The sequence below is a fragment of the Capsicum annuum genome, chromosome 12 (assembly GCF_002878395.1).
Source record: "Capsicum annuum cultivar UCD-10X-F1 chromosome 12, UCD10Xv1.1, whole genome shotgun sequence".
In the NCBI taxonomy this organism is placed as follows: Eukaryota; Viridiplantae; Streptophyta; class Magnoliopsida; order Solanales; family Solanaceae; genus Capsicum; species Capsicum annuum.
In genome coordinates this window covers 49,682,236-49,754,324 of record NC_061122.1, presented here as the reverse complement: position 1 = coordinate 49,754,324, position 72,089 = coordinate 49,682,236, and the positions used below count along the sequence as shown (strand labels likewise).

The 72,089-nt window shown below is 33.7% G+C and overlaps 2 protein-coding genes, 1 long non-coding RNA gene and 1 other non-coding gene across 4 annotated transcripts in view; 2 read left to right on the top strand and 2 right to left on the bottom strand.

The window, feature by feature from the left end:
- LOC107850730 (26S proteasome non-ATPase regulatory subunit 12 homolog A) overlaps nt 1-6,455 on the top strand; it is a 17,498-nt gene extending 11,043 nt beyond the window's left edge. The window contains exons 7-11 of the mRNA XM_016695458.2: nt 1,238-1,337; nt 3,830-3,942; nt 4,788-4,941; nt 5,075-5,152; nt 5,918-6,455. Of these exons, the coding sequence (XP_016550944.2) occupies nt 1,238-1,337; nt 3,830-3,942; nt 4,788-4,941; nt 5,075-5,152; nt 5,918-6,136 (664 nt within the window). The 3' untranslated portion in view covers nt 6,137-6,455. The remainder of the gene's footprint in view (nt 1-1,237; nt 1,338-3,829; nt 3,943-4,787; nt 4,942-5,074; nt 5,153-5,917) is intronic.
- Nucleotides 6,456-13,153: 6,698 nt separating this feature from the next.
- Nucleotides 13,154-19,085, bottom strand: LOC107849266 (putative late blight resistance protein homolog R1A-3). Its single transcript, XM_047401571.1, is given in 7 exon segments — nt 13,154-14,768; nt 14,770-14,983; nt 14,986-15,192; nt 16,899-17,084; nt 17,087-18,068; nt 18,070-18,601; nt 19,072-19,085. Coding segments are annotated over 7 exon segments (3,750 nt in total).
- A 22,595-nt stretch (nt 19,086-41,680) lies between these two features.
- On the top strand, nt 41,681-46,703 carry LOC124889534. Its single transcript, XR_007048598.1, has 2 exons — nt 41,681-42,139; nt 42,444-46,703. It is a non-coding gene; the product is annotated as an uncharacterized LOC124889534 (long non-coding RNA).
- Nucleotides 44,549-44,625, bottom strand: TRNAP-UGG. Its single transcript has one exon. It is a non-coding gene; the product is annotated as a tRNA-Pro (tRNA).
- Nucleotides 46,704-72,089: the final 25,386 nt, after the last annotated feature.

Here is a 72,089-nt window from a genome sequence, read left to right as displayed (position 1 = left end):
AGTATCTTGACCGGAGATATTGGTATTTAAGGCACCCAACTTGCTTATTTGCTCATTTTCAAAGTTTGCTGGCAGTCGGTCTACATGCCTTGCTTAACATGCGAGTATGGGTAAGACATGTTATCTGAGTAAAAATTCTGATTGTCTTCATTTAATTTATGTTTAGTTGTCTATGAGAATTCTTTTTTCCCCGTCCGTATCAACTGTACCAAAGGGCTAAAGGGGCTATCTGCACTTTGTCGAAAGCGATTCTTTTTTGTTGGAGGGTTCAAAATTTTATTCGAAGGCATAGTACATGGTGAATCCATTGCGCCTTTGAAAAAACAGAGGCTAAAGCAAGTTTTACAGAGCTGCAAGTTTCAGATAGTTCCATGTTTGCTCTCTCTCGCTGTTTTTCTTTTTTGTTTTTTTGTGAATGGACTTCCACTCTTTAAATTTCCTTGGGGTGCAGGGGACTAAACTTTAGAAGGCAATTATTGCTCTGTTATGCTCTGCACTTTCCTTCAAGACGATAAGAAGTATCTGATTTTTTTCAAGAATACAAGACAATTAAATTACATGGTTATGCTCATCTACACCCTATATGTTTGAGTCACCTAAGCTGATACTGGGTTTTGAAGTGGTAAAGGTCTTTCAAAGTTAAATCACCTATCAAATGTGAAAGGTAGTTTATTTTATTTATCGTAGACTAGTTCTTGCCACGTATCCATGTATTTTAGGTTGGAGTGACCATGCATGAGAACTGTTGGTTTATTAGGTCAACCATCCTAAGGCCTGAGAGACCCTGCTTGCTTAGAATGATATAGCTCTAGATGAATGAATTATTATTACTTTTTTTGATATAAGGTAGATATTTATTAAAAGGTACCAAGATGGTGCAGGTAAAGGAACAGAAACATCATAAAACTAAAAAACAGCCTCCTCTACTCTTTTTCCTAGCATATCCGCTAAATCCATATACTAGTTCAAACTCTCTATTAAGTTGCCTTTACTCCAGAAATACAAATTATGTAAACATCTATTCTTAATTCTAGAAATGTGCATTCTCTGCCTTTCAAAGCAAGCATTGTTCCTCTCTAGCCAAATTGTCCATAAGATGCACAATGGAATAGTTCTCCATATCTGTTTTATCTCTTTTGGTATCACCTGAAAGATGAAAGAATTATTGCAGTTGGATATCTCTTTTTGCATGTTTATCTTAAACTTGGGTCTCATTTTTTTTTAACTTCTGGTGCAGGTTCTACTCACATAGCAACGATTACCTTGAAATATGTCGCTGTTACAAGGCTATATATGAGATCCCTTCTGTGAAAGAAGACCCAGCACAGTGGATACCGGTAAGTGATCCCTTTCATGCATACTCGCGTTCTACAAAATTTATAATTTCGAGATGTTGCTTGTGGTATTATCCGATGTACATTCAGTTTGAATTCTTAAAGTAGTACATCTATGAAATGTAGTGTTGGCTAATGAGCAACTTTAGTGAAAAATCAAACAATAATCATTCTGCTGCCTAATATCATTTCTCTGGCTGCGTTAAGTGATATTTCACTTCATTAAAAATAATTCAAAATAATGTGACAACTAAATTCATTCACATCATCAGGTACCAACTCTGTAAAAGTAAAATGCGTTGGAAATTATTAGGACCGTTTGGGCCTTGAGATGTTTTCTGTTCTATTTGGAATTTCTTTTTACTTTATTTGAAAATTAGCATTTGGCCATGAAAATTCCAAATACAACTTGACATTGTATTTGGAGTATGAAAAACACCCAAAACCATGTTTCTAATTCCTCTCTATGTTTGCTTTTTCAAATTTTACCCTAAATAATTCCATTTAAAATATATTTCATTTTTTTAAGAAAAGTACATTCAGACAACCAGATATTATTAGTAAAAACTATAATCTAACGCAACTTCATCTTCAACTCCAACTGTAGCTTGTATATGGGATATTATCTATTGCATTCTCTGACTAATTATTTTGAGAAGTTACTCTTTTAGAGCAAATTTGATGGTATATTTGATGTAAATTAGTCAAGTTGACTGATTTTGCTAGTTTTTAAAAATCAGGGGTGTAAGCCATATTTAGGAAAAGTACATTCAAACTCTGAATTCTTAATATTCTGATAAGTACGACCAACTCCAACTTTGAAAATTCCAAATAAAGTGAATTTTTTGGTTTTCATGTACAAATGCTCACTAGAGCTATTGAAACAGAGATGTTACTGTTGCTTAACTTTAAAAATTAGGTGACAATTAGCTTAATTTACACCTACATTAAACTGTAATTGCTATATCAAGTAGAGGTGCTACAAGACCATCAAATATATCAATTCATAAAGTCATACTCGGTTTTTCTTCTTTTTTTCTGGGAAACGAATAATTAAAGAAGAGAAGGAATAGGATTAGTTTTTCTATGGTAGCATATGATAATTATGAGTTGGGACTGGTTTTGGTTTTTGCAGCTGGTCAGGCTTCATCTTAGGAGACAAGGGTCTGCATCCTTTTCATTTTTTTAGATAAGGGGGTAGACATCCTTTTCATATGTCAGAAAGATAACTACAAGGGGAAAGGATTAGAGTTTTATTATTTGCATGTCCACCTGTGTTGATCAATGGACTTTGGCGTCCGTCTCACACCAATAGGCATCGATACTAATTTATGCGTGTAAAAACTACTGTAACATAGCTTGGGCAAAAGGAAAACAAATTTTGAACTGGCATTTGAGGAGAAAAATTTGTGGGATGGATGGACAGATTCTGTTTTGGCAACTTGAAGTCACTTGATAAATAAAATAAAATGTATTTTATTTTGGTATGGGGGAGGAATGTTGGCCGGTTAACAACTCTCTTGTTCAGAAGTTGTAAGTTGCAGTAATGAGGATGTCGCGATGGATGTGCGGACATGCTAGGAGAGATAGGATTCGGAATGAGGACATCTGGGTCAAAGCGGGAGTGGCTTCGGTGGAAGATAAGATGAGGGAAGCGAGACTGAGATGGTTCGGGGTATGTGAAGAGGAAATGTCCAGATGCCCCAGTGTGGAGGTGTGAAACGCTGGCTATGGATGGTTTCAGGAGAGTAGAGGTAGAGATAGACCGAAAGTATGGGAGAGAAGTGATTAGACAGGACGTAGTTCCAGCTTACTGAGGACATGACCTTTGAGACAGGTTAGTTTTACCCTACTGATGACAGTGTCGCAATAGTAATTCAACCTAGTACGAGAGGAACCGTTGATTCACACAATTGGTCATCGCGCTTGGAGATAGGAGATTGTGGAGGTCGCGGATTAGGGTAGAGGACTAGTAGATATTGCACTGTTTTATTATCTGTCCATACTAGTAGTTGTTGTATTGCTCCTCCTGTAGTTTCTGGTCCTTTGGTTTTTGCCATTACTGTTGTCGACTGTTGTGTTCTTTGACCATCTTATTATGTTGTAGTTACCGTCCTATTACTATCTGCTAATTCTTGTACTTCTGACTTCATTTTCTGGACCGTTTTGGACTTTTCTCTCTTGAACTGAGGTAGAGGTAAGGTCCGCGTGGACTCTACCCTCCCACTCTACCCTCCCAGATCCTTTTTGTGGGATTATACCTGGTATATTGCTGTTGTATTCTATTCTATTTTTGTAACTTTGAAGTCTTAATAAGAGGTTTTTTCTTAATGGAATTTGCATAATTTTTTATTTTACGAAGATTCCAATTGTTAAAGATGTATAAATGTAGGTAGAGGAGCTCATCATTGTATTTGAGATTCCAAATCTTGAAGAGGATTAGTTGCAGGTAATGACTGATCAACAAGCATGCTGAGCTCTGTTGTTTTATGTAGGTTCTGAGGAAAATTTGCTGGTACTTGGTGTTGTCTCCCCATGATCCTATGCAGTCAAGTCTTCATAACTCAACTTTGGAGGACAAGAATCTTTCAGAAATTCCTCATTTCAGGTTTCGTGTGAAAATTCTGCTCTATGTTTAATGTTGCTGCTTATAAAGGAAATGAGTAATAACTATATTTAGAGGTTTGTATGGTAAGATTTTTCAAAATTTTGGTAACTGCTATCAACTCCTCGTGCGGAAAGTATTGTATGCTATGTGGTTATAGACCATTTGATGATAACTATTTTATAGTTCCTCCAGCTCAAGTTTATATGGAAATTTCCATTTTGGGACACCGAGGATGTTTGCCGTCTGTCCATCTACTGTATCATTCTGCATCTTTTAGAAATTTCAAGAATCCAAACAGATTCATCCGTTGTTTCCCTAATGAACTAATTTTCAGCGACTGTTATTTTCTTCAGTTACTAATATTAGAAGTGTCAACTGAGCCATCTTACACTCCCTCTCTAGTCAAATCGTATCACACACAATTGGCTGGAGCAACAGATTTCAAGTATGGTTCATCGGGTTTTGTATTTTTGCAATGTTTGCTTATTTGATATGTTTCTTGCATTTTAAGGCTGCAGGAGGTTAGAGTCATTCAATGATCAGGGGATCTTTGAAGTCCTTACTTTCTTTAGCTGACATTTCAAAATTGAAACTCTAAACAGAAAATGTCAAGTAATTGCCTGCTATTATAAGTTATAACCTTATCCTACTACTTGATTATCTTATCTAGTCTCTTATATTTCAATAAATGTGGAATTTGCATGTTCAGAAGGAAATATTTCTTATTTTTTATCCAACTACTTTTTTTTCTTAAATTGTCAATTTCTTCCCATCCTCTATTCTGGTGGGAAATCAACTTCAGGCTAATGATTATTTCGGTATATTCCATTTTGTTTTTGCTTCAGGTTGCTTCTGAAGCAATTGATTACCATGGAGGTCATTCAGTGGACTGCTTTATGGAGTACATTCAAGGATGAGTTTGAAAATGAAAAGAATATGCCTGGTGGCACTTTGGGGGACAAGGCTGCCGATGATCTCAAACTGAGAGTTATAGAGCATGTAATATCTGAGGGCTCACTTTTAGCTCTCTGTTGAATTCTCTGTCATAGTGGCATCTGTCAAATTGATCTATGCTTCAGTCCATTTTCCTCTTGAATTGTGGTTTCACTTTCAAGTACTATTTTCCTTGCAGAACATCCTTGTTGTCTCAAAATACTACGCTAGAATAACCTTGAAGAGACTGGCAGATTTATTGTGCCTCGATATTCAGGTGCATGTTTAATTTTTATTGCTTTTCCTAATTCAAAATTTGTAAGTGTTGTGTACAATAATAGCTACATGTTTTACTTCATCTTTGGTGGTATTTGGAGAGGTCCTCCTATTATTAACCGAATTGGGTCTAATCTAAGTGCAAAGGCTGAGGGCCACTGTAAGTTTTGGGGTCTCGCTGTTCCTTTCAGCAATGTAACTTTGTAATTGTGAAAATACATAGGCTGCTAGCTTTGTTAATTCAGAACTGGTTCACCATAGTTTAGGTCCTTGAGCTCTTGCTGATGGTGGGAAAAGAAGGTTTAGCAGTGTAAAGAGGGTTTATCAGTGTGAAATACAATGCTGCTGACATAAATCGATGAACAGCTGCTAGATGTTCCCAATATTGTATTCTTTTCATATTTTATATTCCGTGCACTAGCTTGTAAATGTTGGAACCGAAAACCAATCACTGGTTACGACACTGTATTTTCTCTTCATTGTTACTGAGCACAGCTTGTCTAAGGGTGTGTGTGATTGGATTGGTTTATTTTTAAATGCTTTTGGCCTTTATGCTCCTTTTTATTTTTTTTTTTGTAAAAAATGGGTGTGTTTACGAAAGAATACTTTTAAACACCTACTTTTAGGTTAAAAAGGTACAAAGAATAAACTAAAAGCCGTAAGTTTGAGTATTTCCAACTTAGATTTTTAGCTTATAAGCTACTTTAAAAGAGCGAATCCAAACAAATGTTGCAGCTGGTGATCCTTTTTTTTTTTTTTTTTTCAGGAAGCTGAAAAGCATCTATCTGAAATGGTTGTATCAAAGGCATTGGTTGCGAAGATTGACAGACCTATGGGTATAGTCTGTTTCCAACCCGCAAAAGACAGCAACGACATCCTGAATTCTTGGGCTTTTAATTTGGAGAAGTTGCTTGACCTTGTTGAAAAGAGTTGCCACCAGATCCACAAAGAAACAATGGTGCACAAAGCTGCATTAAAGGCTTGAAAGACTGTTCAAACTCTTATCGATTATAGCAATTCTGGTCTGGAAGTTTATTGTGACAAAGTTGAAATCCCTTCCGCAGTACTCTATTCAGAGGAACAAGCAGCAGAAACAAAGACTCACAATCTTGATTTCTTGGCCCATCTAGACATTTGCCTGCTTGTTTTTCTCATTGTCAGAGCTTCAATTTTCTTCCCCATTTTGTATCTTTATGTTTTCTCTGAATGATTTATTCATTGTGATCAGCACAAATTTACGTTTGATGCTAAGAGATCAGAGTTGTCATTGTTCTTTAATGCTTATTTATGCAGTTATTTTGTCACATTCAGAGAACCGGTGAATTAGCGTTGTGGTTTTATTTCAAAATGCAGGGGGTGGCAAGAGCAAAACGGGCATCTTTTCCCCTTTTAAACGATCTCTTCGTTCAATGGAGATTCTACCACTGCAGTTTGTATATGTTCTTTTATGAATGCTGCTCCTGTCATAATGTGTGGAAAATGTGAATTTTGAAGATAATATCTAGATCCTCATTCGGTTTACGTGTAACAGCATGTTTTAAACCGCTAGTTCTGATGATTTTTTTGTTAAAACCCAGTCAAATAATGTCATATAATGCAACTATTTGACATGTGGGATGTAATCGAGAATGACCCGCAAAAGCATGAAAGTAGCAGTTTGCTTTAAGAAACTGTGCAACAATCATCATGTTTACGATTATTCGGTGGTTGCGAATTGGGTGTTGCTGATGAAATCGGGCTACATTGGAACCCTAGGAATTCTATGTTAATATGTTCAAATAACTTTCTATCGTCGTGCTTAATGAAACTTCTATAAATGTTTCAAAAACTATGACCAAAAGTGATATACCATAGCAGGATCAATTTTTTAGTCGCATAGTTTCATATTTATTCTGCAAAGCTTCTGCTCTTTTTCTTGTGTGAAACTCTTTTTCAGAATGATATTGATCCAATTCTGCGTTCAGAGTGCAAATTCAAGATTTAAGCTGTCTGTCTTCGATCTTCAACTTTTTTAGTATTTAAGTCATTCAATCTTTATAATCGTTTCTAATATTGAAGTCATTCCATCTTTATAATCTACTATTAATTGAAATTTAAAGTTTTTTAATATAAATTTGTGCTCTGCATCAAAAGTACTGGATTTAGATGAATCTAATAACTTAAAGCTGCATATGCCCTGCCCGTCAGCATTTGGAGCTGTTAACAGTTGGCTTGTAGAAATTGGAATATTTGGAATAAGATGATTCTTGCATTTCCAAATTTAGTCTCTCGTTTTCCTTTTGCCAGCTCCTAGAAAATAATGTTCGACTTGCATGTGTTAAGCACATAGCTAGCGCTCCTTTTGAGTCAGGATCAAACTCTTCTTTTGACTATAATTGCATCAAAGTTAAACTTGGAGATGAAGGTCGTCTTACCTTTCTCGATGGTGAAGTAAGACCAAGCTCATGTGCTTGTTAACCTAGGTCGGAGTAAGCTGATAAGAACCCATTTTTTACTTCTCCATGATATGAGGGAAAAAAAAGGAAAGACAGGGATAGGGATACTCTCGCTTTTATCATAGCTGCCCCCAGTGGGATGCTTGCATGACGAGCTATTAGTTCAGTGATAGAGCGCGTTGGTAATTGCATCGTTGTGTTTTGGCTGTGAGATTTTTAATCCACTGAGCTCCTGTTCTGCGGCATGGTGGCAGAACCACTAGGAGAGTGGCTCCGGTATAGATAAAGGCAAATTTACAGGGGTCAGGCAAATACATAGACCTCTTTCTTCTCATTTGGATAATGGGGCGGCTTAGAAAATGCTGATATCTTCTTTTTCACTCGCTTTCTTCATTCAAAAAGTGAAGATTGAATCGAGAATTGAAAATGAAGCATGAACAAACTTGTCCTTTGGTCGAGTTTGCTTCACTCCTGAGCCCTCACCATTTTCGATTATTTATAATAAAAAAAATAAAATTATGAAAGCTTACCACTTTCGATTATTTATAATAAAAAAAATAAAATTATGAAAACTCCTTTGTCTTATATAGACCCTCCTGAGAAATCTTGAATATCCACCATGGTGTCTCTGTTTTCTCACACTCAAAAGAACGGAAAGGTCATAGAAAATCACTTATACCGAGTTATCAGCAATATCTGAGATAGACAGGTCTTTTGGTGAGGGGTTTTCATTTCATAATTTTTTTTAATCCTAATAAAGAAAATGGTTTGTTTGTGTTGATGTAATTTCTGAAGTAAATTTCATGGATGATCATTTATTTTTGTGTTCATTATTCAAAAGCCATTATTCGAATGAAAATTGAAAAAAAGTAAAACCAGAATTTTTAATTTTTTTTTTATTTATCATAAATATAAAATATTATATTTTCATTTACTTACTCTCTATTAATATACTATTTTATTTAATTAATTTATAGAAATCTTTCCTTTCCTTTTATTAAATTCATACTATCAGTATATTATTAAGTAAATAAACATGATTTTCAAATTATTTTATAACAATTTCTATGAATATTGTTCAACACATTGACCGTGCGACCTAAACTGCAATACTTTTAATAAATACAATTATTAAACAAAAATAAAAAAATAAAATAATATTAGTTATATAAAATTGGAAAATTAAAATATTTTGAGAGGGAGATTTTTGGGACGGGTTAGGGTGAAGCTAAAAGATTTGATGAAAGTTGAAAATTGTAGCATGATAGAAATTTTGCAAATTTAATCAAGTATTTCACTTCTTGATATTTATATCATTTCATAAAAGAATTGAATTCAAATAAATATTATTTTTACTAAATATTGTTATCTCAAAATTCTTGCCCAACGACAATGAAGAGAACAAATTAATCATCTGCCCTTTATTTTTATTTTTATTTAGCAGTGAAGAAAATGAATAAAAGAAAAAAAACTAATAAAACATGTTTATGAAAGTAATTAAATAAAATAGTATTTGTAACGGAAAATAAGTGTTAGTTTGAATTTTTGCATTAGTGATAAGTACGTAAAACAAGATAAACTTTATGAAGCAAAACTTGGGAAGGAGTCTTTAAGCTGTTCTAAAAATAGATAAATTACTCATCACAAGCTATACCAAATCCTAAAATTACTCCCCCCCTCTCCCCCCCCCCAAAAAAAAAGAAAGTAAATTATAAAGAAAACGCCTCTAAATGTTAGTCAAATTAAATTAAATTTTTCATAGTTTTGTAAAATTTAACAATCATGTTATGTATTTTATGAAGGTCAAATGTACTCATATTTTAGTAAGCTTAAAGTATCAAAACTACTCAGTTATATTTGATGGATAATTTTGAACCTACACGTAAATATAAAGGATCTTTTTACTATTTTAGGTAGAGTTTTAACCATATTTTATTTAAGTTACTTTTGCGAAAAATAAGACAAAGTTAAATAACTTTTTTTGTAACAAAATAAAAAATAATGACTTTTTAAGTAGTGAATATAAAGTTGGATGACCATTAATGAAATTTACTCTAATTTCTGTGAATTGCATGTTTTGATATATATAAGTAGTTCAGAGTTAAATTGGAATGACACAGAAATGAAACTTCAAAACAGTTTGTTTACAATTTTTTTTACCCAAAACCAGTACTAAATAGTTTTGAAGTAGTTTTGTTAGCAAATGTTTTATTTACTTGTGTTCTATGCTAATAACCTTGAGCTATATAAAAAATAATATAACTCATAATTTTCTCCATCGATCCAATTCTTGAAACTTCATTTCCAAACATAACCGAATCTTTGGTAGATTGGCTCCCTATACCGGTATAGGATACCAAGTATCTGCTTCTCAATATTCACTTAACATAATATATGCATAGCAATTCTTTAAAATGGTCTTTGGGTCTTTCTATTTAAATGTTGGGCATAGCATTGGGAGAAAAATAAAGATGTGAGTAGATTTAAACACTTGCTAAATACAAATTAAGTTTAAATGGTCACAATACTAGAGTAGAGAATCAGTTTGCACAATATCCATTTTATACTATACTTACATATATAAAGGGAGAATAGGATAAGATTGGTAGTCCTTACAAAAAAATTTATGCAATAGACTTGGTACATGTGTTATTACTTTTCCTACACATTATTATATTTGTCTTAATGATAATTTTCATTTAGACCTCTATAATTGGATTATATATAGTAATTTTTAGTAAATCTCTTCTTGTTCTTTATTAGATTACTTGATTTTTTAAACATATTTCTTATATTAAAATTTAATTATTTTTTATTTCTCTATTTTAGCAATTGCGAAATATTTATTATTTTTTTCAATTTTTTTTAATCTTTTATTCCTAATATATGAATGCCAATCATTTGTAGTACTCATAAGTTATTATAGTAATTTTAATATTATACTTCTATATAAGGGAGAATAGGATAAGATTTATAGTCCTCACAAAAATATTTATGCAATAGAATTGGTATATGTGTTTATTATTTTTCCTACACATTATCATATTTGTCCCCATTCATTATTTAATGATCATTTTCATTTTGAACTCTATAATTGGATCATATATAGTAATTTTTTATAAATCTCTTTTTATTCCTTATTAGATTTTTTTTTTACATACTTCTTATATTAAAATTTAATTATTCTTTATTTCTCTATTGTAGCAATCACAAAATATATTTATATTTTTTCCTATAGTATGTTTTACATACAAAACTTTATATTTTTTACTCCTAATATATGAATACTAACGTTTTGTAGTTCTCACAAAGTTATTAAAATAATTTTAATGAATTTCTTAGTCCTCTAAAATTATAGCATGTGTTTGATAAAGATGAGTATTTCCTTCTTGCCATGTGGACCTTAGTGCTTGGTAGTGTGTTATAACGTGAAAAATGACTATTGAGTTTTGCCTTATATTTTAATTATTTAACTAATTTATTTTTGTAAAAATAGAGTAGGAAAATTACTATTTTACTTTATTAATATATATAAGGGAGAATGAAAAGCTTTTGTAGTACTCACAAGATAATTTTTGTCAGTTTATAAAGTTACTATTCTTTTATAAGTGACATGTATTATTGTTTAACATTAAAATTTTGTTTTATTACACTTTTATGTCATCCCTTATTTAGTTGAATATTACTTCAGTTGTCTTCATGCAATATGATAAATAAGAAAACTTTTAAGATGTTTTGCAATTCAATCTCCCCAGTTTTTCCTTGTTATGTGGTAAGTATATATGTGTTGCAAATATTTTTTTTTTTTGAACTTTGTAGACAAAATATTAATCTCAAAACACATATTGATTCAAATAGGAGTGCAACCATTCAAGAAATTAATCGAACACATGATTAAGTTCAATTTGACTTATTGAATGTTACATCGTCAAAAACGTTAAAAACAACTTTTATATTATGTATTAATTTAATAATATAAAAAAATTTTCTTTAACTTGCAACAACTTTTATACAATGATTTAAACTTTAGAAATTTGCAGGAAATCTTGAACAACTCTTTCAATAATTTAATGTCACAAAAAGTGAAAAACTAAAAATGTAATTAGAAATTTAATTTTTTATGTCACTCCCTCCGTTTCAAAATAGTTGACACTCTCCTTCAGAAAATATTTATGAGCGCTTATTTTACCAAATTAGTCTTATTAGTTATATTTTAAAAATATAAATTTGAGTTTATACACTTTATATAGTAGTCATTTAATGATATGAGTACTATTGAAAGAACATCATAATTACTCTTGATTTCATAAATGAGACAACTAAATTAAAATAAATATTTTTAAAAAACCACCTATTTTGAAATGGATGGAATAATTTTAAATCGAAACTTATAAACACGGGTCAAATGCAAAATATTAATAGTTATGAAAACATATCCATAAGATATGATTACTCTAGATAACATTAAATTAATTATGTAGTTAAAAATTATAGAATAATTTAAACTATTTAATAAATTACGTACTATTTTTATATCTTGAGATTGGACTCGAACTTAGCATGGGCCACACGAAACTAGTCTGATATAGATGTGTGTACAATACTTATAGCTGGTAAAAATCTAGTGACTTCACTATAATGCTAGACACAGTTCAGTTACTTTAATGTGACAAGAAATAGTTTTGTAATTTCCGTGATCATATGAAAAATTAATCCTTTTGGTGATTTCTAGAAAAAAAAAATAAAGAATGTTGCTTCCTCTTGTATAAATAGTATTCGCTCCGTCCCAATTAAAGTGTCTTACTTTCTTTTTTAATTTATCCCCAAAAGAATGTCTATTTATATATCAAGTAAGTTTTCTAAGTCCAACATCGTGGCAAGTTTAAGATCAAAGGACTATACACATCTTTAATTTAAGACCACAAGATTCAAAAGTCTTCCTTTTATTTCTCAAACTCCACGCCCAGTCAAACTAAGACACTTGAATTGGGACGGAGGGACTAACATAATTCTTGATATGTTTCTGGTGCAGATGAAGAATATCGATTCAGTTCTGTATTAGGGACTTCAAACACAGCTTGTGAAAATTGGATCAGCATGATGATCTTGCATTTCCCCTAAATAGGGACGCAATCAATGTTGATACAAAGGACTCATTTTGAAGGTCTACAACCCGGAAATATTTTTCTTCTGTGATCATACAAAGGTCATGATGTTGCGATATTTTGCTGAAAAAGAAATTTATGTACAAAAGAAGTTAATATATAAATTAGATAGCTATCACTTTTTTTGCGAGTTTCATGCCTCAACTATCAGTTATACCCTTTTCCTAGATGAACTATCATCATCATCATAATGTATTAGAGCACACCGCAGCCAACTACAAGTTGTACCCTTTTCTTACCTAAACTATCACCATCTACTCAACTAAGTGTGTTTTAATACATAGATGACGATCGTTCAAGTAAGAAAAGGAAACGATTGATATTAATTGGTATATACTCACAAAAGAGTTTCCCCGATAAGGACCTAAGGCTAAGATGATCCCATTTTGCACGCACACATTCCTACCAGCACCTGACCTCAAGCTTGTCTTCTTCTCCTGTCATTTCTGCAACATATTCCTTAATCCTTAGAGCTGAATCTTCAAGTTGAGGGCATCCATGCAGATGGATAGACTTTAATGAAGTAATATCCCCAAAAGTTTCCGGAATCTCCATAAGCTTATTACACCAGTGCATTTGTAATTCCTCGAGCACGGGAAAGGATTCCTCTCCAACCTGCCACTCAGGAAAATACACCGCCCACATTTTTATAAACTTGAGATTCTCAAAAATAACTTCTTCCATGTTCCATTCACCTCCCTGGATGATCGTGTAATCTAGACTCAGGCTTTGAAGGTTGGGTAGTCTTGACAATGAATCGGATGTCAGATGAAAGCCTTCCAATACCCGTTCTTTCAAGCTCAAAGGGAAGTGAAAATCAAACTGATGTGTATGTTTACTGCCGGCAGTGCAGGAAAAATATGCGCAAACTTGTTCAAGTTCATTAAGGACATCCAATCTTGGAAAACAAATCTGCTCTTCTGAACAACGCCATGGTTCTTTAATGGTGAATGAGAGGCTTCGAAGATTGGAAAACCTTTTGAAAATATACTCTGTGTATTTCGAGTAAGTCAGTCTGAGCTTATCTAATGTTCTCAAATTCTCTAACTTTGATTCATCTTCTAACACTATTGGTCCATCAATGTGCCTATCAACAAGAGAACAATAATCCACTCCCAAATGTCTTAGTTTTGCAAGACTCCAAATACCACGTGATAGCACCATCTTTTATCCCAGATTATCCACCTCCAGTGTTTCAAGATTCCAGAGGTTTGAAAATGACAGTGGGAGAGATTTTACCTTCATCCGAATTTTTAAGTGCCTCAAATAACCAAGCATGCCTATTTCATTCAGCAACGAATTTGTTAAAACTATTTCGCGCAGCTCCAACCTTTTAAGTAGCCTCAAGTGTCTTAGGTGGCACTTGTAGGAAAGAAGATCTACCTTCAAAGAAAGGAGGTGTTTAACATAAGGATTTTTCTTTTCTGGATTGAACATGAAAAAATCCTCATCTGAACCAAGATGATGATCATAATCAATGGTCATTGCACGTGGCATCGGATCTGAAGAAGAATGCGGAACACTTGAACTTATGAAGTCAAACAACTTTTCCTTTCTAGCTTTTATCGAACAAAAATCATGCATAAGATCATGAATTTTGCAACTTCTCCATCTCCGATTTGAAACTATTACCAAGCTACTGGAAATTAACTCATCCACATAAACCGCCATCCCAGATAGTTCCACAAGCCCTTCAGCAATCCGTAAATCTGTCAAATCAGAGATTGCAATCTCTTCGTCCTTTGAATAGCTTGCAAGGTAAATCAAGCATGGCTTTAGGTGATCTGATAAATGGTCATAACTTAATTGTATAACCTTTATCACTTCCTCTTCATCCTTCAAATTAGAAGAACTCAAATTATCCAAAGCATCGAGCAACAAAGCCTCTTTCTTTTCCTTCTTTGCAATGACTCCACCAATCAGATCAAGTACCAAAGGAAGCCCATCACACTTTCGGGCTATTTTTTCTCCTACATCCTTTAGTTCATCAGGGCAACAATCTTCTCCGAATACCCTCTAATAACTCCCAACTTTCATCTGGTCTTAGCAATCGAAGGTCAAGAGGATCACTGTGACGTTTTCCATGCAAAGCCACTTCCTTCTTCCGACTTGTTAAAATAACTCTGCTTCCTTTCTTCACTTCAGGAAAAGACATTGTTAGGTCATCCCATGTAGCAGTATCCCACACATCATCCAAGATAATAAGATACCTCTTTTCAAACAGTTGTTTCGTAGGTTATCAACAACGTCATCATCTACGTCATTCTCATTGTACCTTTCTTTCAATCCAATAACTTGATTATAGAGTTTCTGTAGAAACTTTTTCATATTACGTTCTTGGTCGACTGTGCACCAAGCATGAACATCAAAATGATCAGCAACACACTTATTATTATATACTTTGTGATCCAAAGTAGTTTTTCCAAGCCCTGGCATACCAACTAGGGGTGGCAAACGGGCGAGCCGAGTCGGATATGGGCGGGTTAAAAGTGGGTCATGTGAAAATGGATAAAATGTCCAACCCAACCCATATTTGATTATGGATAAAATGGATAAACCCAATGGATAATATGAATATCCATATTATCCGTTACTTCTTATTATGTAAAGACAAAATACTCTTATATTACAAGAAAAACTACATTGACTTAGCAAACGTAAGTTTTTAATTATTTAATTTAGCATAAGTTTCGATTAATTACAATCCATAGGCTCTCTTGCTAATTAAATACACTCCTTAACCTCTCTCTTTTATTTCTTCCTTAACTTACTCTTTCTCTTTTTCAGTTATTTTTTCTTCTTTTTTTTTTCCTTTTCTTTTTTTTTTCTTTTTCATTTTTTCTTTTTTCGTTCTCATTTTTTCTTTTCCATTTTTTATTTTTTCTTTATTTTTTTTTCAGTTTTCGTCATTTTCCCCCTTTTTTGTATTTTTTTCGTTTATTCCTTTTTGTCATTTTTTTGTTGTATTTTATATTTATTTGTATCATACTATATACTTTAAATAAATTTATTATTTGTATTTGAATAGTTTAAATGTAAATATTTATAACTTATTATTTGTATTTGTACACAAACAAGTGTATGAATTTATTGTATTTGTTTGAGTCTAAAATATACAAATATGCACGCATCATTTATACAAATGTATCGTTAGTGTTTCTATGTCAAATTTACCACTTGTATTTGTATATAAACAAGTATTATTTGTATTTGTATAGTTCAAGTTGTATAAACATGTATCATATTTGATACAATTATATCAATAAAAGTAAAAATTATAGCATGAATTATAAAATAAAAATACAAATACAATTATATCAATAAATATAAAAATATAAATAATAGTGTGAAACTATAAAATAAAAATACTCATACAAGTGCAAACTATAAAATACAAACACAATTGTGTCGATGAATATAAAAATATAAATGATGGTGCACATAAAAATACAATAAGAGATTGTGGTATTTTTTGTGCTCAACATAGTAATATTTTTCAAAAGTACAAAAAATCATATTAGAAAAAAAAAAGGAGGGAGGGTGGTGGGGGAGAAAAAATATAAAAAGAAAAATTAAAAAAGGAAAAAAAAAGAAAAAAGAGAAATAAAAATTAAAGATAGAAGAAAGAAAAAAAGCAAAAAGAAAGAAACGAAAAGGGAAAAAAGAAAATTAAAATAGAAAAAAAAGTAAAAAAAAAGAAAAAAGAAAAAAAATTGAAAAAAAAAATTCTTCATTCCAAACACACCCTTAATAAGTATACTTTAGACATTGCTACATCTTCACACATGTCATACTTTAATTTTTTTAAAAAAAGAAGTTCAAATTTTTTTCAAAAAAGTTATAAAAATAAAAATTGAAAAAATGGAAATATTTTCTATTTTTTTTATAAAATATTTTTGAATTTTTTTTCTTCATTCCAAACACACCCTTAATAAGTATACTTTAAACATTGCTATATCTTCACACATGTCATACTTTAAGGAGAGTATAATTGGTGGATACCCATGGGTTATCCATATTTTAGAATGGATAATATGGATTGATCCATATTTGACCCACTATTAAATGGGTTGGATACCCAACTCATTTAACATGGATAAAACGGACGGATAACCATATAATTTATCCATTTTGCCACTCGTAATACCAACTATGAAAATGACGTCAATTTCAGCTGGTCCACTAGTGAGCTGCCTAATTATCCACTCTGTCTCCTCCTCAAAACCTACAAGTATTTGACCAACGATTGATGATTTGCTTTCAGATGGCTTATTAGGAGAATTTGCAACAACAATACTCGTGTTCTTGGAGATCTTCCCTTGTACCTCTTTTTGATAAGCTTGATTTTTTCAACAGCATCAGTAAGTAAGAAGATAAGCTGCAATAGACCATGATCTCTAGCAAGAATTAAATTAATGACATGTTCTGCCTCATATGCCACATCTAGGATACGAGTCCAAATATACCAATGCAATTCTTGCTCAACATTCCTGAAAAAAGATCTAATGATTTCCAGGTCTTCTTTCATCCGTCTAATTTCAACTTTTATCAAAGTGACTGAATAAGCATTAGAATTGAGCAAGTCATTTAGGTTTCTGAGTAGAAGAGTCATGAAAAGAGGTCCATCACTCATGGGGAAACAGAGTTGAGATACGTCTACAGGGGCTCTCAAGACAACATTCTTGAGATCTTCCTTCAGGATTTCAATATTTTTCGATAAGTTTAGACTTGTACCTATTGCTTCATTCATATTCTCTTCATTCCTTGAGTTCTCTTCTAAGTTCAGAACAAGAACACATACTTCCCTGGTAATTGCTTTGATACGTGCCAAGAGAACAAATAATTTGTCATGGCGAATAATGTCCCTGGGCACATCAGAAAGAATAATCAATAGGAACTCTATCATGACGTGAATGTTGCACGCTGAAGTGCTACGAGTAATAGCATTAACCATGTGCTGTTGTAGATGAATCAGAGATTCTCTAAGAATGTCTGGAGAGGCTTCTAGGAGCTTCTGAATGGAGCATCCAATTTCTGCCGACTTTGAAGTTTTCAAATTTGTAGAACATATGTGCATAACCTCCAGTTCAACAGGAATAACCTCCAGAAGCAGATTTGCTAGCTTGGAATTAACTCGAAAGGCTTCAAGTATATAATCAAGTGCATCTTCATTTTGTTTATCAAGTTGATAAAACAAAAGGACAAAACAAAAGTGTCCTACTCTCTCAGCCATAAGTTGAAACTCAGGTAAGACATATTCAATTATCTTACGCTCGATGCAACCATTTACTATTAGACCATGAAATCCTCTTAAAAATGCCAAATACATTCTGAAGAAGTTCATATTGAGTCATTGATGGGAAAATCAATGCAACACGAACCTTGGGTAGATATTGGAGATTTAAAAGGAGAGCATCCAAAAGTTCAAGCAGCTGATTCTCAATCATGGTGGCATTTGATTCAGAGTGATGATCTGAGATGATAGAACTTTTGATATTTTCAAGGAGACGAGGAATAACATAATCCTTTAATTTAACCAGCATATCATCTTCACTGTGATGAAAAAGTAATTGAACTAGATCATGAACCTCATATGATATGCAAGACATTTCAGCATCAGAACCATCCAAAATGTAATAACAAAGCTGTAAACATGCTGACATAAATGTTAGCTCCAATTTTAACTTTTTGATTTGATCTGTGTGAATAACAATTTGATCTTCTTCATTCTTTAACCTCTCTATGAAATCCAAAATATTGACAATATCCACGCGAAGTATAGCAGATGATGCCTGCTGAAAGACCAAATGTGTATTGAAATTTTCAGTACCACATATTCGCCATGACCAACTTTACTCTAATTTAACAGACAACTAACGTAAATGTAGAGGGCCTTCTTCAAAATAACATACTACAGAAACTAAATGTTTGTCCTATAGTTAGAGTCTTATAGATCATATCAAAAAGCAAGGGTTAGATTTCTTAGAAGGTCACTAAACTAATGAAAATTATTCAAGAAAGTCACTTTTGTTTGTTTTGTAACAGAAAAATCATTCTACTTTACCATTACACCTACAAAGTCACTCTGCACATTCAGATGGCATTTCAAGTGATTTTAGATGATTTGGTATTTGTTTAACCAGCCGTTTGAAAAATAAAAATTTATCCATTAAAACCATTTTACTGAGCCACTCTATGTCTGACAAGCTAGCCGTTTACTTTTTAACATAATAGTGCCCCCATCCTGTAAAGCATACAAGTTAGCAATTTAAGGACACAGAGGCACAAAACTTGCTCATCCTAGTAGCCAAAAAGGTTACCTGTTCAAGGACATGATTTTAAGTATCACAAAATCATATTGACAATCAACAAAATGAGCCAAAGCCTACTCCATTGAGCCAATATAAGTATTATTTTTGGTAAGTGATGCTGCTTGATAGTAAGCAGTAATTAATTTTTCAGTAAATGCTCAACACATGTCTGAACTGTGATGTCTAGATTCAACAATTAGACATCAATGTTTATCAGTTCAATGCTCTATCTGTATTCTGCAATTTAATTTGCAGTAAATGTTCTCAAACACATGTCTGAACTGTGATGTCTAGATTCATCAATTAGACATCAATGTTTATTAGTTCAATGCTTTTACCTATATTCTGCAATTTAATTTGCAGTTAAGTTACTTGGATCGGCTAGGTCCTTTAATTATTACTGTTAATTTTTCCTAGTGAAAGTTTAGCTTTGTTAAGATTAGTGCCTCAAGAGCTGCACATTAGCTGTACTATCTGCTGAAATTCAGCTTACAACTTTAAAGTTGGATTAAGTTTAGGTAAATAAGGCTGCAATCATGCACAATCTGATTTTATAACAGCTACTAATCTTTAGGAAATAATGTTAGAGATATGATAGCTTATTTTACTCCTTTAATTAAGCGTTTTCAGTTATGATTTTGTGTATAAATGTGGCAGTGATCATCTCAATAAGTAATGAAAACATAACAAAGTTTTTCTGCTCTCTCTTCTTAGTTCAACATCTATTTTTTTTCTTTATATAGATTAAGTTCTGTTATTTCTTTCCAACAAATTGATATCAAGAGCATTGTCATCTTGAGGGACCTGTGAGAAGAGAGTGAATAAAAAACACAAGTTCTTTCTATATAACCATTCTTTAAACTGTTATCTTAAATAGTTTATAGAAAATGAATTCTGAAACAAGCTTTCTAATTCCACCCGTCTTCAATGGTGAGAATTATCAAACTTGGGCAATTAGAATGACGGTTCATCTTAAAGCACTGGATCTATGGAAAGCAGTAGAAGAGGACTATGAAGTAACTCCTCTTGGAGATAATCCAACAATGAATCAGAGGAGACATCACAAGGAGAGAAAGGAAAGAAAAGCCAAAGCCAAACCATGCCTTTTCTCTGCGGTATCTCCTTCAATTCTTTCCAAAATTATACAAATGAAGTCTGCTGCAGAAATTTGGGAGTATCTTGAAAAAGAGTACCAAGAAAATGAAAGAGTTCAAAATATGCAAGTGATGAATCTGATTTGGGAATTTGAAATGAAGAGAATGAAAGAATCAGAAACCATAAAAGATTATGCAGATCAACTACTTGACTTAGCCAACAAGGTAAGATTGTTTGGTAAGGATTTTACTGATGAAAGAATTGTTCAAAAAATTCTTGTCACACTTCCTGAGAAATATGAAGCCACAATCTCTTTTTTAGAGAATTCTAAGGATCTGTCAAGCATTACCTTGGCAGAACTTGTTAATGCTTTGCAAACATTGGAGCAAAGGAGAATAATAAGGAAAGAAGGTTCTATAAAAGGTGCTTTTCAAGCTAAATCACAGAACGAGTCATACGAGGAAAAGAAAAAGAACCAGAAGCAAAGGCATGACAATAATTACAACAATTAGGGAGGAAGTAATCCACCCTGCCCTCATTGCAAAAAGACAAATCACTTTCAACAGAAATATTGGTGGAGACCAGATGTCAAGTGCAACAAATATGGTCAACTCGGCCATGTGGAGAAGGTATGTAAGTCACAAACGCAACAAGAAGAAACCACAACTACTGTAAATCAATATGAAACAGAGCAATTATTTGTAGCAACTTGTTTTGCTAGCAAAACACTTCTAAAAATTGGTTGATTGATAGTGGATACACAAATCATATGACTAGTGATCATGAGCTCTTTAAAGAGCTAGATGGATCTGTTATTTCCAAAGTCAAAATTGCAAATAGAGAATATCTTAACGTAAAAGGCAAAGGAGCAATTGCAATATAACACCTCGAAAAATGGGTCCCGGAGCGTCACACGGTGCTTAAGGCTACGAGTAGCCCTAATCTAACCCTTTGAGCCATTTTCATTCAGTTTAACACAAATCAACGGGGTTTCCATAAATAACCCTCAATAAAACCAGCGAGCCATTGAGACATGCCCCAACTGACTCATACTCAGTTATCAAATGTAAATAATTTCGTGAAACCAACATCAGACATCACGTCCTCGGAACATGAGGACTCACCACAACAGAGGATGTAGAACAACGTGCCCAAAGAATCACTGTCGAACCTGGAACTGAGCACCTGAATCTACATTTCGAGAAAATGCAGCCCACATCCGAAGACGTGGGTCAGTACCATGGAATAGAACTGAGTATATGGGGGTATATGCAGTTGTATAAACATCATCATCATAAATATTTATAAGAAATATGCAGGATGTATGAAAGACTCACATAGCCCGAAGAAAATCATCATAATCATGAGAGGATGAAATAAGTACAATAACACATGTGAGTCATCATATAATTTGTCAATCACTTTCAGTTCATCAAGAATATCAATTCTCATAATGTAAATATCATTTAAATCTTTTGAAAGAATAACTTTCACAATTTCACTTTCAAATCACTTCACCATTCACCATAGACACAAGAAAACACACACACACTGGGAGATCCTATAACCGACATAAACCATGTGACCTACATGGAGTCCAACGTACAACCCACGTTGGGGAGAGCCATCCTATCCTTGCCATCGGAGTAGGAGTATCGATATTAAATCCACACAAACTATTGATCACTATATAAATCAGCCTCAGGCTCACTCCTACAGGGGAACATAGTTCTAGGAAAGTAAGGCCGCTTTATACCTTCCACTCGGTGCTAAAGATTTCTTCCGGACTTAGCTCAGATCATTTCAAAGAACAATTTCAGTAATATAAAAATATACATCGGGAGCCATCATGCTTCCCATCTATCAAAATCAACCACGTTATGGATTTCTTTCACACTCGAGTTCAAAACAACTCCATTAATACCAAAAGGTCAAATCATTCAAAATATCTCAAATATTCAACATCAATGTGCTTATAACACACACTTTCTTAAAAAAACACAATTTTCAATAGGGATTCACGACCCAAATATCAAAATCATGATAAATATCGTTCAAGATTCATGCTTTATATCTCCATACATGTAAATTCATCTTTTAAAATCTTAAACATCAAGGTTTCATAATAATCATCATAAGATATGAGTTCATGCTTCAAATTCATAAAAATCAAATAAAAATCATGCCTTTGTAAAGAAAATTACTTTTGGGCACAAGAACGAAAGAGAGTTCTTGTTGAAAACTCCCACATACCTTGAATGATGAGCTTTAGATCGATACTCATTTTTGAGATGTTAATCGTGCTTTTGAATGATGGCTCTTGGAGTTTTTGAACTAGGAACTTGGAATCTTGAATAAATTTTGCAGAATTAATGGTGAACTTTGGAGGTTCTTGAAATTGGATGTAGGAGCTTAGAGTTTTCTTTTTGAGGGAATTTGATGAAATATAACATATAATGCTTCTAATAGACTTTAATATAGGGTTGGGACGGATTTTGGGTGAGGAAAAATGACCAAAATGTCCCTAAAAATCAAATAATTCTCGAATTTATCCTTTGGTGGACTGTTTTGATAGTTTGAAGTAGATCAACAATAATGTTTTACTCCGATATCCAAATTGGATGAAACTAATTTCATTAGAAAGAGGACTCTCATATCTTTCCGTTGATATATAGTATCTTACCTAGATCATTATGTACAAGGAGTTATGATCGTTTAAAGTTAATCCAAAAATTTGCTTTTGATAGACTGAAGTAGATCGACCATAACTTTTTGCTCCGATAGACAAATTAGATGAAACCAATTTCATTGGAAAAAGGACTCGCAGAGCTTTCCGTTGATATATAATAGATCACCCAGATCATTATGTACATGGAGTTATAATCGTCTAAAGTTGGAGCAAAAATACGCCAGGCCTCAGTACTTTTTCCTGCACATTTTACTGTTCACTACTATTCACGGTTCGCTCGGAATGTTCATAACTCGTCACTCGGGTGTTCGTTTTGGATGATCCACATATTGTTGGAAAACTTATTCGATACTCTACGCAATGGTGGGTCATAATCTAAGACATTTTGCATGAAAAATTTATAATTTATTCTAGAAGATAGAACCCAACATGTTTACGCACAAAATTTCAACAAAAAATTTTCCGGGGTATTACATGCAATTCAAAGCCCTACAGGTTTAAAACTTATAACTGATGTTTTCTTTGTTCCCGATCTTGATCAAAACCTCTTAAGTGTTGGGCAACTACTTGAAATAGGGTTCAAAGTGTTGTTTAAAGAAAAAAATATGTGTCATTAAGGATTCTGATAATAAGGAGATGTTCAATGTCAAAATGAGAGGAAGGAGTTTTTCCTTGAATCTATTGGACGAGGGGCAAGTAACAATTGTCAGGTTGGAAAATGATTTCGAGTTATGCCACAAAAGACTCGGACATTATCATCATAATGCCATACTCTTAATGAAAGAAAATAAACTAACAGAAGGTCTCCCGAGCCTTGACAAAAATCTACCTGCTTGTGAAACTTGTCGGTATGGGAAGCAAACAAGGCTTTCTTTTCAGAATTTATCATGGAGGCCAAAGAATAAGCTGCAAATTGTTCACACGGATGTCGGAGGACCTCAGAAAACACCAGTTTTAAATGGTACTGCTTTAGCTGTGAATCAAGCTTTTTCGATTTGGAAGCTGCTGGCAGATTTGTGCATGGAACAAAAGAAGAGTACTGAAATCCTTGTGGATAATGAAGCTGCAATTCAATTACAAATAATATTGTTTCTCATGAAAAGACAAAACATTTCAAGATTGAGCTTTATTTCTTGAGGGAGGTGCAAAAGAATGGAGACATAATCATAGTGCACTGCAGAACTGTTTTTCAGAATGCTGACATTTTAACTAAGTCTCTACCTAGAGCAAGATTCAAGTTTCTCATAGATAGACTTGGTGTTACAGCTCTTGAGTCAAGGAGGAGTGTTAAGATTAGTGCCTCAAGAGCTGCAGAATAGTTGTACTATCTGCTGAAATTCAGCTTACAACTTTAAAGTTGGATTAAGTTTAGGTAAATAAGGCTGCAATCATGCACAATCTGATTTTATAATAGCTATTAATCTTTAGGGAATAATGTTAGAGATATGATAGCTTATTTTACTCCTTTAATTAAGCGTTTTCAGTTATGATTTTGTGTATAAATGTGGCAGTGGTCATTTCAATAAGTAATGATAATATAACAAAGTTTTTCTGCTCTCTCTTCTTAGTTCAACATCTGTTTTTTTTCTTTATACAGATTAAGTTCTGTTCTTTCTTTCCAACAAGCTCAATTGTTTCAGCATTTTTTCAGTTTGTTGTGCAACTGCTGTCCTAAACTACTTAGCATATTTTTTCATTCTTAAGTTGTTTGATTCTATTAATGATAATTTCCACTCAATTAGGCAGATGTACCATCAAAATTTTATGGTGAAAATGAACGTGTGTCTACTACGGTACATTATCAATAGACTACCTTCAGCCACTTTAAAAGAGAAGTCGTGCTCTGAACTATTGTTGACTCAAATGCCTTTACTAATCACGTACATGAGATTTTTTGGATGTCTAACATATGCTACTAATGTAAAGGACGATCATGTGATCAATGGCAGCCCAGAATTTGTTTTGGTTCAAAAACTGAGAAACCTCAAGGATAACAACTGAAATACTGAAGTCATTGGAGAAACAAGGCCTTGGAAGAGCTCTCCAAACTAGACAAGGCTGCTGAAAATAGGCCCCTACCCCAGCCCAAAAAGCAGAAGGTTTTCAACTTGAAAGTAGTGCTTATGGAGTTGGCCAAAGCTGATGAAATATATTGGAGGTAAAAATCAAAATGTCTATGGCTGAAATAAGGGTATAGAACACATGATATTTCCAAACAATTGACAGCTCAGACAGAAGGAATAACAACGTTGACAAACTCAAACCGGACACTCGTTTAACAGAAAATAAAAAGGTGATCAAAGAAGATTCTGAACTTTTATCAGAACCTTTACACTGAGAATGAGTCATGAACGCCCAATGCAATTTTTGCTAATGTTGCCAGAATTTAAAGAGGAGAGCGCGAGATTCTAGAGAAAGTCTTTAAGGAAGATGAGCTATCCAATCATGTGCACCAGACAAAGCTCCTGGCCCGGATAGATTTACTATGACTTTCTATCGGAAGTCATGGGACTTTATTAAACCAGAAGTAATGGGAGCCATCAATTATTGCTAATGCTACGATTGACTCTAGCATGCCGAAAGAGGTCATCGAGGCCAAAACATGGGATGATGGATAATGGTGGTGAATTCACTCTCAGTGATGTGCCTACTGTCGTTTTATCTTATCAATAAAAAGGTGATGCGCCTACGCTGTCCTAGGTTATTCATCAATATAGGAGGGATATAAATGATACGACATTCACTCCAAAGTTGTGCCTAGCTATATAATTAAGCTTACTTCTGCTACTAATCACCACCGTCAACCATCTCCACCATTGATCACCACCACCACCAACCTTTATAATCAGTTTCCATCGTACAACTTCCATTACTGCACAACCACTTTCTGACATCAAGCCTCCTCCACAGAACCCGACCACCACTAGCCACAATCTTATGACCAACATAGCACTTGAATTTTCTTTCATATAATTATGTATAAAATGGGTCAAAACAGGATAAGATCTGAAAATATGGCCCCATTTTTGTTATTAACTTAGTCTGGATGACTGGTAAACATCTCTTTCTATTTTGGCTACAATTTAACATTAAACTTCTCGTTCTACCCTTATGACATGCTTCTATAGCCACTTAAATGTCATGACATGTTTACGACCACAAGTTTCAAAAGTCGCAGCTTCTTAAATTTCATATTTATTCAGACAATGCTACGTAAAATGAAACAAATGAACTACTACTATGAGAACTTAAAAGAAGTTCTTTAATTAAATATCATCGTGATATCTATATTCTAAAACATATTCTGCTCTGAATGCTTACATAATAACTTTCATTTTACGCCTTATAAAATAAATAAAACGTCAGCCAGGTGAACTAAATCTCCCGCTATATGCCAGGTTTGGGGAAGAACTGGACCATGAGGTTACTGTTGGGTTATGGACAGGACCACGAGGGTACTGGGTTTGGGTCTTTTGTTTTCTTCCTATGTGGATAAATAAAGCCTAATTTGGAACAATCCACTTTTACCCATAGACCCAATATATATACAGACCTTTTTTAGGTCTTATTCACAATCACAAAAGAGAGTTTTCAGCAGCCAAATAGAGCAAATTTTCACACTTAAATTTTCAGCCACAACTGTCAACTTCAAATTGCGATTCCCGCTTCATTTCTTGTCCGATCGAGCTGATTTTTGGATAGCTTGTTCCTCTCATCTCAATATTTGATTAGGAACTGATGGAGTTGCATTTGGTGGCATGTAGCTCCTATTTTTTATTTTCGAACAGTAGCTGCATTTTTGGTGCTTTCGCTCCTTTATTTCTCTATTGTTTGGTGCTGTGGTTTATGTATTGTTGCTTATTATTTGGCACTTGTTTGGTAGCCATTTTAGAGAACAATATTGTAACTCTTGGTGATTGTAGTGGAGATTTTGGTCCCATGGTTTTTTACTCTTCACATCGAAGGGTTTTCCACGTAAATTTGGTGTCTTATTATTCTTGTCTTATCGTATTTCTGTAATTGGTTATTTTTTGCCATATTACTTTGTTTTACTTGAATTTTCTTATCTCCTCTTGGTTCAAATTGAACGGGAAAGTTTACTTGGATATTTTTTGCTGCTATCCTGTCGGACTCTTTGATTATGTCCTTGCCTTTCCTAACAAAGTGGTATCAGGGCGTTGGTTGTTATTGATTGTTGATTTGAATGATGGAGGCAAATATGAGCAAGATGGTGTGTTTGAATGGTAGTAATTATCATACTTGTAAAGGCAAGATGAAAGATCTTCTCCTTGTCAAGAAAATACATTTACCTGTGTTTGCGTCTACTAAACCTCAATCCATGATTGATGAGGATTAAGAATTTGAGCACTTACAAGTTTGTAGCTATATTAGACAATGGGTTGAAGATAATGTTATAAATCATATTGTGAATGAGACACATGCCAAAAATTTGTTGGACAAGCTCGATACACTTTATTCTTCGAAGACTGGCAATAATAAGTTGTTCCTACTTAAGCAATTGATGAATATCAAGCATAAAGAGGGCAGTCCTATTTCTGATCATATAAATGATTTTCAGGGTGTCCTTGACCAGCTGTCCGGAATGGGTGTAAAGTTCGATGAAAAAATTTAGGGACTTTGACTTCTTAATACTCTGCCTGACCTTGAGAAAATCTTTGAGTTTCATTAACTAATTCTGCTCCCGGTGGTGTTGTATTTATGGAATATGTTAAAAGTGGTGTCTTGAATAAAGAAATGAAAAGAAGTTCTCAGGTCTCATCTTCTTCATCTTCACACTGATGTTTTAGTTACTGAAGAGAGGGGGAGAAACAAGTACAGAGGTCCGAATGATAGAAATAAATGTAGAAACAAGTCAAGGTCCAAATTCAAGAATGTTACATGTAACCGTTGCAACAAAAAGGGGCATATTATGAAATATTGTTACAAGCATAAGAGAGATATGAGATGACAAAAGAACGAAGGCGATAATGAAAATCGTGTTGCTGTTGTTGCTAATGATGATCTTTTTGTTGCTAGTGGTAAAAATGTCATTAATCTTGTTCATGATGAGTCTAGCTGATTTGTGGATTCTGGTGCTACTTCTTATGTTACGCCAAAGAAGGAATTATTTTCTTCTTATACTCCAGGTAATTTTGGAATGTTGAAAATGGATAATAATGATGAAGTTAAAGTACTCAGAATTGACACTGTTTGTTTGAAAAGTAACAATGGTTCCAAACTAGTTCTCAATAATGTCAAGCATGCTCCACATGTTCGCCTAAATCTGATTTTTGTAGGAAACCTTGATGATGAGGGTTATGTTAACACCCTTAGTGCTGGCCAGTGAAAGCTTACTAGAGGTTTGATGATTGTGGATCGAGGTGACAAGTTGTCTAACTTGTATGCATTTTAGGTCTCTATTTCTAAAGGCTTGATAAACTTAGTCGAGAATGATACTTTATGAGAGTTATGACATAGAAGGTTGAGTCATATGAGTGAGAAGGGTATTGATAGTTTGAATAAGGAAAATTTTCTTTCTTGAGTGAAACAAACAAAGTTGAAGAAGTGTGTTCATTGCTTAGCCGGTAAATAGAAAAAAGTTTTTTTTCAGTCATCTGCCTTCAAGAAAGCTTGATTTGCTGAAGTTGGTGCATTCTGATTTGTGTGGTCCTTTTAAAGTAAGGTCTAATGATAGTGCACTTTACTTTGTGACTTTTATTGATGATCATTCTTGCAAACTCTGTGTATTTCCTTTGAAGTCCAATGATCAAGTACTTGATGTGTTCAAGGGTTTTCAGGCCTTAGTTGAGAGACAGACAATGAAAAAATTAAAATGCATTCTCTTAGATAATGGTGGTGAGTATATTGGTTCTTTTGATAGATATTGTAGAAAGCAGGGTATTCGGCATCAGAAAAATCCCCCAAAGACTCCTCAGTTGAATGGTTTAGCAGAGAGGATGAACAAAACTCTAGTTGAGAGGGTTAGATGTATGCTTTCAGATACTAAGCTGCCAGATTCCTTTTGGTTAGAAGCACTTAATACGACTGCTTATGTTATCAATTTATCTCCTACCATTACTTTAAATGGTAATGTCCCTGATAGAATTTGGCCTGGTAAGAATGTTTCTTATGATTATTTTAGCGTCTTTAGTTGTAAAACCTTTGTGCATGTTCCTAAGGATGAAAGGTCAAAGTTGGATAGTAATACTAGACAGTGTATCTTCATTGGTTATGGTCAAGATGAATTTGGCTATCGTTTCTATGATCCAGTTGAGAATAAACTTGTTAGAAGCCGTGATGTTGTGTTCTTTGAATACCAAATCATTGAAGATTTTGACAAAGATGAGAAGGTTGATTCTCAGAGTATTGAGAGTCTAGTTGATGTTGATCCAGTTCCTTTGACTACTGCTTCCAAAAAAAATCTTCGTGATGATGAAAATCAAGTTGATAATGAAGATATTGATCATGTTTAGAATGACCAACAAGATGTTGGTGATTCTCCAGTACAAGTTGATATAGTTGATAAGTAACCAGTTATTAATGCTCCAGAGAGTTCTTTCAGATGATCTACTAGAGAGAGAATACCTTTATCTTGTTATTCTCCCAATGAGTATGTACTCTTGACTGACGGGGGAGAACCCGAGAGTCTTGAAAGTGAAGAAAAAGAAAAGTGGTTTGATGCTATGAAAGATGAGATTAAATATTTTAATAATAATCATACCTTTGATTTTGTTAAGCTACCTAAAGACAAAAGCTTTGAAAAACAAGTGGGTTTTCCGGGTGAAATATGAAGATGGTAACCCAGTTCCACGGTACAAGGCTAGATTGGTTGTGAAGGCATTTAACTAGAAAAAAGGAGTTAATTTTGATGAGATATTCTCTCCAGTTGTAAAGATGTCATCCTTTCATATGGTTCTAGGCTTAGCTGCAAGTCTAGATTTAGAGGTTGAGCAAATGGATGTTAAAACTATTTTTCTCATGGTGACTTATATGGAGAAATTTATATGGAGCATCCTGAAGGTTTTGAAGTCAAGGGAAAAGAGAATTATGTTTGCAAATTGAAGAAGAGCTTGTATGGTTTAAAATAAGCTCCCAAGCAGTGGTACAGGAAGTTTGATTTCTTTATGAGTCAGCAGGGCTTCAAGAAGACTACGGCCATTGTGTTTTTGTGCAAAAATTCTCTGATGGTGACTTTATTATTGTGCTGCTTTATGTTGATGACATGCTTGTTATTGGTCATAATACTTGCAGGATTCAAAAGTTGAAGCAAGAGTTGAGTAAGTCTTTTTCTATGAAATACTTAAGACCAGCAAAGCAGATTCTTGGCATGCAGATTGTCCGTGATAGAAAGCCCAAGAAGTTGTGGTTATCACAAGAGAAGTATATTCAGAAAGTACTTCGAAGGTTCAACATGGATAAGGCTAAGGTTGTCAGTATATCTTTAGCTATGCACTTTAAATTGAGCATGGAGTAACGTCCTTCCAGTGATGATGAGAAGGAAGATATGAAGAAAGTTCTTTATGTTTCAGCCATTGGTAATCTGATGCATGCAATGGTTTTTACAAGACTGGATATTTCTCATGCTATTGGTGTTGTTAGCTGTTTTCTTTCTAATCCAGGAAGAGAACATTGAAATGCTGTGAAGTGGATTATGAGATATCTTTGTGGCACCTCTAGTTTGAGTTTGTGTTTTGGTACAGGAAAGCCTATTCTTTGTGGTTATACTGATTCAGATAAGGCTGGTGATGTTGATACTCATAAGTCTACTTCAGGTTATTTGTTTACTTTTGCAGGGGGAGCTGTGTCTTGGCAATCTAGGTTGCAAAAGTGTTGCTCTATCTACTACAGAAGCTGAGCTTATTGCTGCCGTTGAAGCTTGTAAAGAATTGTTTTGGATGAAGATATTCCTGGGGGAACTTGATTATACTCAAGAGAGGTATATGCTCTATTATGATAGTCAAAGTTCTATACATCTTAGCAAGACTTCTACATTTCATGGTCAGTCTAAACACATTGATGTGAGATACCATTGAATTCGGGATGTGTTGGATTCTAAGTTGCTTGAACTTGAGAAGATTCACATGGATGATAATGATTCCGACATGATGACTAAAGTTTTGCCAAGAGGGAAGTTTTAAGATTTTTGCATGATCGCTGGGATAGCGGTCTCCTCCACATAGTCGGGAGGGGGAGAATTGTTAGGTTATTGGGTCTTTTTTTCCCTTCCTATATGGATAAATAAAACCAAATTTGGACCAACTCACTTTTACCCATAGGCCCATTACTATGGGGCATATATATAGACCTTTTTTAGGTTTTATTCACAATCACAAAAGAGAGTTTTCAGCAGCCAAAAAGAGAGAAAACAGAGCAGATTTTTGTACTTAAATTTCCAGCCACAGCTTGTGATTCCCGCTTCATTTCTTATCTGATTGATTTGATTTTTGGAAAGCTTGTTTCTCTCATATCATCTTTGATTAGGAACCGATGGAGTTGAATTTGGTGGCGTGTAGCTCCTATTTTTTATTCCTGAAAAGCAGCTGTATTTTTGGTACTTTCGCTCTTTTATTTCTCTAGTATTTGGTGCTATGGTTTATGTATTGTTGCTTGTTGTTTGACACTTGTTTGGAGGCCATTTTGGAGAACAATATTATAACTCTTGGTGATTATAGTGGAAGTTTTGGTCCCGTGATTTTTTACTCTTCACATCGAAGGGTTTTTCACGTAAATTTGGTGTCTTGTTATTCTTGTCTTATCGTATTTGTGCGATTGGTTATTTGCTGCCACATTACTTTGGTTTTTTTTTTATTTGCTTATCTCTTTTTGGTTCAAATTGAACGGAAAAGTTTACTTGGGTATTTTCCGCTGCTACCCTGTCGGGCTCTTTGATTGTGTCCTTGCCTTTCCCAACAGGTGCCCTGTATTTTTGCAAGAGGCTATTTCCACCGGTTGAACCCGTGACCTCCCGGTCATATAACAACAACTTTACCAGTTACTCCAAGACTCCCTTTCTACCTTCTGAAATAAGTATTCTACCAAAAAAAATGCCATGATCCGATCATTAACTTTTTGAACAACAATTATCAGAAGATACCAATAAACATTATATTGTCTCACGGATTATTCAGAAAATTATCAAAGTCAGTACCAGAACATATCCCATGTAATGCTACTGGTGGAATCTGGGATGTACAAAGGAAATTAACGACATTAAAATAATATGATAAACAAATAAAATAATCATCCAAGTTAATATTAGTATTCAATATAAATATTGAAGGACATACCAATGAGTTGCTAGCTAATTTCTCAGTTTCTCCTTCATTTTCTTTCTACTTTCCATGTATGCAATTCTCAAGATCTGATGTATAAAAAGTATATAATAAACCTTTATTAGGAGAAACAAGTAGATCAATCTTAATTCTTAATCACACATAGTAGTAAATTTAGATGGAATGGGCTAGTGGTCAATGACGTGGATTGAGCAGGTTCAATTTCCACCAGAGATAAAACACTAGCTAATTTTTTCTCATCTATTCTAGCCTTGATGGACATAGTTACTTGATACTTGTTGCTGCTTCCAGGTGCATGCAAGTTGGTCCAGACACCACTGTTATATTAATAAAAAAGTTAGTCTCTAATTAACTCCAAAAATGTCAAATCTTAATGAAACATAGCAAATATCAATTTGTAAAGAAGAAAGTATAACACCCAAATGTTATTCAACATACTCATACCTTTTGACCGCTTAAAGTTGAAAATAATCAGCCAAGGATTAAGCTTGTTTCAAGAAAGTAAACACTGGGAATTAGAAAGAAATAAGTTAAAGTAATTAATTGGCAAAACACAAACTTGAAAAACCACTAATACAAAGAAGAAGAAGAATTAAATAATAAGTAATTCATTGACTTCAGAATTTAAGTCTTTTTAATAGGAAATTTTCTGAAATATGAAATAGAATCAAAGTAGTTTGTATATTCTAAGGATTGAAAAAATGTTAGTTTGGTGCACTGAAGTGTTCGGAAAAGAGGTGAATCATAAGAATTTAGTCCGCCTTTCTTGTATTCTGTAAAAGTACGTTTCTATGACTTGAATTAGTGACCTCCAGATCAAATGATGGCAATCTTACCATTACTCCATTAGGACTTAGAATATTTTTCAAAACTCAGATCTTGTTTATAAATTTACAATATGCTGCTTATCTTTCTCACAGAGAAAATAAACTTGATGTTATTTATTATTTTATCATTCTGCTTTTTGTTTATCCTTGTCACATATAACGAAATTATGTTGATGGATTAGAACGAATTGGTGGATAGCCAATTATCTTTCAATTACGGATGAAGAATTTGTTGCAATTCTTATTTAGAGGAGATTTTTGTTTGGTTATTCTTATTTTCAGTCTATTATCTCATTAGTAGTAAATACCGATTTATACTTTTGAAAAAATTATTACTTGAATTGAATCAAAGACCGCTCATAGTTTAAGTAAATGCAAAGAAGTAAACGTATTAAGATGGGAGAATGATGTAATTAGCAGACTCTCGGTTAAAAATTCCTACCGAGAGGAAGATCTTATTTATATAATCACTATGTATATGGATCCTGTAAAAGGATTAATACAAATCCTATATTCTCTCTGATTTACCTATTAAGATATACACAACAAATAAAATTAAAATACACAATATTACAGTGAAATTAGGAGTGTTCTGTTGGTTCCTTTCTACACAACTGCTGTGAGATATTTTCAGTTAATACCACCTGGCAAGCGGATGGTGAGGGTCGAACAAGGAGCTTGGATCTCAACAGATTGAAACAAGTTGCACCAAGAGCTTTCGTAAAGATATCTGCTATTTTATTTTGAGAGCTAACAAAGCGAACAATAAGTGAATTATCATCTACTTTCTCCCTTATAAAATGATAGTCAAGCTTGATATATTTTGACCGTTGATGAATGACTGGATTAGCAGAGATAAAAGTAGCACTTAAGTTGTCACACAGTAGAATAGGAGGTTGTTTAAGAGGAGCATTCAGTTCATGTAAAAGCTGCTCAATCCAAATAATCTCAGTAGTAACAAAGGCAAGAGCTCGATACTCAACTTTTGTACTAGAGCGAGCGACCACCTTTTTCTTCTTAGAGCACCAACTTACTAAATTGCCACCATAGTAAACGACAAATCCATGTTGAGAGCAGCTTTCATCAGGGTCAAAGATCCAAAAAACATCCGAGAAAGATACCAAGCCAGAGTCAGTGCATGGGCGTAAGTGGAGACTATGGTGAAGTGTACCTTTAAGGTATCGAAGGATGCGCTTAACAGTAGCCCAATGAGTGGTGGACGGATTATGCATAAACTATCACACCCGATTGACAACATAACAAATTTTGGGATGGGTAATAGTGACATATTGAAGAGCCCCAACAATACTCTGATATAGGTGAGAGTCAGGGAAAGAATCACTATCATAAACAAGGCGACACCCTAGGGTAGCTGGAGTAGAAATAGGTTTGGCTTCAACCATTTTGGCACGATAAAGTACATCTCGAATGTATTTTTATTGAGTGAGCAGAATGGTATCTTTATGTCTAAAGACTTTATCTATCGCAAAGCTAACTAGCAAGTTGTAAACCCAAGAACAAAGATCAAGTACATGAGATTAAAATATAGCGGAAGTGGTATTTCAAGCAAAGCATAAAGGTAAGCACTCTGTGAAGGATAATAGGAGGATGAAAGGAGATAAAGTAGCAAAGAGAAAGTCGTAGATGAAATCTTTCCAAAAAGAAAAGTTTCCACCTTACATCCACTGTAAAGAACCAATCATCAAGAAAATGATTATTGGTTCAAAGTAAAGCCATCAATTCAATGCAGATTTTGCAGAAAAATGGATCATATTGAGAAGAATTGGAGGGCCAAGCATAATCAACCATAACAACACTATTTTCAGTAGGCAAATTTTTTTGAAGAGTCAAAAAAGAAAGAAAACTTGTTTATGGCTACTTATGAAGAAAACACAGCCAACCAATCCAAATAATTCCTAGACAGTGGGTGTACGAGTCATATGTTATATAGTGAGCTCATGTTTCATACACTTGACAAGTTACTTAGATCTAAAGTTAGGATGGTAAATGGTGTAACATTAGAAGCACATAGAAAGGGTTCAGTTGTTTTTCAAATGAAATAAGGTAAAAGTTTATATATGATGTGTTGTACGTTCCCTCTCTAACATGTAACCTGTTGAGTATTGGACAAATAATGTCTAAAGGTTACTTCTTATTTTTTAAGAAAAAACATTATTTGTGTTTTTCTTCTGATGATACTTTGATTGATAAAGTAGAAATGGTGGATAAGATCTTTCCAGTAGACAGAAATTTTGATAGTGCCAATTTTGATAGGTTGGACGATTCATGGTTATGGCATAGAAGATATGGGCATTTTAACTGTGCTACTTTAAAATCTATGTATGAGTAGGGCTTGACTTAGTATTTACCTGAGATCTCACTATCTAAAGAAGTTTATGGGTCATGTCAGATGGGTAAGGTTCACAGGAAAGCATTTCCTAAAAGTACTACCTAGAGGGCAGCTGAAAAACTTGAACTTATTCACACTGATGCATGTGAACCTATGAAGACATCATCCTTAGGACAGAATAAATATTTTATGTTGTTTATTGATAACTTAACAAGGACGACTTGGGTGTATTTTTTGATCAACAAGTCTCAATATTTTCAATTTCCAAGAAGTTTAAAGCTTTTGCTGAAAGATAGAGTGGCTATAAGCTAAAGTCTTTGAGGTCAGACAACGGAGGCGAACACACTTCAAATAAGTTCAATAAGTATTGTGAAGATGTGGGATTGATCAGAATCTGATAGTAATTTATTCAACAGAAAATAATGAAGTGTCGAAGAGGAAGAACAAGATGGTAGTTGAAATGGACAGATATTTATTGCTTGAAAAGAAACTACTGTAAAGTTTTTGGGAAGAAGTTGTTTCTAGTTAAGTTTATTTGTTAAATAGGCTTCCAACTAAAGCAGTGGATGGTAAAACTCCTATTGACATGGAGTGGAAAAACACCATCTACCAAGCATTTGAAAATCTTTGGTTCTATGCTATTCTCATGTTGCTTCAGTCAGAAGAAACAACTTTAACCAAAAGGTGAATTGGGGATTTGTATTAGTCATTCATCGCAAGACAACTTGCAAACAGAAAGTGTTTCTATCAGAAGAAATACAGGAGTGGATGAACATACTTATTGGAACTAGGATAAAGAGCAAGTTGAAACAAAATTTCAGGTTACTTGAATTCGCATCCGCTGCTTGAAGTACAATCATTTGGCTCTAATAATCTGGAAAAAGTTAAAGAATTAAATAGTGAATCCTCATTTGATTCGCCAATTTTAAAGACAATGTCCCTTTTTGAGATATATGAAAGATGAAATGTTACAATCTTGAAAAGCAAAACCTATCAAGAAGTATCAAAACATGAAGTGTTGAATCCATAAAAGAGGAGATTGGTATGATTGAGAAGAATGACACTTGGAAACTGGTTGATAAACCAAAAAACAGAAATGTAATAAGGGTGAAATGGGTTTATAGAACCAAACTTAATCCAGATGGTTCAGTTTATAAATACAAAGCAAGACTTATTATGAAAGGTTTCACGCAAGTTGCAGGTCTTGATTATGGAGACACATTTGCACATGTTGCAAGACATAGTATAATATGACTTCTATTTACTTTGGAAGCTTAATCAAATTGGAAGTTGTATCATTTGGATGTGAAGTCGGCATTCTTAAATGGACTATTGCAAGAGCAAGTTTATGTCGACCAACAAGAAGTCTTTCAAGTTTCAAAAATGGAGGATAAAGTTTACAGATTACAGAAGGCATTTTATAAATTAAAATAGGCTCCTCGAGCCTAGTATAGTAAAATTGATGATCATCTCATTCCTTATGGCTTCAAAAGAAGTGAAAATGAAGACACTTTATATGTGAAGAAGGATAAAGGTAGAGATATATTTGTGGTGTCACTCTATGTTGATGATCTTCTGGTAACCAGAAGTAATGAAGCTATGGTGAATTAGTTCAAGCAAGAAATAGAGACTAAGTTTGAGATGTCAGATTTGAGTGATATGAATTACTTTCTGGGAATGGAGATTCATCAAGATACTGATGGAATATTCATTTCTCAGAAAAAATATGCATGGGATATTCTTAAAAAGTTCAAGATGGAGAGGTGTAAGCACATATCAACCCCACTAGTTCAAGATGAAAAGATCTTAAAGCCCGAAGGAGGTGATAGGGCTGATCCAACAGTTTACAAAAGTTTGATTGGTAGTTTGCTATATATAACAACAACAAGATTTGCTCTCATGTTCGCGGTAAGTATTTCATCAAGTTTTATGTGTTCTCCAAGTTAAGTTCATCTTTGAATCACTAAACGAACGTTGAAGTATATCAAGGGAACTACTGATTATGGTATTTGGTTTAAAAGAAAAGAGTTAAGGCAATTGATGGGTTATTCAGCTATTTATTAGGCAGGAAGCATTGATGATATGAAAAACACTTTTGAATATGCTTTTACACTTGGTTCATACATGTTTTCATAGAATTCAAAGAAGCTATATGTGGTAGCTCAGTCGTCTGCAAAAGCAGAATACATCGCTGTTGCTGGTGCAACGAATCAGGCTCTATAGTTAAGAAAAATTCTACATGATATAGAGCAAAATCAAATGAAGCAACTGTCATTAAGGTTTACAACAAGTCAACAATTATTCTATGACTAAAAATCCAGTACAATATGGTCGTAGCTAGCAAATAAACGTGACGTTTTATGCTATCAGAAAAGCAGAGAGAGGTGGTGTCACAACCCGAAGATATCCCCTAGTTGCGACAACAGTGCTTACGATCACAGGTGACCATAAACTAACTCATGGGATGGTACCTACTGTGAGTACTGAATAAAGTAATGAAATACACGTGTAGAAGTAAACTGGCAATGCCATAACGCTTAAACACTGATAAGATAATGTAAAATTGAATACTAAAATACGTATCAAAACGTGTCTAAATGATTGAAAACATCTGATAAAAAAACCAACTGACTATCTATCTAACTGACTGACTGACTGTATGTCTGAAAGCCTCTAAACTGACTGAAGAGTTGATGGGACGTGCCCCAACTAACTCCAAACTAAACTAACTAAAAGAAAATGCAGAAATACTGAAATAACATAACAGGCCCTCAACATATGAGGACTCACCACAACTGCTACTGCTGATAAGATAAACTGTTTACGCGCGATCAGGAAACTGAGCGTCTGAACCTATGATATAAGACATCATAGACCGAAGAAAGTATGCAGTCAGTACTTTGAATGTACTGGTATATGAGATGAGGTTAGGCTGAAATCCATAGGTTTATATGCATGAAATACTGATTGACTGAATAGCATGAGATAATGACTAACTGAATAACATGAGATAACGATGCATAATATGCATGAAAATTGTAAAATCTGAGAATGCATGACTAAGCATATAACATGATACTGAAGTAGTCTATAAACTGAAATACTGAAATCTGGTAACTGAATAACTGATAAACTTTATGCTATGGTCAAGCAAACCTAAATTGAATTCTGTACTAAATATTGAACTGAGACTGTGGGAGCTAGCTATAACTGACATGCCCAAATCTATTATTGGGGTCCAACCTGTAACCCCAGTTAGAAGGGTGTTAGTACTGTGTCAAAAGTACTAACGCCGACTGTATGGATCCACTAATCTGATGTCCCAAAGGACTAGGGTGTCATGCCTAATTGACGGAGGACCACTCAAAGTCTACAGTGGTGCCGTGGTCTAGAACTTAGGAACTGCTACTAACGTCTCATGCCTAACTGACGGGGGAGACAAATGCCTTATGCCTAACTGACGGGGGAGACGCCATCCCTATGTTTACTCGGTGCTAAAATTTATTACCGATTGAAAGACACTGATTACTGGACTGAACTGATCTTGAATGAACTAAAACCTGATCATAATAACAGACTAAATGATAATGCTTATGGCTTATCTGAAACTATTCTGAAAATACTAAAACTATGTAAACAACTAAGTGTTGGATATTCATAACCCCCAGCACTGAATGAAAAAAACAATAAAGGCATGTAAAAGCTTAGAAACCATAATGGGAATCGTTCTACCAAAATCATTCTCTCTGGCATTTCATCAAACACGTGAAGATTAAAACATTAACATTAGGATGCTTTTAAACACGATGAGATAGCATGGTTACATGACAAAAACCATAAATTGAGGGTTTATCCTAAATTGCATGAACATGACATGGGAACTTCAACATCCATAATATACTATAATCCATTCCACTTGAAAACAATTGTAATCTTAACTTGAAATCAAAATAATAAGTAATCCATGGAGATAATTCATTTAAAACATGGAAAAACTCATAATTTAACATTAAAAAGGGATTCTTGGACTCCATGGTGAAAGAAAGACATGGATGAACATCACACATACCTTAAACCCTTAAGCTTGAAAGGAAAACATAATCTTGAAAGCTTTCTTGAAGTTCTTGGATTGGGAGACTTGAATTCTTAATTTTTTTTGAAGAGAATATAATTAAATTTGATGTTCTTAGGAGAGAGTTAGGGTTTCTTTGATAGAAAATTTGAGAAGAACGAGCAAATAACAACTAAATTGCTAATATAAGTTGGGTTATGACGACTTGGATTGAGGGGAAAAGATGCTACTTCTCCTCAGATATTTAAATTTGTAACTGGAATGCTAATTAACATATCATCGCGATGTGATAAAGGCCTCACTGCTATACCTACCATGACGCGCCACTATCGCGGTGAGTTTCTGGAATCTAAATCTAAACGGGCCTCAATCCTTGTCCAAAAAATCCGAAATTTTCCCGAGACATGCTCCCTACACTTCTGAACATGACTTAAATCAAAAACTTAGGTCTCGGGGTCGGGAAGTCCAGTTTAAAAATCCTCGAAGTTAAGAGGCCAAAAAATAAGACTAAGTCTCCAACACTTAGTGATTTTTCAGGTTCTAAGCCTGTTATGTATGCACTATGAGTTGAACTGAGCTAAGAAAAGTATGGAGTATTACAATATCTCCCCCTTAGGAATATTCGTCATCGAATGAGACTAATTAAGATGAGAATACTACAGAAACTGAGATCACATACTGAACATGCATAATTAAAAACATGATTACATGACTGAACTAAATTCATGAATGCATGCAAAGACATGAGAATGGTTATATAGATGTAACTGAGAATGAAAAAAACCATCTAAGGAAAACTGTTACCTTAAGCTGAGTCTGAGTTTTTGGAGAAAAGATGAGGGTACTTTGTACGCATATCTGCTACTTCTTCCCAAGTGGCTCCCTCCACAGACTGATTCCGCCAAAAAACTTTGACCAAGGAAATTTCTTTGTTCCTTAGTTTACGAATTTGACGATCAAGGATCTCAACTGAGATTTCTTCATAAGAAAGGCTATCCTGAACATTTGTGCTTTCTAAAGGAACTACAACGGCTAGGTCACCAATACACTTCTTTAATAAGGAAACATGAAACACTGGATGCACCGATGCCACATCTGCAGGCAACTCAAGCTCGTAAGCTACCTTCCCAAAATGACTCAAAATTCTGTAAGGGACAATATATCGGGGACTGAGTTTTCCATTCTTGCCAAATCTTTTCACTCCCTTCATGGTCGATATTTTCAAATACACCAAATCCCCAACTTCAAACTCAAAATCCCGTCTTCTCACATCTGCATAGGATTTTTGACGACTTTGGGATGTCTTGAGCCTCTCGCTAATAAACTGAACCTTCTCCATTGCATTAAACACTGAATCTGGCCCTACCAAAGCAGCCTCTTCCGCCTCAAACCAACCAATTGGAGATCTATATATCCTCCCATAGAAAGCCTCAAACGGAGCCATCTGAATACTAGAGTGATAATTGTTATTGTAGGCAAACACAATAAATGACAAGTGGTCATCCCAACTTTCTTTAAAGTCAATGACACATGCTCTCAACATGTCTCTCCAGGGTCTGAATAGTCCTCTCTGCCTGACCATCTGTCTGAGGATGAATGTTGACACCTAATTTTTGCCCTCCAAGATTAAGTTTAATCCTGAGTTTCTTCATTTTTAAATAAAACTACAACATTTATTTTATCTGGATAAAAATTCTTTCAAGTATTTATTTAGGTAATTCGGTCGTCTTAAGTAACAATTATATGTTTTCGTATCCATACATACAAGATTGCGTAATTTTGTTACTTAAATAATTACTTTTTTAAAAATTGAATTTTAATCAAGGGTTATCATGAAAATTAATTCAAATGACTAAAACTTTGATTCAAATATAATTTAGCCATAAAAATAATTTATTATGAAAAAATATTTGTTTGACTTTATCGAATCAAGAAGCTCGGGATTAAATTGGTTAATTTATTTCAAAATTATGCTTTAATTTAGTCAATTTGTTAAATTAGATGTTAATTAAAATTAATTCGGCCATAATTGCAATACAATTAGTCAATTGAATTTTTGATTAGATTAAAATTTATATAATTATCTAAGTCTTCAATCATTAGCTATTTAATAAATAGCTAAATCCTCAATCCCTAATCTACCCAACAAAATTAACCATAATGAGCCCTAACCCAAATCAAAACCACAAAACAATCAATTTCAGCCAACAACCAGACCCAATTTCCAGCTGACCCAACTCACTCCTTTCTATATTGAGTGATACCAGCCCACTCCACCTAAGCTCAACCCGCCCCAAATCTTATTGTTTTTCTCCCTTAACCCGACAACAACAGCTGTATCAGCAAAAAATGTACAAAAAAACCACAGACAACAACAATAACTTACATCCACAGCAGCAACACGACAAAAACCAACAACAAACGGTGGCAACAATACCCGCGACACTGATTCGGACTACCGGATATTAAGAAATCTGGTGGTTTTCTCGCTTCTCCTCTCTTTTCCATCAACATCTCCAATTCTCCATCAACATCACCTCAATCCTCTTTTCTTTCCCTGCTTTTTCTGAAAAAACGCACACCCAAAAGGGCTCTTTCTCCTCACTGTAAGCTTCTGAAAAGGGAAGAATATGAAGATTCAATGGTTCTTAAAAGTATTCTTTCTTTGAATCAACGGAAAAAAACTGTTCATTTTGAAGAACCGAAATCGTCAAATCCAAAGTCTCAATCTTTTAAAGTTACTCTGAAAAGGTGATTTTTTCTTCCTTGAATTCTAAAAACCGTCAGTTTTTTCACTCAATTTTTGAACTTTTCAAAGCTTCTCAAAGAAGCCATTTGCAGCTAAATTTTGCCTATAAAAGGGGTTTTATATTCACCCCCCCCCCCCCCCCCCCCCCAAAAAAAAAAAAAAAGGGTTAGGTGGTAGATAAATTGGAGAATTTTTGAGTTTTTATTACACTTTCTGATTTACTAAGTTCTCTATTTTCTTTGTTCCGATTTACTCCTGCCGCTCTCATTGTTTATTTTCGTTGTTCGAACTCGGAGTCGAAGTCAGTGGTGGAATCGCTCTTTGACTTGTCTTCATAGTTCGCTCTACGAAAAAAGGTAATTACCATCTCCATACTTCTATGTAATTTGCTCTTTCTGTAGGTATTCGGTTGATCAGTATTTTTTTGTGTTTAATAGCTGGTTTTTTTACTTTTCGCTCACTGTAGTACTTAATTATTACATTTTTTGTATTCGTCTGACTTATAAGGTGAAGTGAAATGTGGTTTGTTTGCTCGTTTCTCCTTAGAACATTCAAGTTTCGAGTTTAGTATCAAAATCACTGTGTTGCTAAAACCGGCTGCAATTTTCAATAGTTTAATATAAAAAGTGCACCTTTTTTATCATTAATTTTTTTTTTCTTTCTTTTAGCATTCTAAATTTTGATCCATGTCTCGTTGCAACTTAGAAGCTGTTGGTTGAATCCCATTATGTATGTTCTTCCTCTGTTTTTAGTTCCTTTTACTCATATAGAGTCATCGATGTTCTCTTTGCTTGCCCAGAATTTGAGTGTAGTATGCACGGGTGGATACCTCTTTCCATCCTGTCCCTCGATTGTTGTCTCGATTCATGACTCGTGGAGTTAGTCTCGCGTATAGTGCTTTCGTTTAAAAACACGTTGGCTGCATTATTTGCTCAGCTTTGGTTAAAATCTTGTTAAAATGTGAAGATTTGCATTTATGAGACTTCCAGTGTTAATATTTGATGTTTTTCTCTTCCAGCTGTTATGTGATTTGAGATATAGGATTGTGTGCCTTAAATTTTTCTTAAATATCTAACTAGAATATGGATAAATTGAAACAGAATGTGCTCCTCTTAAGCCCGGGATAATATATGTTTCAAGTATTGAGTTAGTTAATTATAGTTTATTTCGATAAATCGAGTAGGATCTTAACTCCTTTCCTCCCTCGTTTAAGTTGGTTTTAATAAGTGTATGCACCAATATCTTTGTCAAACCTTTGTATTTAATATGTAATGGGATATTATGTGAAACGTTAGGCATATCTCCAGTAGAGGCATTGCAGGACATTAAATTTTCAATTCACTTGTCATTTACCATTATTTAGACAATGTTGTATTCAAATAGGAGCCAAAAAATGCAAGTTGTTTCCCTTTTTCCCATATAATACAATATGTCAACATTTGTTGAAGAGTTGAGTGTTTGTTAATCTGGTTTTGCCCATCCATGAGTATTTGTCATGACAAAAACAATAATTTGCACTTAATTGGTTTAGTCTTACATCTATGTCATACTGAGCCTTTTTTTTTTTTTTTTCTAGCCTTGATACATATATCCCTGTTTAATGATATGCTTTTGAGCCAACAAAAATGTGTTGTTGTTTTTTTCTTCCTTGTTTTCTAGAGATTGAAATGTTCTGTAGAAATGCCTATTAGTTTAAAAGGCTCTATTGCATCATAATGACCTTTTTAGTGCAACCAACCATGTGTTACAACATAAGCTTAGTTCAAATTAGTTTCAAAATTTTCCAAACAGTCAAAAGTTTTTGTTAGAGCTTAATTATATGATCCTTTTCACGTACTAATCCTTTTCTATCCCTTTTATGCATGAACCTCCTCATCGAGTCCATTGGACTCCCAACTATCGCATTCCGTCGGGTTAAGCCCAACCTCCATCGAGTCAAAGCCTCAACCGAATTCACAAATAGACTTATATACGCTAAAAAACACTGATATACAAATGTATACAACTGATATACGTTTGCAGCTGACTGCACTGATGTACACCGTATACACAGCGGCTTACTGCACTGATGTACACCTTATACACAGCGGTATACCCAAGAACGCAGAAAATAAGCTGCTGATATACAGAAGATATACAGGGGCAAAAAATGAGCTAAAGTCCATGGAATTGGTCCAAATTGGACAGATTTTTTAATGAAACGTGGGTTTTGGAGACCCACGTTCTACCGAATTGAACTAAGAGCGCTTTCTTATCAGAATAGATAAGACTGTAAACAAAAGGATTCTTTTCATAACCCCAATACATTTTGTATGCATATACTAGAATGGAATGATAAAAATAAAAGATTATGTCCAATTTGAAGTGATCTCAATTGATCCCTCGTTACTGCTCAGTGGAGCAGTAATAGGTAGGGATGACGGGATTTGAACCCGTGACATTTTGTACCCAAAACAAATGCGCTGCTACCAAGCTGCGCCACATTCCTTCAATTGTTCCACAGTGGAATTGTAGAGAATTCCTGTCTTGTTTTCCACATGGTTATTTTCTCCATTGATATATACAAATTTTTTGCTCATTTCGTCTTTTTGGTCTCACTTAACATATAATAGTAAAGGGAAAAAACTTCTCTTATATAGAAAATACTTATATACAATTATATACAAAATAAATATATAAATACAGAACTCGTCGTAAAAATAAATTAGTATTCTTCAAAAATTCTCGGTAAGAAAGAAAGGGATGTATTTTTTTTCTGTTTTAAGAAAAGGAAAATCTTATTTCCAAAATCATTGTACATTTCAATTTGAATTAGGAATTATGTGTCCAACTCTAAGCAGCCCTTAACTACATATGCATCTGATCATATATGTATTATCTATATTCCAACAAATAATACAAAAGGAGGTTTTTCAATGCGAGATCTAAAAACATATCTCTTTGTGGCACCAGTACTAAGTACGCTATGGTTCGGGGCTTTAGCAGGTCTATTGATAGAGATTAATCGTTTTTTCCCGGATGCGTTGACATTCCCCTTTTTTTCATTCTAGTTATTGTCATGGGAAGGAATGAAGAAAATTAGAGATCCAATCAAATATTGGTGATGAATCCCTCTCCCCCTCTTTTCTCTTTTTCTCCTTTTAAGAATAAGGGAGGAAAGAGAAAGAATAAAAAAGTGGATTCAACATTCGGGCTCAAGTTCGAATTAATTGAATATTAATCATAGAGGAATGAGGGTAAAATAGAAAATGGGGGTCTAGGGCAAGAGTATTATACAAGATACTTAAATGATTACTTAAATTTGCAATATACTTTAGAAAAATCGTTGTATTTTACTATGACTTTGCTTTACTATTACTTTATTTTCTTAATTTTAATCTTTTACTTTTAGAATTGGATTTCAAGTTAGTAACTTCTATTTTATCCTTTCTTCGTTTTGAATCGAAAATAGAAGAGTTGAGTAAATCAAAAATCCAAAGGAGGTTCATGGCCAAGGGGAAAGATGTCCGAGTAACGGTGATTTTGGAATGTACTAGTTGTGTTCGAAACAGTGTTGATAAGGTATCAAGAGGTATTTCCAGATATAGTACTCAAAAGAACCGGCACAATACGCCTAATCGATTAGAATTGAAAAAATTCTGTCCCTATTTTTACAAACATACGGTTCATGGGGAGATTAAAAAATAGAGCAAACCAAGTACCTGTGCCTTACCCTTTCAAGGAAGGGGAAAAAATGACATTATATATAACATATTTAAATAGAAACTAAACACATTCTATTTTTCAAAAATTCTATTTTATTTTGGGTGGATTTAAAATGAATTAGAATTAAGAAATAGGATTTTAGGGATAAGGAATAAATTAAACAAACAAACCATGGATAAATCCAAGCGACCTTTTCTTAAATTCAAGCGATCTTTTCGTAGGCGTTTGCCCCCGATTCAATCGGGGGATCGAATTGATTATAGAAACATGAGTTTAATTAGTCGATTTATTAGTCAACAAGGAAAAATATTATCAAGACGCATGAACAGATTGACCTTGAAACAACATGATTAATTACTCTTGCTATAAAATAAGCTCGTATTTTATCTTTGTTACCTTTTCTCAATAATGAGAAAAAATTTGAAAGAACTGAGTCGACCGCTAGAACTACTGGTTTTAAAGCTCGAAATAAATAGGCTTACTTTTTCTTTACTTGAATCATAATTACTCAAATCTAGATTCACTCAAATCTAGATTTTAGTATCGTGTCGTAAGAAACAAATGAATCGGAAAAAACGAAATCTGTTTTTATTGAATTGAACGTGTTCATTCATTTTGACTACTTTAGCATATTTTCTCATACTAATTTCTAACTCGTCCGGTAGAAGAAACCTCCATTTATTCTCAGGAGAGCGTGGGGAGCTTTTAAAGACTCCGGGTTGATTTTGTTCAAAATCATATAAAGACAATTCCTATTTGATATAGCTATTTGTGCAAGTATTTTACAATTAAGAAGCAACCGTCTATTGTAAAGATTGTGTATTAATTTACTATAACTATCAGAGACTCCCCCTTTGCGAATTGCTGCGTTTATTCGAGTGATCCACAAACAACGAAAATCTCTCTTTTTCCTACCCCTATCCCGATGAGCCGAAACTAAAGCTCTTATTTTCTGTTGAGTAATAGTTCTAGTAAGCCTTGAATGAGCCCCTCGAAAGCTTGATGCAAATAAACGAATTTTTGTTCTACGTCTCCGAGCTATATATACCCGTTTAATTCTGGTCATTGAATAAATGAAACTTTGACGAGTTACTAATTGATTACCTTTCTTTCAGTTATTCTTCCCCCCTTCCTAGTCTATTAATAACAAAACAGATTTTTCCAATGTATAAAATAAAAATTTCAATGGCTTTGACTACCTAACCTTCCCGACCACGATTTTGTTATTTTTTTTTTAGGTATTTCACTGCGAAATACGAAAGAAATAAGAAATTGTATTTTCCTAGGTATAAAAAATATAGTAAATAAAAGAAATAGTGGGTTCCTTCGTTTCTATGGTTACTTCTTAAACGGTGAGGTCTTCTCTATACACCGAAGCCTTTGCTTTATACTTTAATTTAATATATATTTAATCAACTAATTGATGTTATTGGGAACTTGTATAGTTCACACGCTTTGGCTCTACCCGTGAATTATCCATTCTAACTTATTTATTTGTATTTGCTTGAACACTTTGAAGGGGGGCCTTGGAGTAACTGGTAAAGTTGCTGCCATGTGACCAGGAGGTAATGGGTTCAAGCTTTGGAAACAGTCTCTGGCAGAAATACAAGGTAACGTTGCGTACGATACACCCTTGTGGTGGGATCCTTCCCTGGACACCGGCATAGTGGTAGCTTTAGTGCACTGGCCTATCCTTTTTTTTTTATTTGCTTGAACACTTTAATGGATTAATCTAAATAAATCCCTCAAGATATCGCCATTTTTCTTTTATCTTCATTTTTTCCTTCGTTACTTGAATTTCTATTTTTATTATTATTATTATTATTATTATTATTATTATTATTATTATTATTATAAGATGGACTTTATGTTAATCTTTTTGAACACAAACCTTTTCACATTAAAATGACTTTTTGTATGTTCTAAGTAATAATCGACCTCATTTAGGTTGAAGTGAATTTTCTCAAGCAATAAAAGAAACGGGTTTTCTTAAATTAAAATGTTCAAACTCTTCCATCGAGTAAATATTTCTTACTTAATAGTTCCTCTTAAATTCTTTCATTGTTAAGATTTTAAATTAGCATTGACCATAAAAATAGATTTTTCTTAAAAAAATAATAATTTCCCTTAAAACGAAATGAATTATTATTTTCATTAAAGTTATATTGTTAAAAAATGGACTTTTGTTTGAAATTTTCTTTAGCTTAAAAATTTGACGAAATAAAATGATTTTCAAAATCACTTGATTCAAGTTTGATATTTTATATAAAAATTGACATTTTCACATAGTTAGCCTTTTAAGTTAGTCTAAATATTTTGGTCAACCGTTTTAAAACGGACGTTCCCAAGTGCCTTAAAACCTTTTTTAGAACGTTAATTGAACCCCTACCCATTTTCTCTAATTTTAAAGGTTTATTTCTGTTTTTGAACCTTTAGAATTCACTTAAGTTTTCTTGATTTTTCTATAAAAGTTAAGTGGCGACTCTGTAATTTTTCGTAAATTATTTTGACATATTTCTAAGTTTTTGAAGTGATTTAAGAAGTCAAAAACCATTTTCTTAAAAATAATTTGTCTCCTTTTGATAAATTTGAAAAGGGATAAACCAATGAAAAGCTGTACTGAGATGAACTTGTGTATCAAAACCCTTTTGAAAAGCTTTCCAAAAGTGAGAGGTAAACTGAGTATCACTATCTGAAATGATAGATAATGGGACTCCGTGCAACCTAACTAACTCTCTAACATAGAGCTTGGCACAGTCTTCGGCTGAATAATAGGTATGAACTGACAAAAAATGGGCTGACTTGGTCATTCTGTCTACAATAACCCATATCGAATAATGTTGACGACTCGTACGAGGCAAATTCATCACAAAATCCATGTTCACCTCTTCTCACTTCTAAGTAGGAATACTGAACTCTTGTAATGTACCACTAGGCCTCTGGTGTTCAACCTTAACCTACTGACAATTAGAACACTTAGCTACGAACTCTGCAATATCCCTCTTCATACAACTCCACCAATAGATTTCTCGCAAATTGCGGTACATCTTAGTGGGTCCTGGGTGAATAGAATAACACGCACCATGCACTTATGCCAAAATCCACTGTCTCAAACCATTAACATACGAGACACACAACCTACCCTGACATCGCAACACACCATCCCCCTTGGGAAAAAACCTCTACCTTCTGATCTCTAACTGATTCCTTCAACTTAACTAAACTGGAATCCCTATCTTGTTTCTCCTTCACTTTGGCAACCACAGAAGATTCCAAACTATTCTGAACCCATACACTTTCTTCAGTTGAATCAACCAATCGAACACCTAATCTAGCAATCTGATGAACCTCTTGAACTAACTTTTTCTTATTAATCTCAACATAAGCAACACTACCCATGGCCAATCTACTAAAGGCATCTGCTACTACATTGACCTTGCCCGGATGATACAACACACTCATATCATAATCTCTCAACAACTCTAACCACTTTCTCTAATACAGATTTAAATCTTTTTGCGAAAACACATACTGCAAACTTTTGTGATCCGTAAACACATCAACATGAACCCCATACAAATAATGCCTCCAAATTTTTAAGGCAAAGACAACAGCTGCTAACTCAAGATCATGGGTGGGATAATTCTTTTCATGGGGTTTAAGCTGTTTAGAGGCATATGCTATGACCTTACCTCTATGCATCAACACACAACCAAGACCAACTTTGGAAGTATCACAGTAAATAACAAGCCTATTTAAACAAAGTTAAAATTGGGGCTGGAGTGAGTCGAGTCAACTCCTGAGAACTCTTTTCATAAAAATTTGACCACTGAAACTTGACTTTCTTCTGAGTCAATCGAGACATGGGGGACGCAATAGATGAAAATCCTTCAACAAACCACCTGTAATAGCTATCCAAACCCAAGAAACTTCTAATATCTAACGGAGAAATGAGTCTGGGCTAGTTTCTCACTGCTTCGGTCTTTTGAGGGTCAACTCTAATGCTATCACCAGAAATAATATGGCCAAGGAAAGCTACTGATCTTAGCCAAAACTCACACTTACTGAATTTGGCGAACAACTGATGGGCTCTAAGAGTCTGCAATACAATTCTGAGATGGTCTGCATGATCATTTTCACTACGGGAGTAAACGAGTATATCATCAATGAAGACTATGACGAACATGTCCAAGTACTGTTTGAACGCTCTAGTCATCAAGTCCATGAAAGCTGTTGGGGCATTTGTTAGTTCAAAATGCATAACTAGAAATTCGAAGTGACCATACTGAGTTCAGAAAGCTGTTTTTGGAATGTCATATTCTTTGACCCTGAGCTGATGACAACCGAATTTGAGGTCTATCTTAGAGAAATAGCTGGTACCCTAAAGTTGGTCATACAAGTCATCAATCTCGGGGAGTGGATACTTATTCTTGATTGCACTTTGTTCAACTGATGGTAATCGATACACATTCTGAGAGAACCGTCTTTCTTACGCACGAAAAGGATTGGAGTGTCCCATGGGGAAATATTAGGCCTGATGAATCCCTTATCTAAGAGATCTTTCAACTGTTCTTTCAACTCTTTGAGCTCAGCTAGAGCCATTCTGTAGGGCGAAATAAAGATAGACTGGGTATCTCAAATGAGATCTATTCCGAAGTCAATTTTCCTTTCAGGAGAAACTGCGAAAAGATCTTCAGGGAACACATCTGGAAATTCCTGTACTACTGAAACTGACTCAAGACTGAGAGTCTCAGAACTAGAGTCTTTGACTCGGACAAGATGGTACATACAACCCTTAAAAATCATTTTCTTGCCTTAAGATATGAAACAATCTGACCCCTAAGCACTAAAGTACTGCCCCTCCATTCAATGACTAGTTCATTAGAAAACTGAAACTAAACGATTCTATTTTTGTAATCAATTGAAACATAACATGAGTGAAGCTAATCCATGCCAAAAATGACATCAAAATCAGTCATCTCTAACTCCACAAGGTCAACTGAGGTGACTTTCTAGGATATTATGACTGACTGGACAGTTTCTGTATATCTTCCTGGCTACAATAGAGACACCTATTGGAGTAGACACTGAGAAGGGTTCTGCTAAAGATTCGAGACTGACACCGAAATTAACAACTATATAGGGGTTACAAAGAAAAGTGAGGCTACGGGGTCTAACAAAGCATTAACATGAAGATGAAAGACCTGTAACGTACCAGTAACCACATTAGGAGAACTCTCCTAATCCTGTTGGGATTGAAGTGCATGCAGCCTGTTTTGGCGCTGTCCACTGGTTGCACTGGAAGTAGAGCTCTGCTGAGTCAGACGACCTGCTAGCACTACTGAAGAGTTAGTCTGACCCTGTTGGCGATAATTTCTACCCTTCTACATACTTACATGACACTCCCTCATCCTGTGGCCTGGCTTGCCACACCCAAAACACACATCACTACCAGCTCTACACCCACCCTGATGATTCCTGCCATACTTTCCACAGAGCGGATTAGTACGACCATTATTTATGCTACCCTGAGATTTAGAGCCCAATGCTCTATCCCAACTGTCATTGCTGAACTTTGGCACTGGTGCACTAGCTGAAGATGGAGCTGGGGCTAAAGATTTCTGACAGAGCTGAGAACGGTTACCTCCCTCTGACCTAGGCTGAGAAAAATTAAAGCTACCTATGCTGGACCTCTTATTCTCTCTCTTTCTCCTTAAGCTTCTGCTCCTCAATCTGTTGATCATAGACCATAAGCCTAGATATGTCCATCTCCTTAATCAATATAGCAGTCCTACACTCTTTTACCACATTATTAGCTACACCAGAAACAAACTTACTCATTCTAGATCTATTATCAGCTGCCATCGAAGGAGCATACCTTGCAAACTGAGTAAACTTAAGCGAATACTCCTTCACACTCATATTACCCTACTTTATATTAATAAAATCCAACACCTTAGCTTCCCTCAACTATAAAAGAAAGAACCTATCTAAAAAGGCTGTAGCAAACTCTTCCCACTCTACAGGTCCTGCCTCAGCACCCCTATCTTTCTTTCACTACTTATACCACGTATGGGCTGCATCCTGCAACTGATAAACAACCAAATATGCATTCTCGCCTGAGGTGAAACCCATGATATCAGTCACCTTCTGAACCATATCAAGAAACTTCTGCGGATCCTCCTCAGACTTGGATCCCAAAAATAAAAGAGTGTTCATTCGGGTAATATCCCGAATCCTAGTTGTAGCTGTGTTAGCGTTGGAGCAGCAGCCTGCTGATTAGTCTAAGCTGCTACTGAGTGAGCTAAGGTAGTGAATGCAACTATGAATTCGGCATGAGATACATGCTCGTTCAGGGGATCTTCCTGAACGGACGGAAGTGCAGGATGATTTCCATTTCTTCTTCCATTATTCTTTCTGGGAGATATTTTTTGTAACGGAATAAAGGATGGATTAAAAAGATAGTTTAAATAGAGCTCCTGCGCACTCGCATGATATGAATACTGAAAGAAGGGAAACTTTTCCTAAAACGTCTTGTTGCCTCTTGTCCATAAGTGTGGCGCGCTTCACACCCATGCACAAGACTCTACTCAACGCGGCTTTTAGACTCCCTAGGACACTATAAAACCCTAGGCTCTGATACCAAGTTTTTTTATGATCCAATGCTACCCCCTAGTCGCGACAACGGTGCTTACAGTCACAAGTGACCACAAGCTAACCCATGAGCTAGTACTTGCTGTGAGCACTAAATAAAGTAATAAAATACACATGTGCGGAAGTAAACTGGCAACGCCGTAAGGCTTAAACACTGATAAGATTATGTAAAACTGAATACTAAAATACGTATCAAAACGTGTCTGAATGACTGAAAACATCTGATAAAAACAACAACTGACTATCTAACTGATTTACTGCATGTTTAAAAGCCTCTAAACTGATTGAAGAGTTGATGGGATAGGCCCCAACTAACTCCAAACTAAAACTAACTGAAAGGAAATGCGAAAATACTAAAATAACATAATAGGTCCTCAACATATGAGGACTCACCACAACTGTTGCTGCTGATAAGCTGAGCTATCTATGCGCGGTCGAAAAACTGAGCGTCTGAACCTATGATATAAGACATCATAGCGTGAAGAAAGTATGCAGTCAGTATTTTAAATATACTGGTATATGAGATAAGGTTACGATGAAATGCATAGGTTTGTATGCATAAAATACTGACTAACTGAATAACATGAGATAATGACTAACTGAATAACATGGGATAACTGATGCATAATATGCATGAAAGCTGTAAAATCTGAGAATGCATGATCGAGCATATAACTTGATACTGAAGTAGTCTGTAAATTGAAATACTGAAATTTGGTAACTGAATAACTAATAAATTGTATGCAATGGTCAAGCAAACCTGAACTAAATTCTGTATTGAATACTGAACTGAGACTGTGGGAGATATCTATAACTGTCATATCCCAAATCTATTGTTAGGGTCCAACCTGTAACCCCAGTTGGAAGGGTGTTAGTACTGTGCCACGAATACTAATGCTGGCTGTGTGGATCCACTAATCTGATGTCCAAAAGGACTAGGGTGTCATGTCTAACTAACGGGGGACCCCTCAAAGTCTACGGTAATGTCGTAGGTCTGGAACTTAGGGATTGTTACTAACGTTTCATGCCTAACTGAAGGGGGAGACAAATGCCTCATGCCTAACTGACGGGGGAGACGTCATCCTTATGTTCACTCGATGCTAAGTTTTGCTCCCAACTGAAAGACACTAATTACTGGACTGAACTGATCTTGACTGAACGAACAACTGATCATAATAAGAGACTAAATGATAATGCTTATGGTTTATCTGAAATCGTTCTGCAAATACTGAAACTATGTAAACAACTAAGTTTTGGGTATTCATAACCCCCAACACTGAATAAAAATAACAATAAAGACATGTAAAAGCTTCGAAACCATAATGGGGAATCATTCTACAAAAATCATTCTCTTTGGCATTTCATCAAACTCATGAAGATTAAAACTTTAACATAGGGATGCTTTTAAACACGATGAGATAACATGGTTATATGACAAAAACCATAAATTGAGGGTTTATCCCAAATTACATGAACATGACATGGGAACTTCAACATCCACAACATACTATAATTCATTCCACTTGAAAACAATTGTAATCTTAACTTGAAATCCAAATAACAAGTAATTCATGGAGATAATTCATTTAAAACATGGAAAAACTAATAATTTAGCATTAAGAAGGGATTCTTGGACTCTATGGTAAAAGAAAGCCATGGATGAACATCACACATACCTTAAACCCTTAAGCTTGAAAGGGAAACACAATTTTGAAAGCTTTCTTGAAGTTCTTGGATTGGGAGACTTGTATTCTTTAATTTTTCTTGAAGAGAATGTAATTGAATTTGATGTTCTTAGGAGAGGATTAGGGTTTCTTTAATAGAAAATTGGAGAAGAATGGGCAAATAACGCCCAAATTGTTGATGTAAGTCGGGTTATGACGACTTGGATTGAGGGGAAAAGACGCTACTGCCTTTCAGACATTTAAATTCGTAACTGGAATGCTGATTGACACATCACCGCGACGCGATAAAGGCCTCACCGCTATACCCACCGCGCCGCGCCACTATTGCAGTGAGGTTCTGTAATCGAAATCCAAATGACCCTCAATCCTCATTCGAAAAATCTGAAACTTCCCTGAGACATGCTCCCTACACCCCTGAACATGACTTAGCTCAAAAAGTTATGTCTCGGGGTCGGGAAGGCCATTTTAAAAATCCTCGAAGTTAAGAGGCCAAAAATAAGACTAAGTCCCCAGCACTTAGTGAAATTTTCTGGTTCTAAGCCTCTTATGTATGCACTATGAGCTGAATTGAGCTAAGAAAAGTACGGGGTGTTATAGATGGCCAAGTTAATCTTGTTCATTGCAGCTTAGATTAGTAGATTGCAGATATTTTAACCAAGGCTCTTCCTAAAGGAAAATTTGAAGTTCTAAGGGCTAAGCCGGGAGTATCTAAGAAAAATCTCAAAGAGGAGTGTTAGAATATGAGATTTTTTAGATAGTTTTTTGTTTAGTATTTTCTTTTAAATATTATGTTTTGTTTTTAAATGAATGACAATCCTTATTTTGTGGAATATGTCTTGTAAGTGGTTCGAAGGTATGGTCCTCTACCAACTTTATAAAGACATGTAGCTATGTGTGTGGTCTGTTTTGTAATATGCAGATATGAATGAAAAAGCTATTGCTGATCTTTAGTTTCAAATTCTAACACCTTTCTCTTCTATCTCTTTGCTTATGATGACACCCATGTTTGTACGAGATTTGTTTATTATAGAGGTAGAGGTATATGTGTCTTCCAGTTCTTTGCGCAGATAAACTCTTATACTGTGGTCTTTTTGCGACATGATGAAACAATTGTGTCTTATGGATCTAAAGCCAAATATGATATCATTTTTTGGATATCATGATGCCATAGACCTTTGCGGTTTCCTTCTCTCATGATAATTGTCATAAGCTAAACCCTTGTACCTTTTATGATTAGTTGTTCCTATTGGAAGCAAAGGATGTTTTGTTGTATTTCAAATTTATGCCTCCTTGGCAGGACAATATTGTTGCTAACCTGCTTTGAGGATATTTTGGTTGCTTATCTTCCTCATGTGTTTTTAAAATTTGGATTTAAGGATAAATCCTTTTCAAGAAGAGAATGATAGTAGCATGGATGATTCAGATCCATAAAGACCTTTTGCTCTGAGTCAAGTCAAGGATCTCCAAGGGCTCCAAGCCATATTTATAAAGAGGGAAGCATTGAGGACATATGATGCATGAAAGGTCAAGAAAAATGTAGAGAAGGAAGGTCGTGCAAAATTTGAACTGAAAAGTGGATATGTGCACGCAAATACGCCTACAAACGGCCAAATGCACCAACAAATGCCTAGATGCACCCCCAAATGCTAACAGTAGCATTTAGGGAATGCGTAGGATTTGCGTAGGAAAGCACCCTTATGCATAGGACATGAGGTCAAACACAAATCCTAGGTAGTGGGCCACCCTATCTTTCAAAGGTCACTTTTGAGCCTTAGTTGTACAAGACAAACTATAAATAAATGTCTTAGTGTTTGTTTGAGATTGTTTATTTGCCCCCCAAAACATTTATTTTGAGGAAAAAAATACTTCTTTTGAAAAGAAGAGTGTTTGGTAAACTTGCAAAAGAGATTTTAAAAAGAAGCAGAAACAGTTTTTCTGCTTCAGAGAAGAAGCAAAAAATCTCTGCTTTTCAAAAACTACAGAAGTAGAAGTAGAAAATTATTTTTTTATGATAAAAATATTCCTACCACTCTCTCTCTCTCTCACACATATATATCCCTTATTAATTAACATATCTTTTGAGTTTGGTTTTAAAATTTTATACTTCATATTTACATCATAATTTTTTATTTTATTATGATTTATATATTATTTTTTTATTTTCACTCATTTTCTTTAAATAAATATGAAAATGTCATAGATGGTGATATTTAATTAAATAAAAATAAAATTTTAATTAAAAATATTATAATAGATATTTAATATAAATTTTCTCTATAAATTGATTTTAGTAATAAAAGTCTATTAATACATGTCCTTTTTGGTCATTTGGCTTAAAAAAGAACTTGAAAAAGATTATTCAAAGCTAATCTGTTTATCAAAAGCACTTTTCAGATGAATTTACCAAACACAAATGGTTTTTTTTTCCAAAAGCACTTTCTGAAAAGCTATTTTATAAAAGTGCTTCTCAAATGAGCAGTTTTGTAATAGCAATCCCAAACGGGCTCTTAGTCTCATTTTGAAGCATAAATTTTGATGAATTGAGAGCTTGAAGCTTGTAGAATTCTCTAGGTGAAGCCTAACATTAATACAATTTTTAGTTGGTAATCGTTGTTGAGTGGTTAGGGTGGATTCTCAAATTGCTTGTTTAGGTTCTTTTCTTACTCAATCACCGAGTTATCATTTTGTGGATTCAGTTTGATTTCTTGTTTCTTTGATTAAGGGGATTATTATTGTTTCATCGAGTTCAATTCAGAGGGAGGGTATCGAGTCCCTTGTTGCTCGTAAGATTGGTCAATCGATCCTGATTCCACATATGTTTTGCAATTTACTTTCCATGTCTTGACATTAATTTTGTCATCCCGATTAAGATCGTTATCACATATGTAATATCATCAAATAGTTTACTGTACCGAATATGAAAAGAATATTACTGTATCAAAAGAATTTTTGTTCATTGTACTAGATATGAAAAGAATATTATTTGCCATAGGAAATTTTGTTCTTAAATATAAGTTGTTGACCTTGACCCACTGAATAGAATCTCTTGTGCTATATAATGAGGCCGTAGTAATGGAAATGCTCCAAGATTGAAATTGAATAAACTTCAAGGGGAAATGTTCTTCAAGTTCTGGAAATTGTATGATGATTTGTTGAAATTGTCCTTCTTTTAGCCGTAATCAGTCAATTAATAAAATAAATCTTTAAATATGTTACAGAAAAATTGAACTTGTTACAATGTTGTGTATGTTAATTTTGAAATTTTCAGTCAAACTAATGATGCTGATGAAAGGTGGGCTCATGTGTGCTATTTCAAAGCATACTGGTAGGTCGCAAGTTTTTAAAGAATATGTGCATCTGCAAATATGCTTTTGGGCAAAATGCACTATATATAGGTCAAGAAAGAAATTTCTAAATTTTTGAACCATAATAGATAATACATGTCAGATTTGAATTGTAATAAATATACTATAATAATAAACTATCTCAACAAAATTATCTGGCAAACTGAGCAAAAATGTTGTGTATGCGCATGGGTGTATAGCTAGGTAGAGTGGAAATGAGTTCACATGTATCTATGCTCATTAATATTGTATAAAAGAATTTAATTTCAATTCAAATGAAAGTATAATAACTTATTCCTTTCTTTTAGTAATAAGTTATTGGCAAGAATCTAATTTAAATTCGTCAAATATAAATTATAAATTTGCCTTTTCGACACATAGGTATTAAATTATGCTAGCGTCACTATAAGGGCGGCCAAAACTAACCCAAATTCATATAATTTGTTCAACAAATTATAGATTGATCCTCTCTCGCTCATTACAAATCAACAGCTCAAATGAAAATTAATTCATAATTATCGATTATTCCCATGATTTGGCAAATATGTTTCGTTTCTTATTGGACTTCTTACATAACCGTATAGGTGAAAAGTTTTTTTTTCAACAAAATGGTCGTGTGTGTGTGTGTCTATAGTGTTGATATATATATATATATATATATATATATATATATATATATATATATAATAGCTACCTGCTATTATATATAGCCGGTAGCTATTATGTTAGTATGAATAATATAATAGCTACCTGCTAATACCATACTATACTAATAGTAATCTTTTCTACTAATCATATTATTACTATACTATTAATTAATAATAGATATCTTATACTTAATAACATAAATATAAGTAAGCTACTACCTAATATTAAGTATTAGGTATACTATAATACCTAATATAAGTATTAATAGCTAATTATTAATAATTGAACAATACTAATATAGTAGTATAATATAAAATTACTAATTAGGTATTGAACAATAATACCTAATATTAGCGAGCAACCTAGTTAGGTATACTAATACTAGTATATTAGTATATGACCAATAAACTAGTAATATCTAACAATTAGGTATATTAGATACCTAAGATCACTACTAGGTATCTAATAACAATAGTAGATAGTTCAAACAATTTTATACTTAATTAGTATAGTATATAGTAAGTGTAGGATAATAGCAGGTAGGCTACGTAATACCTATAGTAATAGCTATTATAGTTGTTACTATATGTAATTAAACTATAATAGGCTTTCTTTCTACCTGCTTATTCATATAATAAGCAGGTAGTAGGTAGTAAGATATAGTAAGTGTATATATATATAATAAGCATATATAATAATAATAAACAGAAGTATTAAGCAGATATAATATGTATATAATATACTATAATAAGCAATATATGTCTCTCTATATATATGTTAGTAAGTATATATAAGTAGTATATATATGTTAGACAAGTGGATATAGTTAGTATACTAAAATAGACAGATAAATATAGCTAGTAAATTATTATAACAAGTTATTAAAGCTGGTAATCAATTTTGTAAGTTATTAAAGCAGGTGAGTAATATTAAGATCAATAATAACCAGGAATATCGTGAGTTTGTTTTAATATGGTGTAAAATCCTACTCAGTACTCCCTCCTTCATAGTCCTTAGTCCAATGTAAGTGTCCAAGTCATAAAGGTCCAAGTGTATTTTCTCCCAAAATATATTATTTTTGTATTTTTTGGGTTTTTGATTTTTTTAAAATTTTTTATACCCTGTTCATCTCTTTCTCTTCAGTTTTAGGTATTTTAGCAAAACCTTCTTTAATCACACCCTGGGATAATAACAACAGTCCCTTTTTCAATCTTCTTCGGACTTTTCAAATCCCTAGGAATTTATAGATTAATCCATCGTTATTGCTAAAACACTGAGAGAGTAACCATATACTGAGGGTATTTTTATAAGTGATTTACAAATTTTATAAGATCAGAAAAACCGTCGGAAAACGCCTGTGATCCAGATCTTACTAATAAAACGTATGTGAAGGAAAATATGAACTTAATTAATTCAAACATAATTTACGAACTTGGGAGAAAATTACAAAGACCTATGTAACTACTACTTACATGTCTTGAGGAAAAAGTGAGGTTTCCCTTTCGGGAGTCCCCTGAATACCTGACAGCTACCGAAAAATGAAGAACTAAAAAACTTTTCACACTTTTCACACACTTTTTTTTTAAGTAACTTACAAGCTTTGTAAACTAAGAACTTTAAGGAAAGCTAAGAACTTTATGAAAACTTTCTCACTTTTGATTTTTTCTCTCTTTGATACACCTTCTGAAGTCATCTTTTTGGTGCTATTTATAGGCAATTTTTGGACTTCAAATCCTTTATAAAATATGCTTAAGAAGACTTTTTGCAAGGCTTTGCAAGTTGGGTGGGCCCGACGGCTCTTAACTCTTGTCTGTCTATTTATTTATCTGATATTGCATACGTCTGTAATTTTGTCTTTTGTAGATATCGTCATTGCTTACGTATCCAAATTATGTAAAGCTCTGAGTCAAAGTCCATTCCTGAACTGTCGTCTGCGTTTGGGTCTTGAGCAAATTGATTCATGGCTGAGTTGTATTCTTGTTCATATTCATCACTGTCTTCGTCTGATAATCCTAGTCTTGTTCTAGTTCTTGTCTCTTCTCTTGGAATTAAAGAAATTCTGGGTCTTTGTTCTGGTGGTTCTGGATTCATAGATATCTCTTTAGGCGATTGTTCTGCTAACAACTTTTTTATTGAGTCTGCTATTATTTTTTCTATATTTTTTTTTTATTTTTCTTTTTTCTTAATGAAAATACCTTTTTATTCTGAGAAGAACTTCCTTCATCTATTGTCTGAGTACCTATATTTTTAAAACTAGCTGGGAGTATTCTCCTACACTTTTTGGCAAAGTGTCAGTCATTAACGGATTTGATGAGTCTTTATCAGCTACCGTTTGAGCTGGACTAGCTGTATCATTACCTGATACAATGGGTCTTGTTGCATTCATTGGGGAATGCACACCCATTAACGGATTTGAGAAGTCTTTATCAGCTACCGTTTGAGCTGGACTAGCTATATCATTACCCGATACATTGGGTTTTTCCATTCTAAAAGAAGATGGAGAACTCTTTGGCTGGGTCTCATAAATTGGCTGAGTCTATTGTGAAAGTTCAAAATGAAGGATTTTTATACGGTCTTGTAAGATACTTATATGTTCTAACATCTGTCCTTTTTCTTTTACCAGGTTTTCATTATCTTGGTTCAAAATTTTATTTGCTTGATTTAGTCTTTGAAAAGCTCCGGTCATAGAGGAACAATGATCACAAAATATAATTTTATTTGTGTCTTTGTTAATATTATATTGAGGAGTTTTTTGTATTTTTGATCTCAAAGCTGGAGTAAGAAAATAATTTGGTCCCAGAGCATAGTCTAGAGTCTCTGAGAGGTCATAAAAACCTTTATAAAGAGGTGTTCTATAATCTTTTATGACGTCCATTACCTCTATCCAAGTCTGGAACACTCCTTGCTGCTGTCCTCTGAGAACAACATAGAATTTAAACTTTTTAGTAGTATTTTTCTCAGTAAAATAGTAACTTAATGCATTTACAACTGAAATAAAATGATTAAAGTCACTTCTATTATAAGCTATCCATAAATTGTCTAGTAAACATATCTGCGGCTTATCCACTTGTACGTCTGGCTTTCGTCTGAAAGTTAAGTTGGATGGTTCGTAACATACCAAGTTGTGGGGTCCAAAATTTATTCTATCTAATTTTGACTGTTTTAGCATCGTAAGTGGTCTGAAACGAGTGTTGCTCATTAGTGTCTTTAGATAGTCTTGGGATGATGAGGCTTCTGCCTTGCCTTTTCCTTTTCCTGTATTCATACTGAAACAAAAATCATTAATTGTCTTCTTTAATTATTCTACTTAGTTGATCTACTAAGTTATTATCTTTTCCTTTAATATGTTCTAAAACAATATTATAAATTGAAGTAGCATCTAGGAAATTTAACCATCTCCTTTTACTACTATTCTTATCCTTTATCTTCTGATAAAACTTTACTATAGCCTCGCAGTCTGTCCTTACTAATATTTTGGGCTTATTTAATATATAAAGTTTAAAACTATTTAAATCGTAAATTACTGCTAGTGTCTCCGCATCTATGCTATTTAGTTTTCCCTTTTCTATATATTTTCCACTTAAATAAGCACAACTTTTTTCATCCTTTTTATCGTTGTATTTATTGGGTTTTGCATACTGCTCCCCATCCTAAAAGGCTCCCATCTGTCTCGACTATTAAATAATCTATTTCTAAAGGTAATGTTAAGTCTGGGATGTCTTGTATCATGCTTTTAAGTTGTTGGACAAATTTTATGTCTTCAGTATTGAAGGATTTTTGATCTGTAGATCCTGTTTTAGAGTATAGTGGTCCTACTACTTTTCCTAAATCTTTTATAAAAGCTCTAGCATAATTTAATAATCCTAAGAATTTTTGTAAATCCTTAGTTTTGTCTAACTTATCTGGCATTTCTAAGACATTTTTTAGCTATGTGTGGTTGTAATTTTATTCTACCATCTCCAATAACTACTCCTAAAAAATTAATACTATTTTTACATAATTTCATTTTTTTCTACTTATTATTATTCCATTATCTACAAATAATTTAAAGACTTGTTGTAAATGTCCTAAATGTTCTCTCATATTGTTACCAATAACTAAAATATCATCTACGTAAACTAATACAAAATTTTTATAGTCTCTAAAAATACTATCAATTTTTCTTTGAAAAATTGGAGGAGCCGTCTTTAATTCAAAAGGCATGACCAACCATTCAAAATGTCCTTCTGGATATGTGAAAGTTGTCCATTCTATACTATCTTTATGCATTTTAATTTGCCAATATCCAGATTTACAATCAAATTTACTAAATACTTTTCTTCCTTGTATTCTATTTATCAATTCTGTTTTGTCTGGTAACTTATATCCATCCATTACAGTATTATCATTTAGTCTTTTGTAATTTATTACTATTCTATCTTTCCTCTCATTATTTCACTATGGTTTCTTACTATGAAAGCTGCTGACCTATGTCTTGATGTAGATCTTCTAATTATTCCTAATTCTAGTTGCTCTTTTATTTATATTTCAAAGTCTTTAAGGTCTTCATTTGTAGCTTCTATAGATGTTGTTTTTATAGTATATTCTGGATCAATTATTTCTAATTTGCAGGTAATTTGATTGGAGTCCCAGTGTTGCAAGGGTTTTTCTCCGATTATTTCTAGCTTAACTAGGATTTATATTATTTTTTCTAAGTCTTTTTGATCTTTTATTACTCCTATTTGTTGTATACTTTTCTTAAAATTGTATAATTCTGTATCCATTTCTATTAAAGTATAGTCTTTTTCTATTTCTTCTACTACTAATAAATCTTGTAATTCCTCATACATTATTGTCTTTTTATTACATGTACAATTTTCTCCTTTATCACATTCTAGTGATATTTTGGGTTTTATTTGGTTTTCCTCTGGCTTATCCTTAAGAAGGCGATATTTAGTTAAAGTAGGTTGTGTCTGTACTGGTGAGTGAGTGATATTACTGACGAATATTATGCAATTTTTTGTAACTAGACATCCTCCATTATTTTATACCATAAAATCTAATCCTAACACAAAGTCTGCTTTTATGTTTAAATCTCTAACTAATATTTCACTAAGTGTTTATGATATTTTTTACAAGTATTAATAAAATTTATTTTTGCTTTTGGTACATAGTCTGTATAGGTATTATATGTTCCGTCCATTTGCATGGATTCTTGAGGTTTTGGCAGTTTTTTAATTAGTTTTGCTGGCAAAATTCTGCTATTTAAATGCTCCTTGTACATCCTGAATCAACTATAGCTAAAGTCTCGAACTCATAGTCTTGAATTTTTATTCTCGCTAAAACCTTGACTGTACTGATTTTCTTTTCTTCATTACATACCATTCCTTCAAATGGTACATTCATTGATTTTTTATTATTTTCAACAGATGTATGTAATAACTCTACCTCTACCAAGTCTTCTTCTTTACTTATATTTTTATTGTATATTCTTATCTCTAGTCTTTTTAGTCTTTCTTCTAATTCTAATATTCTATCTTCTGTTGTTCTGGTTATTGGTTCCTTGTTGTAAAATTTATTTAAATTACGGTTTGATTTTGAAGTTTCTAAGATTTTTGATGCTTTCTCTATACATTTTATGCATGCTTCCTTATAACATTTCCTACATTTTGCCTTTTTGTTTTTACTTGGAAACCATTTACAAAAACAACATTGATTACCATCTAATCCTTTTCCTTCTTCAAATTCGTGTTTACATTCTTCTATTAAATTTGCTAAATCATAATAGTCTATGACTAAGTGATAGTTTGTGTTATTGACTAAGTGATAGTCTGTGTTTATTCTTTCTAGTCCTATTTCATTTATAAATTCATCTTCTCCAGAGTCTGAAGAATCAGAATTATTCTTTTTTTCTTCAAAAACTTTCATGCTTCTGATAGAGTATATACTTTCATTATCTTGCATATATTCATCTACATTTATTAAATTCTCATTTACATCCTCTATTAATTGTGCATTTCTAGATCTATTATTATTTCTCTTTGGGCAAGTATTTGCTAAATGCTCTATACTTCCGCAAGTAAAACATTCTAATTTATTCTTATAGGTTCTACCAGTGTTAATATTTTCTCACATGTTTATTCTTATCTAAGTTTGGTTTTCTCGCATTTGATCTCCTCAAGTAATATTTCTTCCTAGGGTGATAGTCTTTTTTATATGTCTTTTAATATTTTTTCTTTTTATAATCTTGGTCATAATGTTGAGTAGTATATATGGTCTTACAAAAATCTACATCACTTTTTTTTAATTATTTTTGTATCTATATATTTGTACATTTTTCTTGTAATATATCTATTACATGTTGTATTCTTTGCCCTATTGACCATGGGTTGTTTGGATTTTGTATTATTCCTTCTCTTTTAGATCATTTTTCTTCTATCTCTCTTCCTAAAGCTCTTGATAATTTATTAAACAATCTAGCTCCTAGAGTCTGATCAAATGAGTTTCCACTAATTGTACAATAATAAAAGTAATCATTTAAAAATTCTTTAATTCTTGACCAATGATTAATACTTAATTGTTCTAAATTTATTAAAGCTCTTTGTCGTAGCACTACCAATCTGCTATTGGGATCCTGGCCTGTTAGTAGAGTATGTACTTTGTTTATAAAATTGTATGGATTTGGGCCTAGTTCTACTATTTATTGAAAATCTTGTGGGAATATTATTTTATAGGTTTCCCAAAGTGCTTTAGTACTTTCTCCTAGAAATATTTCTAAATATCTATACATAATTTCTGCATCTGTTTCTTGATTACCCTGTATATGTTGTATGTAGTCTGCTACAACTACATTTTTCCATATGTCTATTACATGATTCCATGCCTGAGGGTCATGGGTTGGCAATTTTAAAATTTTTCCGTCATTACTTCCTTCTTGTAATCTAATAGGTTCTTCTATTGACATTCTTTTTTCTCTAGGTTTTATGTCTTGTTCTGTTAGAGTGTTTGGGTTTGTTCTAAATATTCTATGTCTTGGTAAATTTTCTGTTGTTAATGGTACGTTTTGCATACCGGTTGTTCTTTGGAAAGGGCTTGAGGAACTTGTTGCGCTTTCCATAAATTTCTTTATACTTTCTTCTATACTATAATTTGATTCTTCGTCTTCACCTTTTAGTTTTTTTTTTGTGTATAACCATAATTATCTGTTCTTAATTCACATTTTTATAAAATGTACTTTCATTTCTTCAAGTTTTAAATTCCTTAATTTACAACCTGTACATTTGAATACGCTATTGCTATTTATTTCATATAGAGCTTCTGCTTTTATTATAGCTTTATTTACTTCAAAACCTTCTTCTAATATTTTTATATTCATAAAATTAGTATTTTTCACATTCTTCAATTTCTTCATCAGTTTCTTTTTCATTTGTATATTGGTAGTCTGTGAATCTTAGTGAAGCTTTTCCTTTATTGTTTATATACATTAAATGATCGGTTGACTTTAATATTTCTTTTTTAGGAAATTTTTCTAGGTTCCATTCTAATCCTACATATTTTTCTGGGTTTATTTTTAGGGGTTTCAGTAGTTTAATACCTTTATTTCCCATTAGACTTACTAGGGGGTTTGGGCCACAGGTGACAAAAGAGTTTTAAAATGAGGTGTAGGTGACACAAGTCTTAATTATTAGTTGGAGGTGACAATTACTTTATTATGTATTAAGAAAGTTGGAAAAGTTTTAAAATAACCCACAATTTCTTATATTTACACTTTGATCCCAATGTATACCTAAAATAACGGGAAACGGAGGAAAAAAAGGCTCCTTTCTCTCTCTTTTCATCCATTATTGTTTTCTCTCTCTTAGCGATTTTTGTTGTTAATTGTTTCTGTTTCTGCTGCTTTACTCATCATCTTCTGCTTCATCTTCTTCTTGTCGACCATTTGTTGTTGTTGTTGTTGGTACAACGCTACTGCTGCGATCTGACCAATTTCTTAGGTCAAATTTTGTTTATTGTATCACTTTCCACTTTGGCATTACTTCATAGGTTACTTTGGTAAGTAAAATTATGATTTTTATTTGTATTTGTCATTTGGGAACACTTCTATTTTTCCAACAATGGATAGAACCCCGATTATGAATCCAACACAAGTGCCCACAATTTAAACAGATCAATCATCTGGTGCATCAGATGAGTAATCTTTTGCATCAGACTATTTATCTGTTGCATCATCGTATTATCTGTTGCATCAGACGTATTATCTGTTGCATCAGAATGTTTATCTGTTGCACCAAACTAATTATCTATTGCATCAGAATGTTTATCTGTTGCACCAGACTAATTATCTGTTGCAACGAATGATTAATCTGTTTGAAACAACACAAATCAACCCCTGCCACAAACCCAACAGATAAATCTTGCTATTGCTACTAGATTCTAAATTAGTCCTTTTATATCGAATCGTCGAAATATTTGTTGAGAAGATAATAGACAGAATGAAAATTAAATATGGATTAAAATGTCAAAGATCAAACATAATTTATTTATTAAACAAATAAAAATATATATAATAGACTAAAATAAAAATAATAGTCTAATTATTATTATTCAGCATCATCATTGCCAGCCGGCCAATCTTCAATCGGAAGTAGCAAGACCCTCCTCAGCCTGCGTATCTCGCAGAGCATTCTTGATCTAACTCCTCCCAATTCCCATTGCAGATCACGAAGTTGATTCCGAAGTTCATTCACGGTGTCTTGCAAAAAAGCAACGTCCCACACTGGGTCAGCCATAATCTTATCTTGTAGAGTGTAATATGAAAGAAAAGATACAATAAATAAATAGAGTGTGTATTTGAATGAACAATTGAGTAAGGACGGACCTATTTATAGATGATTGAATTTGAATGAGAGGCAAAAAGACGCGACTATTTACCTCCATACATTAATTAAATTTTTGATTAAATTAAGAAAATAAATATTGTGATATAAGTCATGACTTTTCAGATTATTATTATTAATTAGCCTTTTGAAGAACCGTTTTTATTGAGTTGTGGCAACAGATTCTATATCTGTTGCATCAGATAACACATCTGTGACAACAGATATATTATCTGTTGCAACAAATATAAAATGTGTTGCATCAGATAACATATCTATTGCAACATATAATCTAACTGTTCACCTCCATTTATTAATTACATTTTTTATTAATGTGAAAAATAATGAATTAATTAAATTAAGAAATATTGTGATACGTCATGACTTTTCAGATATATCAAATATTGTGATATATCATCTGTTGCAACCATAGTGAACCTGTTGCATCAGATAATTTAATTGTTGCAACATATAATCTACTTTTTTTTTTTTTTAAAATAACTATATCATCATATCATTAATCCAAATTTGCTTACTTTTTTATTTTATAAATAAAACAAAATACCTTTTCAAATTCCTTAATAAAATAATAACTATTTTATTATATAATAAATAATTTAAAAAACAAATTCAAAAACAAAAATGGTGAAAAGTCACGATCAGTTCTTAAAATTGTGGTTATAAATTGTGTTTATTATTTATTTCCTTATTATTTATTTACGAAATATTTTCATATTGAATAATAGGAACTCCGAGTTTTGTCTTTCTCTTTTCACCCTCTCAATAACAACAATAGCCCTTTTTATATTAATAACCGCCAGGTGCAACATATGATCAATCTGTCGTAGCAGATTAACCTCTAACTGTTGACACAAATTTCTGCTTAATTCCTACCACCAACCGTCGACATGTTGAGAACAAGGAATAAACAGAATGATTATTATTAAATACTAAATAAGAATTAAAAATTCAAAGTTGACAGTAAAATGAAATGAATGTTCATAGATTTTTGAATCCCTTGGATAGATTTGATATACAAAAGGAGGAAAATAATCGCTAAAATAAAAAACATTATCTAATTATTATTACTACTATTATTATTATTGTCAATCAGATATCTTTCATTCATCTAGCAGCCTTGCTCCGAAGTCAGCCAAATATCTCTCTGGAGTCATCAATCAAACTACCTTTGAAGTTCACGCAAAGACTCGATATGAATATTCTTGTATGATTCTGGATCATCCATATTTGTAAGGAAGGACCTATTTATAAATTATTGTATCTCGGAAAGAAAAGAAAATTGCTTTAAAATAAATCTAACAGATGGGTAATCTGTTAGAAAATATATTCTTTTTGTTAGATAACTTACAACATACTGCCAATCTTTTTGCAATAGATGTATATATCTGTTTGATTTCTGCAACAGGTTGATCACTGTCGTAACAGATGTCTCTAATTGATTGACAATATAAACAGATGTGTCATCTGTTGCAACAAGCTAGTCATCTGTTTATTCAATTTAAGCCATAGATGGGCTAGGAAGAATAAGGTGCGTGCAGATGGATCCATAATCATATGTGTTGGAGTTAAGTATGTATTACTGATAAGGTTATTAGGACAACACACACAAAGTACAATGTTTTTGTGAATGCAGTTTTTAACTGATTAGGCATTGATCATTCAAATAAGATCCTGCATTGTACCGTTAAGTTTGATGGGTTCGAAATTGATAAGGCTGAGGACCTCATGAAGATGGTGCAGATACCCTATTACGAATTACTGACGGTTGGTGCTCGTGTTTATGCGTGTCAAGTTTTGAGAAGGGATCAATATTTGTCGTCACTACAGAGAACCAATAACGATTGGACTTAACTTTAAGTGTGCATTGGACCCTTAGAGGGCCCTCGAAGCCTCGCACTGCATCAAACAAGAATGGAAAATCAATATAGTTATTGCCCTGGCCAAAATTTATATAGTTGGGTTGCTCGCTCGGGTTGATGATTATATACCAGAAGGTGCGGTAGGAGAATACTTTCGAGGGAAAATGGGTTATTGATGGAAGACTATATCATCTGAGAGCTAATTGAAGAAGAGACATAGAGTAGAAAGTAACTTCTAATAAATCTGGCCGATGGAATTATCTTAATAGATGCGAAATCTGAATCAAGTGTAAATATGAAAGTATATCCGGTAATGTAATTTTGTCTGTTGTGTCTCTGAAAGAAAAACAATGCAGATGGACACTTTGCTAGGGAGCTGCATGGTCGGGATTATCACCTAGGTAGAAAATAAGAGAAGACCAACAAAGCAGCCTCACGGGCATCGAGGGTAGAAATGATGTTCAGCAAGTCTATAAAACTTACGCCAACAACAACTGCAGTGAAAATAAAGAAACTAAGCGAAGGCGGCAATTTTTAAATTTTAAATTTTATCCCATCTTCTTGTTTGTGTTTTCGATCAGGTCCACTGCCGTTGACCTGATCGGAACCACAAACGAGATTGAAAGAAAAATAGAGTATCATTGCTTCCTTAGCAATATGGTTATAATTGATTGTGTTTTCTTGCCTTGACATGCTTTCAACATTCCTTGGAGAAGATAAGATGTTTGCTGTAGTAAATGAATCCCGATAATTTTCAAGCTTACCTCCAGCTTGTTGATTTTGTATTCAAGCTCGTCGTTACCGTATTTGAAGTTGGTAAGGAGTTCCTCGTCTCTTGTGAGATCGATCAGGAACACTACCTTCAAAGTTGTGGCATTCTAGAAGCCCTTCAGAACACTTTCTCTTTAGAAACTTTAAAGGATACATGGAGGGTCGCTGTATTTGTTTTAGGTCAAAATATGTTGATGCACGTTGAAGATGTGATCCCAACAGTTGAACACTACACTTTTATCTAGCGTTGCTCCATGCATCTTACTCAACCAATTTGATAAATTAGTAAGTATGGAGTTACGTGGCATGTGATTTAAATCGGATCTACCAAGCCTATCAAACATTACATAACTCCAAGCTCATTACCCCATCAAAACAATATGCTCGAGTTATACACATAGAAAAAAAACTCAATCTGTTAGCCTTTCTGCTGATCACTCTTCTCCAATATAGATGACAAGATATCTGCTATGCAAAAGTTTACACCATCGCCAGATATGATTTCCTGGGAACATGTTTGGCGATGGTGTGGACTTTTGCATAGCAGATATCTTGTCATCTATATTAGAAAAGAGCAATCAGTAGAAAGGCTGAGAGATTGAGCTCGTTCGATTTGTGCACTAACTCGGTCATATTTTTTTGATAGAGTAATGAGCTTAGAGTTACGTAATGTTTGATAGGTTTGGTAGAGCCGGTTTAGATCACACGTTAGGTAACTCCATGCTTACTAATTTATCAAATTGGTTGAGCAAGATGCATGGAGAAACGCTAGATAAAAGTGTGTTGTTCAAATTTTGGGACCACATCTTTAACGTGCATCAACATATTTTGACCTAAAACAAACACAGAGACCCTCCATGTATCCTTTAAGGCTTCTGAATAAATTATTCTGAAGGGCTTCTAGAATGCCACAACTTTGAAGGTAGTGTTCCTGGTCGAGCTCACAAGAGACGAGAAACTCTTTACCAACTTCGAAAAGGGCAACGACCAGCTTGAATACAGAATCAACAAGCTGAAGGCAAGCTTGAAAATTATCAAGATTCAAATACTACAGCAAACATCTGATCTTCTCCAAGGAATGTTGAAAGCATGTCAAGGAAAGAAAACACAATCAATTATAATCATATTGCTAAGGAAACAATGATACTTTATTTATCTTTCAATCTCGTTTGTGGTTCCGATCAGGTCAATGACAGTGGACCTGATCGAAAACACAAACAAGAAGGCATGGATGAAATTTAAAATTTAGAAATTTGCCTCCTTCTCTTAGATTCCTTATTTTAACTGCAGTTGCTGTTGGCATAAGTTTTCTAGACTTGCTGTACATCATTTCTACCCTTGATGCCTGTGAGGATTCTTTGTTGGTCTTCTCATATTTTCTATTACTAAGAATTCGTGCCCTACTGATTATCTTATTTTTGCCTAACTGTTGCTTATTAATGGAACGGGTTGCCTAATGTGTTCCACTGACGTGTTCCAAGAAAGCAGTAAAACAGAAAGTAAAGAACACAATGATTTTTACGAGGAAAACACTCGGCTTAAAAATGTGTAAAAAACCACGACCTGTACCTCAACAAGATTTAACCCCAACTTCACTAAATAACTCTGAGCCTCAACAACGACTGATTACATAACTCTTGTAACCAACAAATAGGAATTATAAAATCTAATCCCTATAACTCAACAACTAGGAATTATAAACTCTAATTCCTAACTACACACATACCTCCCAAGGTATGCTTTCCCAAAGTCTCTGAGTTTTTCCCAATTCAAAGACTAGCTCCTAATTCAATTTATAACACAGTGAAACTAATATTACATCAATAGCTCAAACACAATGAAAAACTCTAAAAATCAATGCTAAAACTCTTAGCTAGATTCTGTACTGAGGACCAGGTTCTTCAACGTGTTTCTTCAGTGATTGAGTATCACTTCATAAATTCAATCTATCGATTGTGCTTTTCTACTTTTTAAGTGCGTAAATTATTCTGACTGCTGCATCTTCTATTTAAGCACAGCTCTTCAAAGAGTCATTCTTTATTTCAAACTCCTCCTTTAATTAAAACTCTCATTGCATAGAGTTCTACTTCAAGTGAGGCTCTTTCTTTAATTCCAACTCTTATTTCCTTAGTGTTGTAGTAAAACTCCAACTCATTTAAATCAACACATATTTATTTATCAGAATCTTTCTCCTCCCATATATAGGACTCTTCAAGATATACTCAGAAGTGAAACTCCTTCACGTAGGACTCCTTTTTCAACTCAAATTGCTTTCCTTTATCATTAAGTGTTTGAATCAAATTCAACTTGTTATATTCCCCACATAATCAGTAGCTTGAGTATATTAGAATTAGGCTTGCTTATTCGTTTTTGTCTTTAAGTAATCTTGTCTGCATCTATCAGTGAAACT